This window comes from Delphinus delphis, chromosome 7 (assembly GCF_949987515.2).
Source record: "Delphinus delphis chromosome 7, mDelDel1.2, whole genome shotgun sequence".
In the NCBI taxonomy this organism is placed as follows: domain Eukaryota; kingdom Metazoa; phylum Chordata; class Mammalia; order Artiodactyla; family Delphinidae; genus Delphinus; species Delphinus delphis.
Genome location: NC_082689.1, coordinates 34,362,666 through 34,427,434, shown reverse-complemented (window position 1 = coordinate 34,427,434; position 64,769 = coordinate 34,362,666). Strand labels below are relative to the sequence as shown.

At 42.4% G+C, this 64,769-nt stretch overlaps 1 protein-coding gene across 3 annotated transcripts; it reads left to right on the top strand.

Annotated features, from left to right (window-relative positions):
* The first annotated feature begins 4,300 nt into the window (after nucleotides 1–4,300).
* CFLAR (CASP8 and FADD like apoptosis regulator) lies at nucleotides 4,301–60,284 on the top strand. 3 transcript variants are annotated; one of them, XM_060016321.1, is made up of 11 exons: nucleotides 4,301–4,624; nucleotides 20,071–20,482; nucleotides 22,596–22,701; nucleotides 24,269–24,404; nucleotides 25,263–25,348; nucleotides 28,329–28,386; nucleotides 31,291–31,340; nucleotides 32,022–32,103; nucleotides 47,725–48,235; nucleotides 50,472–50,552; nucleotides 56,627–60,284. In XM_060016321.1, the coding sequence occupies exons 2-11, from the start codon at nucleotides 20,121–20,123 to the stop codon at nucleotides 56,631–56,633; spliced, it is 1,479 nt and encodes a 492-aa protein (XP_059872304.1). In that variant the 5' UTR covers nucleotides 4,301–4,624; nucleotides 20,071–20,120; the 3' UTR covers nucleotides 56,634–60,284. The 3 variants fall into 3 exon arrangements, with proteins under 3 accessions (XP_059872304.1, XP_059872303.1, XP_059872305.1); XM_060016320.1 differs by having other exon boundaries at nucleotides 57,057–60,283; XM_060016322.1 differs by lacking the exons at nucleotides 47,725–48,235; nucleotides 56,627–60,284 and having other exon boundaries at nucleotides 4,310–4,624; nucleotides 50,472–54,800.
* The last annotated feature ends 4,485 nt before the right edge of the window (nucleotides 60,285–64,769 follow it).

Sequence of the window (64,769 nt, the reverse complement as noted above, 5' to 3'; positions counted from 1 at the left end):
GACTTTGAACTTCTAGCCTCCAGAATGGTGAGAAATAAATTTCTGTTGTTTAAGTCACCTAGTCTGTGGTATTTTGTTATGGCAACCCTAGCAAACTAACACACTCCTCTTCTGTTTTTTGAGAGTTTGTGAAGAATATTCTTCCGTAAAAGTTTGGTAGAATTTACAAACGAAGCTGTCTGGGCCTGGGCTTTTCTTTGTGGATAGATTTTTAAATTTTTTCACTTTGTATAGGTGTACTCAAATTGTCTATTTCTTCTTGAGTCAGTTTTGATAGTTTGTGTCTTTCTAGGTATTTGTCCATCTAGGTTATCTAATTTGTTGTAGTATAATTATTCATAGTGTTCCTTTAAAGTCCTTTTTATTTCTGTAGGGTCAGTAGTAATGTACCCGCTTTCTTTTTCTTCTTTTTTTAAATATATAATTTATTTTTTAAATTATATTTATTTATTTATTTATACAGCAGGTTCTTATTAGTTACCTATTTTATACATATTAGTGTATATATGTCAGTCCCAATCTCCCAATTCGTTCATTCTCTCTCTTTCATTTCTGATTCTCGTAATTTGAGTCTTCTTTTTCTCTTGGTCAATGTAGCAAAAGGTTTGCAATTTTGTTCACCTTTTCAAGAAATCAGCTTTTGGTTTAATTGATTTTCTCTATTGTTTTTCTATTCTATATTTTATTAATTTCCACTTTAATCCTTTAAAAAATTTTATTTATTTATTTTTGGCTGCACTGGGTCTTCTGTTGCTGTGAGTGGGTTTTCTCTAGTTGCAGTGAGTGGGGACTACTCTTCGTGCAGTGTGCTGGCTTCTCATCCTGGTGGCTTCTCTTGCTGCAGAGCACAGGCTCCAGGCGCGGGGGCTTCAGTAGTTGTAGCACGTGGGCTCAGTATTTGTGGCTCGTGGGCTCTAGAGCGAAGGCTCAAGTTGTGGCGCACAGGCTTAGTTGCTCCGCGGCATGTGGGATCTTCCCGGACCAGGGCTCGAACTCATGTCCCCTGCATTGGCAGGCGGATTCTTAACCACTGCGCCACCAGGGAAGCCCCTTCCACCTTAATCTTTATTATTTTCTTCCTTCTGGCTGCTTTAGGTTTAGTTTGCTCTCCTTTTACCAGTACACATATATTAATTTCTATATGTTATAGGCACAAGAATCCATTATATTATTTTATACAATTGCTTTTAAAATCAGTTGAGTAGGAAAAATGTTCATTTATACTGTCTCATAATTATATAACTGCCTTTTCTTTTTTTTAATTAATTTTTATTGGAGTATGGTTGCTTTACAATGTTTTGTTAGCCTCCACTGAACAACAAAATGAATCAGCCATACACATACAGATATCCCCTCCCTTTTGGACTTCCCTCCCGTTTAGGTTACCATAGTGCATTAGGTAGAGTTCCCTGTGCTGTACAGTATGTTCCCATCAGTTGTCGATTTTATATATAGTACCAATAATGTATATGTGTCAATCCCAGTCTATAACTGCCTTTTCTGATGTTCTTTTCTTTTTTTTCGTATGAATTTGAATTACTGTCTGGGGTTATTTGCTTTCAACCTGAGGAACATCCTTTAGTATTTCTTGTGAGGCAGGTCTGCTAGCACAAATTCACTCAGTTTTTGTTTATTTGGGAAAATTTCACCTTATTTCACCAACTTACTTTGATAAGATTGTTTCTTGGATGGAGCACTTTGAATATGTTATCTCATTGCCTTCTGGTTTCTCTTGCTTTTCCTGAGAAGTCAGTTATTAATCTTACTGGCATTTATTTGTAAGTAATGAGTCATTTTTCTTTTGCTGCTTTCAAGATTTCTTCCTGTCTTTGACTTTCAGCATTTTTTCTCTATTGTGTCTGTAGATCTCTTGCATTTATTTATCCTATTTGGAATTTGTTGAGCTTCCTGGATATGTAAGTTATAGTTTTTCAATAAATTTGGAAAGTTTTCAGCCATTATTTCTTTGGATTTTTTCTGCTCCTTCTTCACTCTCCTCTCCTTCTAGCACTCCTATTATGCACATGTTCGTGTGCTTAGTGATGTCTCACATTTCTCTGAGGCTCTTTACATTCTTCTCTGTTCTTTGGCTTGCATAATCCCTATCCATCTACCTTCAAGTCAGCTTATTCTTTCTTCTGCCAGTTCAAGTCTCCTGTTAAGCCCCTAATGAACTTATTTCAGTTATTGTACTTTTCAACTCCAGAGTTTCTATTTAGATCATTTTTATGGTTTCTGAGTCACATCCCTGTTCTAGGGGGCTGAATATCTATTGATATGTTCTATTTGGTATGACATGGTCATCATACTCTAACCATGTTTTTCTTTAGTTCTGTGAACATGTTTATAATAGCTATAATACTTTGAATTTTTTTTTTCTGATAAATCTAACATCCTGTTGCTTGTAAAGCAGTTTCTGTTGCCTGCTATTTTTCCAATGTATGGGTCATACTTTCCTGTTTGCTTGCATGCCTCATAATTTTTTGTTGGAAACTGGACATTTTAGATAATGTATTGTAGCAACTCTGGGTACTTGTTTCCTCCCCACTCCCCACCCCCTCCACCCTCTCCACCCACCCCAAGCTCCTTATTGTTATTTGCTTGTACATATATTGTTCTACAAATAAATCTAATCAAAATCTGGCCCCTTTGAAGCAAAAGTTTATGAGGTCAGTGTCTAATATTTGTCTTACCCCAGGAGGGCTTCCCTCAGCTGTCTTTATCTTTGATTCTTTCCTGCAAACTAGCCAGTTTACAATTTAGCTCATATCTTGAATCTCCTCCCAATTGCCTATCACCACAACCTCCAGGTTTTTGAGAGCACCCTTTGGCTTGTTATTTCTCCATGCTCTGTTGCAAATGAAGTCAGTTTCTATGGGAAGAGATTAAGAGCTATCTGTTTTATGGACCGATCCATAAAACACGGCGGGGGGGGGGGGCGGGCACAATCACTGAGTCTGGGCTTTGGAGCAGGAGGTGGAACAATGGCAAGCTTCTCTCAGACTCACATCCCTGTTCTAGAGGCTGAATTCTAGGTGAGGATGCGTAGAAGCCCGAGGTTTTCTTGGCTTTCTTCTTCTGGCTTGAACCACTACTACAGCAGCTGAGGTAAGGGTGATTAGGACCCCAGTATTCTCAGCGCTCCAGCCCAAGGTAGAGCCTCTGGTGCATGAGTGGGGCTGGATGGAAGAAAGAATCCTCCATCTCTCAACCACATTTATACAGGACTTAGGCTCAGTATCAGGTAGCCAGGGCCAGGCAGGGTGAGAATTGTTGACATCTGCCCCTCCCACTGGGAGCCTGGGAAGAGGAGGCCCAGTGCTCCCGGTTTAAAGACAGAGTGGGGACTCCGCCTTGCAGTTGGGAGGGCAAAGAGAGGAAGAGGGCTTGGTTGAAATACCACAGACTCTCGCCTTTCTTACCAATTTTTCCTAGATTTTCTTGAATAGATATTTATTTGCTCTTTTAGGAATATTTCCAAGGCTGTAAATGGTTGTTTTTGCTTGTCTTAAAACGATTTTCATCAGTTTCATTAGGGAGTGGGTCAGCAGAGCTCCTCATGCTGTCATGCGGTGGTGAATTTTTCTTGGTATTATTTTTGCAACTTTCCTGTAAGTTTAAATATATTTAAGAAAAGTTTAGAAACTTTAAAAAAATCACAAGAAAGTCGTTATAAGGAATGAAGCATAAAGCGCTTTTACATATGCTCTTTATTATTTTCCAAGGCATCCGTAACAAACACTAGAAGTGCAGTAAAGAGCAGGACCCCATGGGGGCCTTCCTGTGGGACAGGCCTCCCCCGCCATGTCCTCTGCTGTAGCTCCTCTCTGAAAGGACCTAGATAATAGTATTTGACGCACATTTCCTGAGTTGTTTTGCAGATGCAACCCCCCCCCCACTTCAACAAACGGAAGATGTTAACTGACGACCATGAGCACAGAGCCCCAGGCCTCCTGAAGCCTAAAGACTGATCATGTTCACCTCTGTGACACCACCCCACTACCTCACCATCAGCCAATCAGAGAATTGTGCAAGAGCTGATCACGTATCCCGCGACACCTCCACCCCTACTTGGCTTTTAAAAGTGTTTTGCCGAACCAGGCTTTTTAGGGCACGGGCCACCTCCTCTTCTTGCACGGCCTCACCAAAAACCTTTCTCTGCTCCAAACTCCAAGGTTTCCGTTTGTTTGGCCTCACTGTGCTCTTGGGCACATAGAACTTGGCGTCCACAGTTTGTTCTGTCCATAGTGACAAGTAGATTTGCGTATTAGGCAAACACCCAGAGTTCACAGCAAGCCTAGTCAGAGCGGGTGTAAACAGGAAACAGCAGGCAGGCGGGTTGTTGAACAGCACGGCAGTGTTTCAATTCAAAGGGCTGGTGAGTGGGGAGGGGTCTCTGGGTCTAACACAGTGAATGTCAGACCGTCAACCTTTTAGAGGGTTAAAGCTTTTGTACGATACGAGAGAAGACCAAGGTGAGCAAGGCGAGCGCATGCGGGACTGGCCAGCAAAGCCACATCCGCTTTCAGGCTTTCGGTTTCTTTGCCTCCATCTTGCCTGCGATTTTCAGGAGTGAAGTCTTGACGGGTCGCGGCCAAAGGAGAGCCTAGCCGCGGGCAGGACGGTACGTGCCCGCGCGGGACCCCGCAGCTCCCCACCCTCCCCAGCTCCCCGCCGGACGCCAGGCCCCGTATCCTCTCGCGTTCCCGGATTGGCGCTTCCTTGCACTCGGCCTGGGCAGGGGGTGCCTGGCAGGGGCCAGGGGAGGGGTGGGACTTCTGGCAGGTGACTCAGTCCCGCCGATCTCTTATCTCCGATTTGCCCCGCGGGCACCAGGCGGGCCGGAGCGCCCCCGCCCCGATTCTCTGGAGGGGCGCTTGAGTCTTCCGGGATTCCGGTGCGGTCGGAACGGCGGATCGCCCAGACCCAGTGACTCTCGCCCCAAACTGAAGCACTAGAAAACGGGCCGTGGGCTTTATGGCAAGTCCCCGGTGTCCTGACTAAGGACACCGGGGACCTGCCTAAGAACATCCTGAGGGTTGCCCAGTTCCGGGGGTGACCTGCTCAAAAGATCTGGCAGCCTTCCTTTGGCAAAGTTGAGAACTAGGACATTTTGTGCAGTAGTGTGTCTTGGCGGAAGCAACAGGAGAGGCAAGAATTTTTTTACTCTCTCTCCTTCCCGCTGCCACCCTTTTCCCCTTCAAAGCGTCTGGGGAATGTCTGGTCAGGGCATATTCTTTTAAAATATTAACAGTGGAATGCAATAGAACAAAGACCATTGAAATTAAGAACAAATTTTTGGTTCAGGTAACTGGAAGTAAATTCAAGGACTCTAAAGCTCTCGAATATTTTCATTTGTTGACATTTGAAATTTATTTACGAAACGAGAGGTTGTGCCAGTAGGGAACCTGTTGGACACCGACAGACCATGATAATCTAAAACTAAGACCAGACCGGTCTCTGGCAGGCTTGGCCTGCTTCAGATAAGAGATTTCAGATAAGAGAAACTGAATTTTTGGTAATTTCCCTCCGGTGGTTCCCCTAAATGATCGTTAAAAAGTTTCATGGGGAGAGGCTAAAAACTTGGGCCAACTCCAAAATTTAAAAAAAAAAAAAAGAGAGAGAGAGAGATTCGGGTTTGGAAGGGACTTTTTTTTTTTTTTTTTTTTTTTTTGCGGTACGCGGGCCTCTCACTCTTGTGGCCTCTCCCGTTGCGGAGCACAGGCTCCGGACGCGCAGGCTCAGCGGCCATGGCTCACGGGCCCAGCCGCTCCGTGGCATGTGGGATCTTTGCGGACCGGGGCACGAACCCGTGTCCATCGGCAGGCGGACTCTCAACCACTGCGCCACCAGGGAAGCCCTGGAGGGGACTTTTAAATGTGTCTGCCCTACAGAAGTTGCATTTTTAATATTAATACTTATTTTACTTACAGCTTCTGGGTTGGACGTCCTGATTAAAATGGCTTTTCCTAACGACTTCTTGTTTTACATTTGTTTGTAACTGACATTTACACTTCATTTAACAGTATTACTACCTGGCACCCGCTCTCGAAGGTGAATCCACCTGCAGGGCCGCAGGGGCTGGGTGCCCCTTGCTCCCTGCCCGCTGGGAATCTTGCGCGACTGGAGTGTCGGGAGGGTAGTCGGCGGCAGTTTTTTTTGAGCGGTGGCCGAGGGCCGATTGGCAGCTGAAATGGAAGTAGGTTTGATCCCGGGGGGCAGGCGGGTCCCAACCCGGTTCTTAGTGGGGTGGCGGAGCGCAGCGGCCACGCCCGCTGGTTCCTGACCTGACGCAAGTAATTCCCCGCAATGCCAGGTGGGCTCTTTGCCCACAGAAGGGAGAGTTTACTTTCTGGAGGGACACCCGTGTGTTCCTGTGGAGTTTTTAAGGTGTAGGGGCGGAGGGTTCTGGAGCAGGAAGTTTTGTTTGGGCTGTGCGTTCCTGGCGGGCTGCTGGGAGGAAGCGCACAGAGGCTTTATGCCTGGCTTGGAAGCCGCCTCTTGGCGCCTGCGATGCTCTCCTCCAGTTCCTGGTGCTGTCTGGAGTACAAGAAAGTCCCCCACATACAAACCGGAGCACGTTGGTTAAGTCCAGCATTAGCTTAGGTACCCAACTAACACAATTGGGTATATAATACTGTACTGTAATAGGTTTATAATACGTTTAACATAAATAATACATAAGTACGATCGTGTCCGGCAAGGGTGGGCGAGGTTCCCGGCGGAAGCCATTGGGAAGAGCAGGCGGCTGCCCGGGGGTGAATGGACAGAGAACCCTTTCTCCCGACCTGCGCCCCCTGCTGGCGTCGCCCTCAGCTCTGGGGGCGTCGGGGCACTGTCCTCTGATCCCGGCAAAAAAGGCTTGAGTCTCCCGTTTTCAGCCCTTCCTTGAGCCTCCTTGGGACTCATCCACAGCACTCCAAGTCACCAGGAGTGTCTTTTGCTTTTTACAATCTCAGGAATGAATTCTTTTTGGTTATTTCTTCCTTACAGGACGCCAAAGGCTAATTAAACTCGTGTTTATGGACTGAAATGCCTCCTTTCCTTTAATTCAGTATAATTCAGTATAAATATATATTGCACTCTTCAAGGCCAGGCAGAGTTCTGGGTGGTGGGAACATAGAGATGGATCTGAACTTGTTTTTTTTTCCCCACAGAGAAAAAAATCACGGAGTGGTTGGGGAGACCCAGCAAAATTACCTGCAAAGTTAACTTGGATTCAAGGCAGCCTAGAAAAGGGTCTAGAATCAACAGTCTAGAATGAGAGGAGGCCGGTTGGGGCAGGTTGGGAAAGTGGTAATGGGTTACAGAGTAAATCAGTTATGTAAGAAACACTATGATTGAAATGACCTATTTCTCCTTTATATTCGGCTACTGCCACCTCCTCAAGAAAGACTTCACAACCCTCCATAGAGGGAGTAAGGATTCCCTTCCTCTATACTTTCCTATACTCAAGGGCTATCTTTGCACTTACCATAGGATTGCATTTAACACTCTGTATTGTAATATTTTTTCTCTTAAAAAATTTTCAGTCAAATTGTATTATAATTATCTGGGTTAAAATACATGCAAAGTAAATAGAGAAAGCCTGCAGGGGTCCATTCCCTAAGATAACCAAAAGTTGCAGTTTATTGTCTTTTCCAGACATTTATGCACTTAAATACAGTCTAAGTATTTTTTTTAAATATGTAGTTTGCTCTCTTTTATTTTTCTTATTTTGTATGATGCTATCAGTAATCATGGGGATGTCAGAGAACTGTCCTACTTGAGGAAAAACTACTTTAAATTTTAGGCACTTTTGAGTCCATACTACACACAGAGGACTGGCCTGGAGGTTTGGCAAAATGAAAACTCTCACCCATAAATCTTAGAGTTTTAGAACTTGTGATAAGTGCAAAGGATACATTTTTAGCCACATGTACTGGGAAGATGTACCTTTTGCTAAAAGGCCAGGGGATGTCTGGTGAGCTTGGCTGGAGACATTGTATTCTGTCTGTTCATGATGAGGTCCTGTCTGCTCCCAGGAAGCCCTGCATGGTGCGTCACCCAGCTCTTAAGCAACAGCATTGTTAACCCCCTAGAATTGCAAAAACTTCCTTTCACGAGCTTTGTCTCCTGGATCTAACAATCAGGTTCCAAGTATGGTTCTTACTCCATCACCAGCTCCATATTCATTGTAGATTATGAAAGGATGAGTAGGCATTACACAAGTACAGGCCTGCTGGAGCTCTGTAATGATGACCAGTCTGTTCAAGGCCTAGCAGGGTGAGCTTGGTGATCGTGATCAGCACCCACCACAGCCTAGTGCAGATGAGTGGGAGCTTACCATATATGATAGTACTCAAGAAGAAAGTAAAATCAGTGATATGAAGCAGGAGGAGATGACCTGTTTTAGGAATCAAGACAACTTTAGGAAGAGATGCCTTGAAAGATGGTATAGAATTTCAATAGGCAGAGACTGAAAAGAGGGAAAGGGCTTTCCAACTGGAGGCAAGTGCTTGAGCAAAGATGTTGGGACAGAAAAACACTGTCCAGGGAACACTGAGATAAGTGTCTTGAATTAGATTGGGCAGAGGAGGGGAGGTACTCTGAGGTGCTTGGGCTCTGTATGAGAAGTTTGCCTTAGTGAAAATAACTTTGATTCAGGAGGAGTGGGCCACTGCATGAAATGGATTTCTCTAGTGACTCTGCTCGTGTTTCTGTATCCATCTAGATGATTCATGATCTCCTTTCAATCTTGATCTTTTCTCCTTCTGGGGTTCTTTCATTCCTTCATTTTCTGCAGCCCGTATGCAGCTGTTACGAAACAGGGACGTTATTTGAGGTAATGTTATGCTGAAATTTGTGGAAGTTTCCCTGAGAGTCATGGGGCTGAGCCTCATCAAAGAACTTTATGCCATTTTATAATTGGGATCATCTATAGTTTGTGGGCAATTTGCTATAATTGAAATGCAGTGCTTGGGAAGCCAAATAATTTTTTAATGCATACTTTTAGCTGTTGATATATTATGTATCAGTAGCTAAAAGTGTGCATTAAAATTATTAAATATTAAAGTTAAAAAACAGAAAAATATTAAATTAAAAACTACACATTAAATCTCAAATTGGAATGTGTTTACGCTTCAGCCTCAGTACCTGGTCTTCTAGACTATGTTTCTGCAGCATTGCAGAAATCAGAACCTACATGATGATCTATTACTAAATACCTCATTTTAAATATTGGGGGAAAAGGGCACAAAGTGGCACTTTGTACACTATCTTAGGGTTAAAATGCCCACAGATGTAGTAAAGGTGGGTTCATTATTTCAGCTGCTCGAATGGCTACACACAGAGCCCACACCCACAGGTTCCGTACACGGATGGAGGAGGAGGAAGGTGGGTCCTGTTATGTTCAGGGATGCACTGAACTCCTGTGAGGTGGTCACATTCTTTTTGCCCAGGATCATGTAACCTCTTCTCCTTTATCTTTTTAGAAACTTCTGGGCGACTCCCTCAGGGCCGTCAACTTCATATCTCAGTGGGGATTTCCGGACACCTGAACGCTCCAGGTTTACATGCTGGTTTCTGCAGCTGGCAAGGCAGGCTTCTCCCCACTGCGGCTCAGTTTTGTAACGTTGCTGGGAAATTACATTTGCTTGCAGGCTGTGACTCAGTGAACATGACCTTGCTTTCAGGCATGCCATGACCAGAGCAGTACAAAGAATGGAATATTAAGTATGTCTATCCTTGGATAGGTTTAAGTATGATGGGAACCAGTCATGCTGGCAGCTATCTACTGGGAACGTTATGTGTTTTCAATACCAGATGGTTGGAGGCAAAGTTGACATTCTGTGAGAAAGGCTGAAAAGCCTGATTTAACCACATTTTACTGTCACCTATCGGAGCTATGCTGGGTGCCACGGAGCTAGGTACACAATATGGTGGTGGAACAAAGAAGCTACTAACCAAGTCTGGATGAGTTCTTCCCAGGAAAGCTTTATGCTTAGGAGACACTTCAGCTGGCCCTAAAAACCGAGTACGGTTTTGCCAGGCAGGTAAGTGGAAGCGAGTAATCCAGGCAAATGTGCAGAGGCGCGGGAAAGAACTCCTTGTTGAGGTTTGTTTGAATCCGAAAGTGCAAGGTGTGTGTTAATGAGAGATGAATGCAGATGCTAGACCAGGAGGGGCCTTGAATACAAAGAAACTCGGAAACTGCAATGGGAGATGAGGAATCACTGAAAGGTCTGAATTTAGGAAAGTGATTTGGTTCAAGCAAGAGCTTCCGGAAGTTCATTCTGCTAAGATCTGTTTGGAGAGGGTGAGGCCATAGGCAGAGGGAATAGAAAGGCCAGGGTGAGAGGTGGATGCTAGGGCACACCCTCATTTAAGAAGCAGGTGCAGGGCTTCCTGGGTGGCGCAGTGGTTAAGAATCTGCCTGCCAATGCAGGGGACATGGGTTTGAGCCCTGGTCCAGGAAGATCCCACATGCTGCGGAGCAACTAAGCTCGTGAGCCACAACTACTGAGCCTGTGCTCTAGAGCCCGCGAGCCACAACTACTGAAGCCTGTGTGCCTAGAGCCTGTGCTCCGCAACAAGAGAAGCCACAGCAATGAGAAGCCCGCACACTGCAACAAAGAGTAGCCCCTGCTCACCACAACTAGAGAAAGCCTGCGTACAGCAACAAAGACCCAACGCAGCCAAAAATAAATAAATAAATAAATTTATTAAAAAAAAAGAAGCAGCTGCAGAAAGGGTGCTGAGGAGTCAGGGAAGGTTAGAGGGGGACCGTGTAGAATATAGTGGTGTGAGATCAGCTAAGGGAGAAGAGTTTCAAGGAACAGGTCAGAATGCTTGGGTAAAAGAAGACTTCCATGTGACCTTGGATGTGGCCACTGGGAGGTCACCAAGGCCTCTAGAAGAACACTGTCAGGTGAGGACACAAGGGTGAGGAGAGTTAGGCACTCACCTCAGGCACAACATTTAAGGGGGTGGGAAAATCAAGATAAATAATATTTTAATGCAAAATTTTGAAAAAATTGACATGAATGCAAAAGACCCATGATGAACAAAATATCAAAATTTTAAATAAAGACAGTATCCGCATTACTGATTCTTCCTTTGCCTCATGTTCCAATATGGCACTGAGTGTCATTGTGTAAAGGATGTGGGGCAGGGAGGATGCAGGTGAAGCCATATTGAGGAGGGAACTGAGAAGTTGAAGGAGTTGAAGTACACATTACAGTCTGCCTTTCTGAAATCCTAGCTTCACATGAAAGAAAGAGTGAAAGGCTGGTTGGTCTAGGGGATCTCAGGCTGAAGGGGTTTTTTGTTTTCTTTATTTTTAAGATGGAAGAGACTGAACATGTTTACAAGCTGAGGGGAGGAGTCCCTGAAGGTGGAGAGAGGTTGATGAAAGGGTAAGCGCAGGGGCTTATGGAGACAGGAGGGCACAGGGGAAGTGGATGGCCCTGGAGGATGAGGAACAGCAGGGGAAGGTAGCGGGCTGCCGAAGCTCACTCTTCCCCCCCCCCCCCCCCCGCCCCGGTATGCCGGCCTCTCACTGTTGCGGCCTCTTCCGCCGCGGAGCACAGGCTCCGGACGCGCAGGCTCAGCGGCCCTGGCTCACGGGCCCAGCCACTCCGCGGCATGTGGGATCTTCCCGGACCGGGGCACGAGCCCCGTGTCCCCTGCATCGGCAGGCGGACTCTCAACCACTGCGCCACCAGGGAAGCCCTCGGAGCTCACTCTTGATTAGTGGCAAGCTCATCGATGAAAAGTGGCCCCAGTGCGTGGTGTTAGGATGGAAGAAAGCTGTGAGAGGGTGTTGAAAGGAGCTGACCGCAGTCCTGGAATAGCATGCCGAGCAGCAGTAAGGGGCCCGCTGAGGCTGAAGACTACAAGCGTGTGGGGTGATCTTTCCCCTGCGTTCAGCACGACTTCTCCTCTAGATGTATGAGTGGTGGAGGCTCACCATCTGAGGATGGGATGTGGAGGTGATCATCCCAGTTTGCCCGGGACTGAGGAGTTTCCTGGAACATGGGACTTTCAGTGCTCAAACTGGAAAGTTCTGGCACACCAAGGTGTTGCAGAGCTGGCAGTCAGGCGGCAAAAGGGCAAAAAAGAATTGAGGTGCTGGCCAGAAGAGGGTTTGTAGCACATGCTCTAGGTCCCATCTGGGGAGCAAAGGAAGTGAGGCCGTCACCTGGTAGCGACTTACAGAACTCCATTTATTCGTTCATTCAAATACTCATTGAGTGCTTACTAGGAGTCAGGCACTGGGGTCTGTGCAGAAGATCTAACCACAAAGAGGATAAAAATATTCTCATGGAATATCCTTCTCTGGTGGCTAAGGTCAGTTGGTGCCCAGGACCCACTCCCACTTCCGTCTAGAGGGTAGCAAACTACAAACTGCCTTTCCCAGACTCCTTTACAACCAGGATGTGAATTAAGGTGCATCTGGGCAAGATTTGTAAACAAGTGGGGTAGAGGCCAATAGCTGGCTGCTTTTGTTCAATTCTCTGCTGGCAAGCATGGTGGTGGTGACGTGGGGATTTGGGCAGCAGCATTATGAAGTCCAGTCACCCGCTTTGGAGGAGTGGAGGCAGATGGGGTGGCAGTTGGCCCTCTGATCTCGGGGTCACTGTCCGAGGTGTTCTTGAGCTCTGTGCTACCAATGATGGCCTCCTGCTTCCTCGCTGCCTTGGCTGAGACAAGATCTTTCTGGGAGCCCTGGGAGTCTTTCTCAGAAGCTCACTCAAGGGCCCATTTCTCCAGCCCTTACAGCAGTTTTGTAAGCGCCTATTTCAATGTATTTCTACTCAAAATAACTGAAGTGGTTTCTGCTTCTAGCACCTGACACCCTTTCCATTAGCCAGTGGAAATGAACCCTGGTGACTTACATCTGCTTTGTTTGGTGTTTTCAGTGATCACTGGCAACTGCTAGAGAAATGAAACTGGAGCTGCTCTGGCTGTGAAGGCGGGGGACAGTTTGTACCATTGTGGAAATTCTGTGGGGGTGGAAAAGGAGAGACAGTCATTAGATTACAATTTGCCAGTGAGGGGGTACAAGAACAGGGGAATTCCTTAAACATTCTAAACACATACAGCTGCCGGTTTCCCCCACTTAGGGAAGACAGTGGGAGTGAAAGGACACTAACAGAAATAGCAGTCAATCTGGAGGACTGGGTGTTTGAAAGCAGGAAAGAGAAAGAACTGGGCTTGGACAGCTTCTTTGTCCCTGAGTGAGGTGAAGCCCTTGACTTCAGAGGAGGTGTGTGGTGCTGAACTAGGAAGTTCAGGTAGAATGGGGCTGGTAAGTGGTGGGCACTATCCTTTCACCAAACTCTAAAGAACTTATTCTACCTGCCATCCCCCTCCCCACTCCTTCTACCCTATCTTTTGAACCATGTTAAGTAAAATCTGACTTGTTCTTTTTGATGATAACTTTGGGATGCCTTTAGGCTTTCTTGTTCTAAGGATTGTCTATATATACATCAAAAAAGCTCTAAAAGCATTTTGAATGCTGTGAGATAGTTTCTATATGGCATACTCCGGTTGTTTTTTTTTTATGTAGTACTTGTTAACTGGACTGTAAATGCTGAGTGCAGAAGAGAGAGAGAGAAATGCCTTTTTCAGTTCAAAAACTTACAGGGTTTCCTTTTGGCTAATTATCGTTTTCTAATTTTATTGTACTGTGGTCAGAAAATATGGTCAGAGGTATATTTATTTTACTATCTATATACCTGTTGCCGAGTTTATGAAGTAAAGTGTTACAAATTCAGTCATTTCCCCTTTGTATTTTTATCTAGTCACATTCTGTTAATCCCTTTTAATGTTTTCAGTATACACACACACACACACACACATATCCCTAAACAATATATGGTGTTATTATTAACATTTAGGACCTTAATGTAAATTAATTATATGGTATGCATGCTTTAGCAACTTTTTACCTTAGCAAAAATATTTGTTTTGTTGTTTGGTTTTTTGTTTGTTTGTGAGATTCATTCATGGTTTTTCATTTTCAGGGCTGTATAGTGTTTCGTCAAAGGACTGTGACATTTTATTCAGTCTCTTCTTGGTAGACTTTTAAGTGGTTTCCATTATTTTGCTATACCATCTATTGCTGCTTGGAACATTATGTACATGTCTTGGTATATCTGTGTAAGAGTTTTAAGAGGACATTCACTTAGGAATCAAATTTTCATGTCATGGAGTAATGAGTGCTTTCATCTTTACCAGGTATTGCCAAATTATTCTTCAAAGTGGCTATGTCAGTTTATAATTCCTCCAGCAATGTAAAAGGTTTCATATTTCACTGTATTTTCTCTGACATTTGGTAACAGATAATAGCATTTGGCCAATGTGAAATAATATCTCACTGTAGTTTAAATTTGCATTTCTCTGAATACTGTTTTGGTTTGAATATCTTTTCATATGGTTTATGGCTGTTTGGAGCTTTCTTTTTTTCTGGGAACTGCCTATTGCCTATTCTTCCCTTGAGTTGCTTGTCTTCCGCTTATTGATTTGCAGAAATGCTTTCTACATTGTGGATATTAGTTCTTTGTTAATTAAATATGATGCGTTTGTCTTGAGTCTGCTCTTTATCTTTTTTTCATTTTTAAAAGGATGTATGCTTTTTATGTCTTACAAATTCATTTTTGTAATTGTAGGTTATAATAATATTCTTGGAGAATCTCTTCTAGAAATTTTATGTCCAGCACTTTAGTACATGTGGAACTGACTTGTAAATGGTGTGAGGAAAGGATCCCAGTTTATCCTCTCTATATGTATGGATACCCAGTTGTCTCAGCACTATTTCTGGACATTAATGTCCTTTCCCTGTTGATTTACAGGACCACCCTAGACATCTGTGTGTGGATTAATTCCTGAGCTCTCATCTGTGTATTAGTTGTTTTATTATCTATTCCTTGTCATATTACTATACATTTGTATTAAATCTTGATATCTGCTAAGGCAACTTCCTCCAACTGGTTGTCCTTAAAGCTTATACTGGTTATTCTTGGCCTTTCTCCTTCATATCAGTTCAAAATTAGCTTGCCACAGTCCATGGCAAAAGTTTTTGGATTTGGATTTTTGATTGGGCTTAAATTTATAAATTCATTTGAGAATTGATATCTTGATGATACTGAGTCTTCTGTCCATGATTATTGTACATTTCTTCAATTATCTGTCTTAACTGAAGTCTTCAATAAAGTTTTATAATTTCTTCTTTAATGTCTCATGTATCTTTTGTTAGATTTATTCTGCATACCTTACAGGTTTTGTTGCTGTTGTAAATAGTATCATTTTTTCTTTGAAATATACATTTTCTTCCTATTTTTTGCTAATGTACAGAGATATAATTGACTTTTATTTATTAATCATATATCTCAAAACCTTAACCTCTTATGAATTCTAACATTTTGTCTGTTGGTATACTTGGGTTTCCTATCCAAGTAGAAAATCTTATTGCATGTGAAGAATGATAGTTGCTTCTTTGGTTCCGATGCTTATACTCTAACTAACCTTTTTTTCTTATTTTAGTGCTAAGCTCTGTCCTCTAGTACAATGTTGAATAGAAGGGATGATCATACATATACTTGTCTTGAGCCTCATTTTTAAAGGAATGCTTCTAACATGTCACCATTAAGTATAATATTTGCAGTGGACTTTTCTCTTTTTCTCATAATTACTATTGGACTGTGTAGAGATTGCTGCCTCATAAGTCCCTTGCTTTTAATCCATAGAGCATCGTTTTTAGAGAACTCATGTCTTTATTATATCGAATCTCCCTATTCATGAGCAAGGTAAAGCTCTCCATTTATCTAGATCTTTATTAATGTCTTTCCAATAATATTTTATAGTTTTTTTCCTGTTAATGTCTTGCATATCTTTGTTAGAATAATTCCTACATGTTTTAATGCTGTTGTATATGGCAAATCTTAAAGAACCAGCACTGTGGTTTTGAGTTGTTTTTTCTTTTTGCCCTCCTACAAGTTTACTTACTTTCTTAAATGCTCAACTATATATTTGAGCAAATGTTTTTTATGTTTTATTTAGCATTTCAGTGTGTATTATAGGCATTTTTCTTTTTCAGATTGTCTCATGCAGCGTTTCTCAATTTTGGCACTATTGCCATTTAGGGTTGGATAATTCTTTGTTGAGGGGAATATGCATTGTGTAATGTTCAGCAGCATCCCTAGCTTCTATTCTCTAGATGCCAGTAGCACCACCTGGTTATGATGACCAAAAATATCTCAGATTTAACCCAAAATTGTCAAATGTCCCCTGAGGGGCAAAATTGCCCCTGATTAAGAACCATTGATTTGGCCTGTCACATTTCAGAAATTGCCCTTATCTTCTTGAAATTTTTTTTTAATTTATTTTTTTTGGCGGCATTGGGTCTTTGTTGCTGCACGTGGGCTTTCTCTAGCTGCGGCAAGCAGGGGCTACTCTTCGTTGTGGTGCACGGGCTTCTCATTGCGGTGATTTCTCTTGTTGGGAGCATGGGCTCTAGGTGTGTGGGCTTCAGTAGTTGTGGCACACGGGCTCAGTAGTTGTGGCTCACAGGCTCTAGAGCGCAGGCTCAGTTGTTGTGGCCCATGGGCTCAGTTGCTCCGCGGCATGTGGGATCTTCCCGGACCAGGAATTGAACCCGTGTCCCCTGTATTGGCAGGCGTATTCTTAACCACTGTGCCACCAGGGAAGTCCCTTGAAACTTTTAAGATGCTTATTTTAAACTCTTTCAGGTGTAGGTTCCTAGGATGTGAGTTTTGTTTTGTCTACTGTCGTGGTGATTTTTATGTTTATGCATGGTGATTTTTAATCATGAGCTCACCTCCAGCAGAATAGATGTTTCATATCCCCTGGGTTGGGAAGTTGACCTTATAGGGTGGTTTGGAGTTTGCCTCTCAAGACCTTATGGGCTTGACTTCTAGTAAAAATATTGCAAGGCTTTTATAAAGGATATAACTTATATTACTGGAGCCATAACAGATAATAAAATAAAGCTATAAACAAAATTATGAATAAAATGTATGTAACGAAGACATACACTTACATGATGGTTATATGTAAATTATATATTTTAAATCTTTTTGTATTGTTTTTGCAATATTTATTTTTTGCTATTTATGGTGTCTGAATTGTTAAAAGCACCTCAAAAAAATTTGTATTCAAAAAAAAAAAAGACCCTATGGGCTTCCTTAGTCTGAGAGTAATTTTTATGTTAATTTCTTGGTTTGGGCTTAAAAGAAACCCCAACAAAGTAGTGATTTTTTGGACTGTAGCCCTACTTCTTCCTTTCATGCTCCCCTCTCTCAAGTGCCTATCACCTCTAGTCCCAATTAACTGTCCCAACACCACCCCAACATATAAGCACTGGTATTTTGCTGCATCTGGTTGGCCTGGGTCAGCACAGGATCTGTAGTTTTCCTTTTGATATTTTCTTTGACTATGCCAGATGCTACCACCGAGTAATTTGGATTTTACTGCCAAACTATACCTTTGTTAGTACAGAGGGAAGACAGCATGCCTGTTCTCTTGCTGATTGTGCGTGACTGGCAGAAGGCAGCCTTGGATGTAATGGCTGGAGGAAATGAACTGAGCAGATGATATATTTGGCTCTCACTGTTGTGGCCTCTCCCAGCCACTCCGCGGCATGGATTTATTTTAAAGTCAAATATTTAAAATTTTTAAAAACCAAAATTTAAAATAAATGTAATTTTGTTAATTTCAGACATTAAAGTACTCACTAATATTTTCATTGATGGGGAACTCTGGGACTCTAGGGAAATTATGCTTCCTCTAAGAATCTCTGAATTTTTCTTTTTCTTCTTTTTTTTTTTTTGCGGTACGCGGGCCTCTCACTGTTGTGGTCTCTCCCGTTGCGGAGCACAGGCTCCGGACGCGCAGGCTCAGCGGCCATGGCTCACGGGCCCAGCCGCTCCACGGCATGTGGGATTCTCCCGGATCGGGGCAGGTACCCATGTCCCCTGCCTCGGCAGGCGGACTCTCAACCACTGCGCCACCAGGGAAGCCCAATTTTTCTTATTTTTGACAGCAAGAGCTGTTTAACATCCCCTATATCCCTTTCTGCTTTGACTGCCAGGAAGCTCGGGACAAATTCAAGGTCTACTAAAATCTGTTTAGGTCTTTCTGGCCTGCATATTTGCATTGTATTTTTTATCCCTCCATCTCATTTTGACTTTCTACCTAATATTTTTCCCCCTTGTTCTCATATAAATTTTTTTCTACTTACATGTTTTTATTGTAAGATGCTTCATCTTTTGTGAACTGAGATTGTATATAAATATATAAAATAGATATATATTATATATAATATATAATATATATTATATTATATATAATATAATATATTATATATAATATAATATATATTATATATTATATATAATATAATATATATTATATATTATATAATATATATATTATATTATATATATTATATATATTATATAATATATATAATATATAATATATATTATATATAAAAATATATTATATATAATATATATTATATAATATATTATATTATATATATAATATATAATATTATATAATATATTATATAATATATATAATTATTAATATATATAATATATATAATATATAATATATATAATATAATATATATTATATATATTATTCATATAATATATTATATATTATATATAATTTATATAATATATATAATATATTATATTATATATAATATATATATTATATAATATTATATAATATATATAATTATTAATATATATAATATATAATATATATAATATATATTATATATTATATATATAATATAATATATATTATATATAATATAATATATTATATATATAATATATATTATATATTATATATATTATATATATTATATAATATATAATATATATAATATATATAATATAATATATATATTATATAATATATATAATACATATATAATATATAAATACATAAATATGCTTGTACACAAAAATGTAGCAACAGTTAGCAACTTACAGTTAGGTTGTTTTCCAGTTATCTTTTGCTAAGATTAGCTTTTAACCTGAAATGCTGTCTGATAGAAACAGATAGGGTACTCTCCTAGAACATAAGAGCTTATTTAACATAAAATATAGCTATGAAACTTTAGAGTAGACAGTGACCCCCATTTGCAACTTAAATTTTGAAAGAAAATAGGTTGAGTTCCAATGCAAGAAGTTAAGAATAGACCCATGGCATGAACTCCCCACCGTTCCCACCCAATTCCCAGAGCTTTCTGCAGATCTGCTCAACCTCCTTCCTTCCACTGATACCATCAGGAACTCTAGTGATAATTGCTGTCCAGCAGTGTGTTGTGAGTGCAGACTTCTGACTCTTCCAAGGGGCTCAAGGTCCAAAGAGGTGATCAAAACTTGACAAGGCCTAAGTTCAGCTATGGTGGCAGGTCCTATGAGCATTCATGATGATGCTGTGTAAAGGGCCTGGGTTTTGGGAGGATGGCAGCAGGTGTGAATGAAGGGTTTCAAAGTAGAACAACTGGAAAAAAGGGATGGGGTAGGGACAGAAACCTGTTTTCTCCCATCATTTTTGACACCTTGCAGAGGGTCCCCTCTGCTAAGATTTGTATTTGTTCAAGCCTACTGGGAGGTCACTGAAAAGGAGTTAACCCCTGTGACCTCAGTTTCTGTCATCCAGAAAGCAGCTTAGTCATTGGGCTTTTCCTCTGCCCCCACCAAGGTCAGTCATTTGCCACTTCATCATTAATTCCCTAGCAGTGATTTCCCCCTTACCACACTTCACATTCTGATAAGTTCTGATAAAGCACATGGGTTTTTTGGGAAATAATTTGTCTCTGGTCTCATTTCCTTTAAAATGTAGGTTATCTTCTTTGTCAGTCTTGAATTTGGGGTCAGTCTCTTTGTCTACTGAGAGGATCGCTTTCTGTAGACTTAACAATATGAATTTAATCTGCTAGTTTAGAGAGACCATCAAGAAAGGAAGAGCCTATACCTAGAGTTTTAGACAAAAGTTACTTTGATAGAAGGATTTAAAAAAATTCCCTTTTAACCACAGAACTCCTCCATTGGAAAGGATTCTGAAAGAAATGAAGAAAACCATCAGAAATGCAATCGGTAGCTTCATGGCCTTCTGTTGACTGGACTAGATTTTTCTTACCGCTGTTCCTTGGAATGACACTGTACAGGATGTCTGCTGAGGTTATCCATCAGGTGGAAGAAGCACTTGATGAAGATGAGAAGGAGCTGCTGCTTTTTCTGTGCCGAGACGTTGCTGCAGATGTGGTTCCACTTAATGTCAGGGACCTTCTGGATGTTTTAAGAGAGAGAGGAAAGCTGTCTTTTGTGAGCTTGGCTGAGCTGCTCTACAGAGTAAGGCGGTTTGACTTGCTCAAGAGGGTCTTGAAGATGGACAGACCGACAGCGGAGGCCCTCCTGCGCAGGCACCCACATCTTATTTCGGACTATAGGTAATTCATCAGGCCCTCCTGAGGCTGGACTGGTGGGAGGGAGGGAGGAGGTCTAGACTTCAGAATCACAGAAATGAGGACAGTAAGAAAAGCAGCCTCATTACTTTCTCTACCCACTGATCGTCTTGCCACATCGATGTTACTTCAGTCCTCTGAACTCTGAATTCTTAGGACATGTCTGCTTAAAGTAATTGGGTAGAAGCTCAGAATGAAAGTGGAAGGGTTGGATGGTATGTGTTTGCCTGATGGGTAGAATGAGAGAGAGAGGAGTGACTAAGAGCTAGTACTCTTGCAGGCCTCTCTGAGTGTGAGATCTGCTGTGTTCTTTGCTAGCCTGTGATGTCAGAGCCTGGTAATTTCCGGTTACTGAGAAAGGAAATAACAAGCCTGACAGCAATCTTCCTGACCTTTGTAGAGCTCTGTGATCCTTCCTGAACCCCCTCCGGTCTTTCCCCTGCTGAGGAAACTAGTGGGGTGGGTTTGCTTTCTGTGAGGTCCCTGCTCCCGGAGGCTCTGGGGAGCCCAGATTGAACGTTTCTTCAATTAACCATCTCTAGACCCCCTTCAGTTCAGGAGAGGAACGGCCACTGGAGTCCCCTCTAGTTCAGACAGCCTTTGAGTTGTTCCTCCTGTTCACATAATATTCTCTTGGAGGTTCAGAGGAGCACAGAAACCAGCCGAAAGGCTGCGTTTCTGGGGAAAGGAAGATAATTTGTAACCTTAAATCAGTGATTCCTTTTTCTCCAGACCACCAGCCTTTAGTTATATTGATAATATATATTTGGAGGGGACGTACATGATTAAAAACTATATTAAAGAGAGTTGCAAGCAGTGTGGCCTTTGGAACATATATGAGATTTGAGGTCTAAAGTCCTGTTTGAAGCCTCAGAACTGTCAGTTACAAGCCACGTAGGCTGAGCCAGCCACTGACATCAGTTTTTCTACTTCGTTTTTCTACTTGTGAAGCTAAAAATAATAATATCTGATTTCACAAGTGTGTTTGTGAGGATCGATTGCGATCATTTAGTATGTGAAGTACTTTTTAAAAATTATTATTATTTTAAATTATGTGAAGTACTTTTTAAAACTGGGCAGCACTCTACAAATATAAGGGTTTAGTATTGTTGTTGCTGTTATTCTTGATCATCTTCCACCTCTCCAACCATCATGATGTCATAATCTTCTTAAAACTTTTCGGCAGGCACTGACTGGGTTTTTGTGAATAAGTCAGGGGACTCTCTCCATCTCTTGTTTCCTTGCTGTGGTGAATGGAGGTGGTTCCTTTGGGCCTCTGAGTAGAGAGGCCCGGGAGTGCTAGATTCATTGATTCTTCTGTTGAGTGGGCTTTATTGTGGGTTGACTTATGCCAGGCATTTGGTAAGCCCTAAAGCAAAAGGAATGAAGACTCTTCCATCCTCAAGAATATTAGAGTCTAATTGGGAAAACAGGCTTCTAAGTAACGACGGCAATGTCAAGGTAATGATGACAATCGTGAGGTGTCCCTGGGAGCCCTGATAAAGCATGATGGTAACTCCAACTGGAACAGAGGTGGCTAAGTCAGAAGGGGCTTTCTGGACAGAGATATTTACAGTCACAATCCCCGGGATCTAGATGCCTTTTAACCTTCGAGTTCGGGCGTGGACCAATAGCCCAGGTGTTACTTGGCTTCACAATCTTGTGACTCAAAGTACTGTCCCTGGCTTAACAGCATCCGTATCACTGGGGGTTTGTTAAACAGAGAAGACAAGATCACTTTGAATTCTATTTACATCTTGTGTCTTAGTCATTTAGGTTCTTCATTTATTTCATTATTACTTCTGGGGGAGCTAGGGGATTCTTTGGGGAAGTTTTTATTCTCTTTTTCTTTTCATAGCAGTTGTAAAAAGAGGTACCATCTCCTATTGAAAACTGGGGAAAGGATAAATTTGGTTTTTGACTTCCCTTAAGATCTCCTCCTGGGGTGATCTAAGCTTTCTGTTTTCTTGGGGGCGCATTCAGATGGGGGCAAGAATTAATCTTTTAACCAATTATTGGCGTAGAGGAGGCCTAGGCTCTTGGTGTTCTCAGTAGGACTGATCTCTGAATTTACTGAAGAAACTTATCTGGTTTACAGGGTGCTGTTGATGGAAATTGGTGAGGGTTTGGATAAATCGGATGTGTCCTCATTAATATTCCTCATGAGAGATTATATGGGCCGAGGCAAGATAGCCAAGGATAAGGTGAGTTTTCTTTCTTTTTCTTCATTCATGTTCCCAAGAGCCTATCGGAAGTTGGAGGGGTGCTCTCTATGGTGTGAAGAGAGGGAAACAGGTACTTAAGCAGGGAGGACCAAGTCGGGGGTGAAGGTGGGAAGGGAGAAGAGTATGGGTTTTATTTTTCATAGTAACATTGATAGGAAGAAAATTGGTTCATATATTGAGAGGCAATAGAGTGATATCGGCTGGTGTGGCCCTGGGTGTTTCTTTCATCTTTGTATTTTATCCTTTATTTGTGTAAAATTCATAGGCCTGGCTTATACATCAGCTTCTCTCCCTGGTTGACAGATCATCTGGGAGAGTTAGGGAGTCCCTTCTGCTCATGCTGAGTAGAAACAGGAGGAAATGCCGGTGCACTCCCATCTTGCTCTCTGACTGTCATCTATTTCTCCTCAGCGAGCTCAGGGTCAGTGTGGAGTCATTAGGCTGCAGGGTAGCTGGGCAGGGGTAGGTCCTTGAGACTGATGTATCCAGGGAATGGCAAAAGTACAGATTTGGGGTTGAAATGAGGTAGGGGTGAAGATCTTAGGGATGCTGTGATTGCTGGAAAAGTATATAAATTCCAGCTGGCCTTATATGGTACCTCTGACCTATGGACAGGCCAGGGAAAGCTCGGGTCTCTAGTATGTGACAGTATGTCCACCAAGGACCTGCTTCTGAGGACTCTGGTAAATCATTGCTTAAGAATTTCCTCATGTTCCTTAATGATTGTTGTTTCATTTCTGAAATTTGGAAATATAGGGTGACTGTATGCCCCCACCATCAAATGCAAAATCGGAAGGAAAATGAAAAAATACAACTCCTTTTATGGTGTCCCCTAATCAATTTATTTTCCAATCATTTATGTAGATTTAATTAGCATTATTAATTTAAAAATAAAGATAGCACATTAGTAACCAAATGTTAAACAGAAAGGACATAACACCAAAAGCAGTGCCTATTTCTGAAATACAGTTCTTTCACAATCCCTATGGTCCAGGGTGAATGAGTAGCAAAATACCCTAACCGTGTAATTTCACCACCTCATGTCTGCTGTGTCAGAATGAGTTGGAATTTCCAGCATTGATTAAAATATTTTAGGGACTTCAAAACTGTATCATTAGAATTTTTCTAGTAAAAACGTTTCCCCAGCTACCTCCTCACTTCCTTTTTTCAGTAAAGCCCTCAGAGTTTTTCAGTATAACACCAGCCTGGCTTTTGGGAAGAGACTGAACTTGGGAGGATTTTATTTTCAGGCCTGCTCTCTCAATCCTTCACGACACAAATGGCCCATGTATCTATCCCCAACCTAGGTACAGGTTGGCCCCCCAAAGACTTACCTCTTTTCTGAGTAAATTCCAGGAGTGTAATTTGCTCATGGCTTTGGAGGGACTATAAAACAGAGAGGTCTGGTTTAGGATCACTGAAGGTCACTGAAAGGGCTCCTCTGGTCACATTTTCTTGCTCTAATAAATTACACAACCTGAGGTTTGCATATGAGGCCTAATAGTCAGCCCTACTGACATTTGTTTCTTGTTGGTGGTTCTCTTAGAGTTTCTTGGATCTTGTGATTGAATTGGAGAAGCTAAACCTGGTTGCTCCAGATCACTTGGATTTATTAGAAAAATGCCTAAGGAACATCCACAGAATAGACCTGAAGACAAAAATCCAGAAATACAAGCAGTCTGGTAAGCAGCATTTTGGCCTCTCTGTGGCCTAAGGAAGTATCTGTGCACAGTGGGTTTCATTGGTAGAGACCCATGTGTTGGACGAGTGGATGGAACAGAACCCGAAGGTCCACAGCTCCCACCAGCCTGTGGCTAGAGATCAGAACCGTTTATATCCTCCATACCCCCCCATCTGCTAACTTCATCACCCAGCACCCCTGACCACACAGTCTTGGCCCTCTGCAAAATGCCGCCAAGCAGTTCTTAACATTTTGGTCTTCAGGAAAGAGTCTGCACCCGCACTTTCTGTACTGGCTGGTGGCGCTGTGGGCACTCAGGGCTTTTGAGTCTATGCTGAGCCCTGCTGCCTTGCTCCAGAGTTTGGCCTGACTTGGGATGATATCCTATCGCTGGGGTCCTATAACTGCCCTGCATATGTCTCCAGTTGCACAAAACCTCCTCATGCAAAAGGGCATCTTTTCTGCTGAGAACCTCTCCTCCCATAAGGGGACCAGCTCACCCTGGCCTTCTCTCTCATGGCACCCCTACCCGTTGTCTATTAGACTCACACTCAGCGTGGGCTCTGCTAGCAGTCTGCTACCACCACAGGGCATGACTGATACTCAGTGATCTACACACAGCCGTGCCCCAACCCCCCCAATGGCTAATTCAAGATCAAGAACAGGAGTAGAATTTTTAGTCTGTTCTTAATGACGTTGATAGAAGAGTCATCTGATCTGATATTTTGAATTCAGTAAGGGGGCTGGAAAGGTTAGGGTATTTTGAAAGATCATGATTGACCATGAACTGAGCCACTGTTGAAGATTCATTTGATGATAATTTGTAAATCTTAACTCAGAGCCTGTCTTCTGCTTGCAGCTCAAGGAGTGGAAACAAATTATGTAAATGCTCTCCAGGCATCTCTGCCAAACTTGAGTGTTAAGGATCCTTCATATAACCTAAGGGTGAGTCTGGAGCAAATGTGTGGAATCCCAGCATGAAACAATTTAAGAACTTTGATAAAAATGTACATATTCTCCCAGCATGTACTTTGTTTAATATCTGAAAAAAATTGTGACAGAAATGTGCATTTGTTTTAAAATATGTATAAATTCTTATAATTTCAAAGCTAACATGTGTTCATTGAAATAATTTGGAAAATACAGAGAAATATATATAAAGGGAAGAAAATAAATCACCTCCATGTTAACAGTTATTCCCTTCTAGTCTTTTTGTTTTCCTGTGTGTGTATCTACATATACAAACATTTTTTTCATTGTTCACTTGTCCCTTTGAAAATCTAACTTCTTAAGTAAAAATAGGTAGGACATGCTCATGGACAAAGAATTCAAAATGCGCTAAAAGAATTTTTAAAGTGTATTTCCTCTTACCCCAGTTCCTTTCCCCAGAGACAGCTATTGTTAACCAGTTTCTTCTATCCAAAGATAGTCTATACACATATCATATTTAATTTGTATTTTTTTCTTCTGTACAAATGCTAATACACTATGTCCACTTCCTGATCTGAGAATTCTTAGAAATTGTTTCGTATGAATCATACGGGACTGCCTTTATTTAATCATTGTTTTTAATGATGGAACATAGTTTCACTTTCTAGATGTATCAATATGTTTAGCCTTTTCTTGTATATGTGGACTTTTAGATTATCCCCAATCTTTTGTTATGAAACAATACTTCAAAATAAATAACCTTGTATTTACCTCTCTGTGCATTTGCTTTTCATTGAGCTTATTTCAATGATTTCAACAAACGTGTTTTTGTTATTGGGTGATGTTACTGAGTGATCGATTTGTGACCATAAATAATATGTAGTCACTTCTGGTTGTTGTGTTAGTCAATGGTGCAAGGTTATCATCAGAATTGTGCTTTGGTTAATCTTTTATCTTGAGAAGTTAACCTTAGTGTAATCTCATCCTCATCCTAATTCCATATAAGGATATGTGGAATTTGTAGTTAGGACTTAGACCACAGTTTATAATCTGTGATTAAATCATCAGCACTTTCATAAAAGTGTGTGATGAACATATTGACTATACCTGTAATAAAAATAGTTTTGTGGAGAATATAATCTGTAAGAGATACCACTAAGCAATAGAATTTCAGAGCTCAGATGGATGGTAAGCATTATACTGTCCAACACCCTCATTAAATAAATAAGGACATTCAGGCCTAAGGAACATTAAGTGACTGCCCACTGCTACCTACCGCCAGATCTGGGCCAGTCCATACTCCTTTCTCTACACCATGGTGTATTTAATAAACTACATGGTATCAAGTCATAGCTTAGATATATCTGTCATGTTTTTCAAGAATTAAATATGCTTTTTTTTGTCCTTCTGAATCTCTGTGATACCAAATCATGAGAGAAAACTGATTTAGGATTCAGATCCAGATTTTCTGGGCTTTCTTTGCTATTGTCTATCTAACATAAATTATACTGTCATTCTTAGTTGAAAGCCTGCCATATTTTTGTTATTGTCTTTCTATTTTGTTAATGCAAGTAATTGTATTCACTGTCCATGTAGCCTATTAGGAACCCACATGCTCTGTGTGTAAATTTTTCTTTAAATTTGCTATATTAATCTGTGACCCTGATCATTCATTCATTTAGTTAGCAGGCACTGTGGCATATGGATTCGGTGAATTCCTCACAAGATTTGGGAACTGAATACCTGGATGTTAACTCATACAAGGCTGCAAAAGTGCTTTAAAAATTACAGTGGCATTAAATAACAAATGATACCAACATACTATAGAATAAAGAAGTTGTGGGAATTCCTTGGCGGTCCAGTGGTTAGGACTCCGTGCTTCCACTGCAGAGGGCACGGATTTGATCCCTGGTTGGGGAACTAAGATCCCTCAAGCCGCGCTGTGCAGCCAAAAAAAAGAAAGTTGTGACTCTGTAATATAACGCTTTTTCTATTTATCTGCAATAAATCTAGCTTTGATTTCATGTTATATCTCTTTAATAGTATGTAAAAGTGAACGCACACCTATGTGGGGTTCCAAATTCTATCTAATATCATTATCCTCTGGCTAAGTCATTGGTTATTAGTGATAAAAGCAACTTATATGTTTTTCTTTCATTTAGATGCACAGACTTAGCTACAGACACAGCTTAATAAATAGTGTACTTCTCTCTTTTGGCTAGGATAGCTTCAGAGGAGAACTGTCACTTGAAAGCTGAGCGTATCAGATGGTTGACAGTGTATGCTATGTGTACCTTACACAGGACCTGTCATCTGAGAAGAGAAAGGGTCTGTTCAATCTTTCATTCTCTGATTCATCCCATTCTGGCCCTCAGAAAGGGTAGCTAATTTTCAAGAACCACTCCCACATGTGGCTTTTGTGTAGCTAGGCATTATAGAAAAAGAATAACTGGACATTTATTCAGCACTTCCGTGTGCTTAAAAGGCACTGTGCTGAGTGCTTTGTGTACATTTCATCTTCAAAAAAATTATCAGGTAAGTACTATTATTATCCTCATTTTGAAGATAAAGAAACAGACATATAGTTAAAGAACTTGCTCAAAGTTACATAGCTAGTAAGTGGCAGAATCCCACTCCCACTCTTAACCATACTGTACCTTGTCTCTGTGTTAAAGACCAGGTTGAATGTCACCTGCATGTTCCAACAGCTTGTTCTAACTTGGAGCTATTGTAGCAACTCTCCTATACCATGTTCTAAATGCTAGTTGAGCATATTTACACATTCATTGTATTTTCACTTTGAATTGCTACTTTGGCCATAGAATATGGATTTATGGAGTTAATGGCTCTTGCTAGCCTTCTTTAGATAATTTAACAGTGAATGTGATATTTTTATTTTTTCCTGGGTAAGAATCCTATCGAGATATTTAAAGAGGTGTAATATAATGTCTCTGAAAAATGACAGGGAGTGTGACCTTGTTTTTTATATTTGAAGTTCCAGAATGGGAGGAGTAAAGAACACAGACTCATGACGGGACAACGTGACATTCAGAGTAAGACCAGCTTTTCTTTATAGTCATTCTTTATAATTGATTGATAATTCAAGTACAGAATGTTGCATTTTTAGAGTTGCCTTTCTTTTATCTACATATTTTAAGTTCTCAAAATAAAATGTATTCATTGGCATTTCTAGTTATCCATCAAATTAGCTTATTTGAATTTAAACACCTCTTACTTCATCAGCTTCATCATCTTGACCATATTTTTTAAGAGATATAACATTTATACCTGAAATAGAACTATAACCAGGCCATGTTAAACATTAATCTAGCCACGGTAATGAGCCATGTTAAACCAAATATCTAGCAGCAGGAAGAAGAAAGGTTACTAGGATCTTGTTTTATAGCCCATTTAATAAATCTAGATACTGTACAGATGACATTCCCCACCCCTACAAAGAAAGGAAGAAAAAAAAAACACCTAGTCATTTCAACCATAAGATTTAAGGGATTTAAGATCTCTCTCATCGCTCTCAAAACATCAGTACTTGATCCCATCATTTTCAAGAAGTGTATTTTTTGCTTGTCTTGAGTCCTCCTTGAAGTGAGGGCTGAGGGTCAGTCTCTTACTGTAGTACTTAAGACCTCCCGGAGGTGGGGCTGCATAGACAGGTAAGGAGGACTCAGTCTTCCCTGAGGAGCTTGGAATTTGTGTGCAGGGGCGATCCTGAAGGTAGAGAGCAGGGCAGTGGCCTGATGGAAACCTCCTCTATATGGCAACACCTCATGACTCAGCCGACATGCTGTCTGTGTGCACCTGCAAGCATTCTGCCCAGCTCAGCCAGATGGAGCAGCTCATGCCCAGCCTTTCCTATGGAAAGGTCAGCTCTCCAGCAAAAGCTGTTGAGGAGCAAATTAATTTCTGAGGTGACAGTATGTTTCTTAAAACACTGGTGAGGTGGTGAGAATTAGCTGTTTAAAATGGGAGACCTGGTAGATTTGGATAGGAATTTAAAATAATCAGTGTTTTTTCCATTGGGTTCCCTGATGACAGGTTTACCCTTGATGGTAATTAAACAGGTGAGGTAAGTGAGGCTCCCAACAGCCCTGCAGGTCCTTAGGAGAGCTAGTGCTTTGGCCCGGATGTGGTTCATTTGCTAGTAAAAGAGAAAAGCATCCTGATAACTTGACCTTAATCTAATAGAAGTTTAAAATAATCAAACCAAGTATTCATATTATTTTGGACTTCCAAATAGATTTCAATTGGATGTTGATGATAATAACTACAGTTTATTGCTTAATAAACTTTCAGTAAGGGCTAAGTGCCCTGCACTGAGATGGACATATTACATATATTATTTTGTGTGTTTTTTAAATTCTGTTAAGCCATGATTGCTAAAATACAAAAAGATAAAGTGAAATTTCCTCTTAATTCTGCGTATCAGACATAGCCACTGTTAATATTTGATCTGTGTACCTCTAGTAAGTATATGTAGGCGTACGCACACAAACACATGTAAAATTTTTAAGTACGTTGGCTCCATATTATACACATTATTCAGTAATCTGTTTTTCACTTAATACATCCTGCATATCTTTTCTTATCAAATACATAAAGATTTCTCATATCCTTTTTAACATTGCATAGTATTCCACTGTATGTATCATAGTTTATTTAACCAATTTCATGTTGGTAGACTTCTAGTTTCTTTCTAGCTTAGGGCCATTACAAACAGTCCTTCAGTACATCTCCTTGACATTTTTGCACACGTGCTCTATTATTTCCTTAGGATAAACTTCTAGAAGCAGAATGTTGGTTTAAAGGGTATTGCTAATTGTCCTTTAAAAAGACTGTTTCAGGGCTTCCCTGGTGGCACAGTGGTTGAGAGTCCGCCTGCTGATGCAGGGGACATGGGTTCGTGACCCGGTCCGGGAAGATCCCACATGCTGTGGAGCGGCTAGACCCATGAGCCATGGCCGCGGAGCCTGCGCGTGCGGAGCCTGTGCTCTGCAATGGGAGAGGCCACAGCAGTGAGAGTCCTGCGTACCGCAAAAAGAAAGAAAAAAAAAAAAAAAACTGTTTTCAACTTATACAGCATTACCATTTGAAAGTATTCATTTCCCCCAAACCTTACCAAATATTGGCATTTTCTTTTCCTGTCTTTAGACGTTATTTCTCATTTTTGCAGCAGTCATAAATTAGATGCTCATCTCAGAGATTAAAAAACAAAACAAGGCAAAACAAAACCCAACACACCCTGAGACTTCAGAAACTTGCCCAAGATCACAGGACTTGTTAGTGATGGTGCTAGGGTTTCAGCCAGCCCTTTATGGCTTCAAAACTGGTGGTTTCTCCACCTCCCTGGGACTAGTAAAGTCATTTTTTATCTACAGAGTTTGCTCTAGGTTCATATATATTTGCTAAGCCCACTGTCCCCTATCTTACCATTGACATTTTATTTTGTGATCTCCCAATATCACTGGACTAAGAAAACATGGCCATCTGTTCTATAAGTGGCAAACCCACAAAAGCTTTCCCTTCTCTGTGTCTCTAAGGTTGTTCCCTTGAGGCACTGTGCACAATTTCAGCACATGCAGTAAAGCTATTGATATTGTTGGGTGGTTAGTTTATTAAATTCTCCCTATCAGGTTAAAACCTCACCAGTCACTGGGTCCTTACCTGGAGAAGGGCAAGGGAGAGCCTTCTTTTACTTCTATTTAAGCAGTTTTTCTACATAACCCCTGTTTAGCATGGGGACTTGTGTTTTCTTATCAGTTAGGTTTTTCAGTGTGAGGTTAGAAGCTTGGGGCTGAGTATAGATGGGGAAAGAAAAGACAGTAGGGGGAAGAAAATAGGGAAAGAAAAATGGTGTGACATAAAGAAACGCAGCCCGCAGGAACTAGGATTAGGGCTAGTTCTCCTTCAGCTTTGTAAATGATTTCTCTCTCATCCCCCAGGAGAACCAGTGAAGACATCCATTCAGGAATCAGAAGCATTTTTACCTCAGGTACAGAATTAAATGATCTGATTTGGTATTGTATTGTAAGCACAGTATCTGTGGAGAACACTGATGGCTTTAAAAATATCTGTCCATTAAGAATTCTTTGTAACAATAGGATGCTGAGGGTGTGCTATTCTGAGAACTCTTCTGTTCTAAAGGGGAACCTTGGATGTAGCAAAGAGAAAGATGTTGAAGTGGATTGCATTAGTGAACTTTGCAGGAAAATTCCAAAGTGGCATTTCTCTTCTCAGCTGAGTGATTGCTGAATATATAAGTAAGCAGTGACACTGAACTTTGACTTGTTCTGACTTTTTCTATGCTGATACCTCTTCTCCGTAATAGAAAGGCCTCCTTTTGTATTGGTTTGGAAAGATATCACTTGTACAATCTCAGGTTACTGTGGAAACATATGACCCATCTTTTCTCTGTGTTTTAAATTATCTTTATCCCACAAAGCTAAGACATGCGTAAAGAGACTGCAATTTTTATTAAAATTAAATAGAAACTGAAATAACGTGTTGATATTGAAGGGAAATGTCAGCTGTGATGACTTCAGCCTGTGTCTATTGAGTGAGTCACCTGCCAAAAGGAAATTTAAGGAAATCCAAAAGAAAAGATCATATGGGTGGAACCTTGAGGAAAAGAACAATGTTTAGGGTCTTTAACAATCCCTGCTTTCCTTTCCAGCACATACTGGAAGAGAGATACAAGATGCAGAGCGAGCCCCTGGGAATCTGCCTGATAATTGATTGCATTGGCAATGACACAGGTAGGTGTGAATGCTCCAGATGAACTGGTGCTCCCACAGTGAGATCACAGTGAGATCACGGCACACACAAGCTGTATCCATCGAGCGAGCCACACTAGCTGCTGTAACAAACCGATGCCAGCATGTGGTTTCACACATGAAGGGTAGTTTCTCACTCATGTTGCAGTCTGGTGCGGGTGGTACTGTAGAGCTTTGTTCCATGTGCTCGTGAGTAGCGTCATCATCTGAGGGCTTTGAGTTTTCCTCAGGATCCTCTCTATCTGGCTGGTGGAGGAAGGAAGCGAGTGGAAGATCTCACAAGAGACTTTAGGGACAGGCCTGAAAGTGATAGGCATCATTTCCACCCTCATTCCTTTGGTTAGAACTCATGTGCCCCATCCAACCACAGTAGACAAGTTGTGTGTCAGGAAGAAAATGAAAGGAGGTTGGGGGAACACATAGCGTTGTCTCTGGCACAAAGGCAAACTTTGTGAAAGTTGGTGAGCTTCAGTCTTGTCTTTCCAGGCTGGATGCTGTGGCGGGGAGGAGTCCTGGGATCCAAAGGGGGGTTTAAAATGGAAAGTTTTCTGGGCTTCAGTATTATCAGATACCCCATCATTTCACCTAGATAGACTCTGAAAGCGCTTCTGGGGAACATTAAAAATAGGCTAACTTTGTGTTCACTTAGAGGCAATGTGTTCCTCAGTTCTGTCACCCTGGACTTTGGTTATTGGCCTGAGTGTGTACTACCTGTGTGTCAACTTTGGATCTGAATCGATTCTTTTGCTCAGTTTTTGGATGTCTGATTCGAACTGAATTAGTCACTGATGATGCATCACAAAGAAGGAGAAGAGCCTAGATAAGTACAATAACGTTCAGTTTAATTATTTATCTCTTTCTTTTCAAAAAAATTAATTTATTTTAAATAAATAAATTTATTTATTTTTGGCTGCGTTGGATTTTCGTTGCTGCACGCGGGCTTTCTCTAATTGCAGCGAGCGGGGGCTACTCTTGGTTGCGGTGCGTGGGCTTCTCATGGCGGTGGCTTCTCTTATTGAGGAGCACGGGCTCTAGGAGCACAGGCTTCAGTAGTTGTGGCTCGCGGGCTCTAGAGTGCAGGCTCAGTAGCTGTGGATCGCGGGCCCAATTGCTCTGCGGCATGTGGAATTCATCCGGACCAGGGCTTGAACCCGTGCCCCCCCGGCCCTGGCAGGCGGATTCTCAACCGCTGTGCCACCAGGGAAATCCTTATCTCTTTCTTGAAAGGATTGCTCGTTCTATTTCCACAGTTGTCCAGCTTCTCAATATTCTCTTAGAATGAGTCAGAACTGTCTTCTAGGCTCACTTAGAATGTTACCGTGGGGGGGCTTCCCTGGTGGCACAGTGGCTGAGAGTCCGCCTGCCAATGCAGGGAACACGGGTTCGTGCGCCGGTCCGCCAAGATCCCACATGCCGCGGAGCGGCTGGGCCCGTGAGCCATGGCTGCTGAGCCTGCGCGTCCGGAGCCTGTGCTCCGCAACGGGAGAGGCCGCAACAGTGAGAGGCCCGCGTAACGCAGAAAAAAAAAGAATGTTACCATGGTGAGTTTTATGAGAGGAGAATCCAACAGAAGATCAAATTAGCAAATATTAGGCTGAATTTCCCAGGATTTCAGGTATGATCTCACTTTCTCATGTCCTATATTTGGTTCGATGTGAGAAATGCCATCTCCTGAGCTATAGATGTGTCCTTTATTTATTTATTTAATTTTATTTTTCTTAAATTGAGGTGTAGTTGATGTACAAGATGTGTTCTTTCTGTTTTAGCCATTAGTATTCACATAAGAATGAGAAAATATTTTCTCAGTGAGTAACTTCCTGCTTTAAAAGAGATTGTGTAATTGTCCTCCTCTTTTGGTTGTAATCAGCTCTGCTTCATGCGTTAGCAGGAAGTTCCCCACTGGACTTGGTGCAGGATGTGTAGCTGTTGTATGAGGAGAATCACAAAGATAAAGCCATGACTTGTTGTGAATTTGTGGCTATAATCCACTGTCTGCTTCCCTTGCTGAGTTAGGGGCCTCTTTTAGGCAGGGACTGAGTGTATATTTGTATTTTTCTGTATTATAGGATTGAGATCAGAGTTGAGCCCTGGAATACGACTGTGTGGGTATGAATCATGGCTTTGCCATGGCCTAGCTTGTTACCTGTGGCAGTTTTTCTAGCCTCTCTGTAGCTCAGTTTTTCATCTGTAGAATGCGTTAATAACAGGACCTACCTCATAGGGAGGTTGGGAGGAATGAATGAGTCCTACCTGTAAAGAACTTTGGGCAGTGCCGGACACACACACTGTAAGCACGTACTAAATGCCAGTTAATGTTATTTGTCCATTTTGTTTGTTTAATTTTAGTTGCAAACCACTGAGCTAGAACTTGCCATGGCTTTGTGCTTGGTACATGGAGCCTGACCCAGACAAGTGAGGGACCAGAGAACTGGAGTCCTGAGGCCTGCTCTGGGCTCATGGGGGAGTGGGGCAGGTCCCCATTGCCTGGGGCTAACTGGAATAGAAGGGGTAACCCCAAGAGGGGGTAACTTCTGGGAACATACGCAGGTGGATAGCTGGGGAGACTACTACTAGTCATGGTATGAGCGGGCATGACAGAGAAAGAGAATCTGAACACAAACGCCAGGGGGAGGGAGGGCAGAGAGTGGCAAGGCCTGATGCGAGAGAAAAATGGAAAGGAGAGTAGAATCAGAATCTCTAGGAGCTGGAGCAGCGGCATCTTTGATGAGGTAAGAACAGGTATTGGCCTGAGGTGCATTTGTACATCTGCTTCCTTGACTCAAGCTCTCCCTGCTTCTGGGAACAATACAAATAACTGGGCTTGAGGCCACATCTAGATGACTGTCTAGATGATTCGTCTAGACAATTCGTCTAGACACCAGTTCGTCTAGATGATCCTGTGGGGTTTCCTTTGTCTCTTCCCTAGTTAACTTTCTCACTTGGTTAACGCTGAACATTTGGGAGGAGTGCAGGAGTCTGGCAATAAACATTATTACTAGAAATGAGGGCTCTCACTTCTTGTAATAAATCTCTTATACATATCACTGTATTATCTTATTGGTTCTTTTCTCTGGAGAACCCTGACTAATACAAGTTTTTGTGTGGACATATATTTTCAATTCTCCTGAGTGGGATTGCTGGTAAATACCACCCCCTTCACCACCTTTTTTTAAAACTGTCTCAAATTCTCTTCCTCTTCACAGCTTCTTGCCCAGGTTCACTTCACGAGCCCACTAATTGTTCTCTCTTCCTAAGGATCTAACTCTCCCAAACCCATTAAAAAAAAAAAAAAAAGAAAGAAAGAAACTAACAGTAATATGGTAAGACTAACTTGAGGGTGGTAGTGATCAGGGTGTAAATTTTTTTTTTTGCTGTGTTGGGTCTTCGTTGCTGCGCGCGGGCTTTCTCTAGTTGTGGTGAGTGCGGGCTACTCTTCGTTGTGGCATGTGGGCTTCTCATTGTGGTGGCTTCTCTTGTTGTGGAGCACGGACTCTAGGGCACGCCGTCTTCAGTAGTTGTGGTGCTCGGGTTCAGTAGTTGTAGCTCTCGGGCTCTAGAGCGCAGGCTCAGTAGTTGTGGCACACGGGTTTAGTTGCTCCACAGCATGTGGGATCTTCCCAGACCAGGGATCAAACCCATGTCCCTTGCATTGACAGGCAGATTCTTAACCATTGTGCCACCAGGGAAGTCCCAGGGTGTAAAATTTATTAAAAATATACTATGTGTCAGGTGCTTTGCTAATTCCTTTACAGGGATTCTCACTTAATTTTCATAAATATTACTGCAAGATAGATACTATTATCCCCATTTTCAAGGTGAGCAAGTAGAGCACAATAAACTCCCTTTCTAACTTCTCTAGTTAAGTAATAGAGCTGGGATTTGAAAGCTTGACTGCAAAGCCTCTGCTTTTAGCTACTTTGCTGTAAGTTCCATGCGGGTGGGGAGCTTTTCCTATGTGTCTCCAGAACCTGGAACCATGCCTGGTACGTGGGAGCTCAGTAAATATTTGTTGGGTGAATGAATGAAGGAGTAAGCTCTACTGGTCTTGGTGTGTTTCTAAAACCATTCCTTTGTACCTGTAGAATTTGGAAGACTCTCTTATACCTATCTTTTCCTGTCCTCAAAAAAAAAAAAATCAGACTTTTATCCAGAATATGTAATTTCCCCAAACCTTTATAGATTTATACTTCCTTTATCCCATAAATGTTTATTGCACCCCTGCTATTGCAGAACACCATGCTTGGGACTTCCCTGGTTGCCCAGTGGTAAAGAATCCGCCTTCCAATGCAGGGGTTGTGGGTTTGATCCCTGGTTGGGGAACTAAGAAAAACAAATACTGTATGCTAACACATATATATGGAATCTAAAAAAAAAAAATACATGGTTCTGAAGAACCTAGGGGCAGGACAGGAATAAAGACGCAGACGTAGAGAATGGACTTGAGGACGTAGGGAGGGGGGACTAAGCTGGGACTAAGTGAGAGAATAGCATTGACATATGTACACTACCAAATGTAAAATAGATAGCTAGTGGGAAGCAGCCGCATAGCACAGGGAGATCAGCTTGGTGCTCTGAGACCACCTAGAGGGGTAGGATAGGGAGGGTAGGAGGGAGACACAAGAGGGAGGGGATATAGGGATATATGTATATGTTTAGCTGATTCACTTTATTATACAGCAGAAACTAACACAAAAATGTAAAGCAATTATACTCCAATAAAGATGTTAAAAAAATCATTTAAATATAAAAAGCAGTGAATGGTATAGTTGATACACCAAATCATGTTACTGCAGTAAAAGATAAGTTTGGTAGAGTACTGAAGCAAAAAGAAATAAGTTCATATTAAAGTTTGGACACATTAATTATTCAAATTAAAAACAAAAACACCCCACCATGCTTGGCCCTTGTGAAGCAGGTATGGAGGCCATGAAGTAGAGTCTGGCCTCAGAGCCACATTGTGAACAAAGATAAGGTTATAAGGTTATTGTTTGGTGGCTCATTCTTGAGAAGAATCCTTGGAGAAGTCAGTAACCTCCTCTTGGAGCAGACATGGAGACTTAAGGTTTTGAGGCTAATTAGTTCAGTGACTTTGTGCTTGGTGTCCTCAGTGTTGCGTCACCTGTGTCAGAGACCTAGCAAAGCTAGACCTATGCGAGGCCCTGCTTTGAGGTGCCCTGACATAGCACTGGACTTTTGCTCTTGTTTGGAGCCGAGAAGCGAAAGCCTCACATCACAGACACTTGGACTCTGGACCTTGACCTAGGGCTCTGGCTGGTTTTTAGGCTGCTGAATGAAAGCTGGTGTTTGCAGATTTTAAGAGGACGTGTTTATCCCTCTCTTCTCCCTGCTCATTCTGAAAAGCTCGAAGATTTTTCTATACTTTTAACCAGGCTAAGGCTTAGATGCTTCTAGCAGATGCTGCATGTTTCCCTGGGAAATCTTGCATAAGTAAACTTCCTCTTCTAACAGAGCAGCAGTAGTCCTGAAAGCCCGGAGTTGATCGTAGAGAGCTTTGCACTGGTGTTGATGGGAGCTTGGCTGCTCGTTGGGATTACCCAGCCTCCTCTCCTCATTTTCCCTTAGTGGAATGGGCAACAACCCAAATCAGTAGCATCTTCCTGCGCTGATAGACGTAAACAAATCTCAGCAAGGGGGATCGGAGCAGCCACTGTGGCCTCTGCTCCTGAGCTTTGAAGACACGTGGTAAGTGACGCATGAGATGGTGGATGGAGGCTTTGTTCCCATGGAGCGGCTACTGCTGCCTGCCAGCTTGAGTGCCAAGGAAGTGGGGTCTCCCCTCTTAACTCCTGTGGGATTAGCAGACTATTAGCGATAGCTTCCCTGTGGGCAAAAGACCAGGAAGTCTGTGGTGGTCTGCTTTTTTTTCTGGGCATTCTTACCCTCTGAGATTAAGCAGCCATTCAGTTGGAAACCTAGCATCACTAATGAAATTTCCCTTTAAATCAGTGCTACATAGCAAACCCTTTTTCACAGACAGCATAAAGCTAGGGTAGAAAGAATCACAGGTCCACGATCCCTTATTGGAGACCCTTGCATTTCAAAATGTTAAAGTTTTAAGAGTTTAGAAAGATGACATGGCCCACATACCGTAATTTATAGAACATTCCAGTGGGGTCTAGGGCAGGACCCCATAATCAAATATGTGACTATTTCTACAGCAAAAGGAATGAATATTTACACTAAGTGGAATAAAGACTATAAATAGCTTCTCATCAGTTCAGGAAAGGTTTTGCCGCAAAATGAGTCAGGGAAAAGAACCTAAGTTTTTCAGAGCTTTTGGGGCCTTGGAATTGTGGATAGGAGTGGTGGGTATGTGGAAAAGCAGAGGACTTTTAGGCCACCTGAGGGACCACAGAAGCCTCTCTTGACATGTTTATTATTGATATTGTTTTCTCCTAAGAAAAGCTAGTCCAGAAGGAATTACTAGTGATCATTTGTGCTTAAAAAAAAAAAAAAGACATTTATAAAGTAGTTTATAATTTTGAGTGTATATGGATTGTCCAGTAACACCCCTGATTGTTGGTGTCCCTGAACAAGTGGAAAGTCAGATTTATACAAGCCCCACTCCCCACAACCCCGCTTCCTCCCTCACTCTTTATTCTGTCTATATTCACCATCATCCTTCCACTTGGGGGCCTTTCCTTTGCCCTGTTTTTTTGGAGCCGCAGCTGAATTGCACCTTTCCCATAATCTTCTCTCCAGGTGTCTTAGACCACACTGATCTTCCCTACTCTGATTTCCTATTTTACCTAAAATCCTACTGTTCTGTGTGACATGTCAGTCATTGTTTTGTGCACATTTATACACTTTGCTTCTCTAGCAAGATTATGGGCTCCTTGAAGAACAGGAACTACATTGTCTACTTCATCTGTATCGCCTCATCACAGTGTTTCTGTAACACAGGAAGAGGAACTTTGTAAAACATGAGTTTTGGGGTCAAGTGAGTTTAAGAAATAATTTGTTGGGCTTCCCTGGTGGCACAGTGGTTGAGAGTCCGCCTGCCGATGCAGGGGACACGGGTTCGTGCCCCGGTCCGGGAGGATCCCACATGCCGCAGAGCGGCTGGGCCCGTGAGCCATGGCCGCTGAGCCTGCGCATCCGGAGCCTGTGCTCCACAGCGGGAGAGGCCACAACAGTGAGAGGCCTGCGTACCGCAAAAAAAAAAAAAAAAAAAGAATTTGTTCCTCTTTAGGAGATTTGCAGTGCATGTTGGCCTTAAAGTTTCCGATCAGTGTTCCTGTAATGAAACCTGGTTAAGTCTTGTCAACCTTGCATTTCTCATTCACATTTGACCTCAAAACTCCCCTTTCCACTAAGAATATCCTGCCCACTTGTGTTCCATTCATGCACCTTATAGTAACTTGAGCTGGGCTTATTAAAGGTACTCAATAAGTGATCATAAATAGACTGATGAAGCGTCCCCTCTTTTTTATTTATTCTATACATTTATTTAATGAATCCTTTTTTTTAGATAGTGTCAAGATAAATGTGAGCTCATTTTCGGTCAAAACACATTCTAAATGAATGAGATCATAACATTTTATTTAGTTCTTTGGATTTCATCTCAGTAGTCCCCAAACGGGTGGGTAATGCTGATCCTAGCCCTTCACTAACAGCCCTGTACTAATTTCAAGGCCAGAAGAAATCCCTCATCATTTCAGGAAGTTAATAAAGGAACAGCTGAATTTTAGAGAGAGAGGGCTGGGTCAGGAGTGGGGTTTCCAGGGTGGGTAGAAGGAGAAGTGGGACTAATGCAGTTGGTTGAAGCTTTATTTTCCAAACCCCACACCCATGTTTTTCTTCCCCAATTTGCAAGTAAGGACGAGGAAGTTACTGTTGATACATGGGACATAGAATCTGGCTGCTCTGAGTCCGTTTTAGTTTAGACTGTAGAGACCTCCCTCTGGTTTCTAAGGAGGTATATTCCATGCAGGAGACGCATCGCAGGCAGGCTCCATGATTTGTGGTGCAGTGGCTGCCTCTATATTCTTTAAAACTAATATATTTGAATAAGCACTCACAGTTTGCAAAGCATCTTGACAGAAATCTCAATGGGTCCTCTCCGCCACCTTCTGGAGGACACGGTATAGGCATTGGTATTGATCCATTTTATATATGAATAAACTACAGATGTACTTTGTTCAAAGTCACACTGTCACAACCCCCTTGATCCTATAAATTAGACTGGGCTATATCTGTGTTCTTGCTGGCCCGAGAAAGAACAACAGCTAGCATCAGTCCTCACCAACTGATAGAGGAAAGATGTGCTGTTATTGGGAAGTGCCAGCTGTGATGACTTCAGGCTGTGTCCATCGAGTGACTGTTGCCACAGGGATATTTAAGGGATGCTCCCTCTTGGTCTGAGGCCCATCCAGATTTGGTGCTCTGATTGGCCTTGGGGACCTGTATAGCTTTTGGATTCCCCTCCAGCTTTTAGCCCTTTTCCTTCTGTTCTATTAGGTAAGGACTTCCTGCCCTAGACCTCAGATTCCCATCTCCTTCTTAGCTCTTCTACTAATATAAGTTAGTTTTTTTTCAGGACCAGTTCGTTTTTTTCAGAACCAGGCAAGGTTCAGACCAGTAAGTGGGTGGAAGAGCCAGGACTGAAACTCAGATCTTGTGATTCCAAGACTGTTCCTCTTTCACCCGTATCACGCAGCTGCCTGCTGACTGCCTTGTGGCAGCCCAGCTGCTGCTCCAGCCAGAACCTGTGGGGAGGCCAGATAAAGAAAAGAGATTAAGGCACAGGACAGCATGTGTTCTGTCCAGACCTCTGCATATCAGGATGGAAAGGGAGACTGTGGCTTTCTTTCAAGGACTTTGATAAGGGACTAAATCTATCAGTGAAAAGAGGCTTTTGAGGGGAGCAAGCCAGTCTGAGATAACAAGTAAACAAAAGAGCTTTGCGTCTGGTGTTTCTCTGTTTGCTTCTGCCCCCTAGAGGAGAGAATGCTCCATGACTGGAGAGTGTGACTCCTGAAAGGGAGAGTTTGGACTAAAGCAGTGGGGATGGCACTGGAGTCCTAATCCAGGTTCTCTCACATGGTACAGCGCTTTGTTTCATCCTGAGCACAGAACTGGGTACTGAAGCCTTGCCTACACCCTCAGAAGCCATGCCTAGTGGGCGGTGCTGCTAAGCCTTTTCTACCACTCTGAGATCCTATGTGGACAAGTGAGGTATTTAATAGGTTTTCAGCAGCTGTCATTTCCTGATAATTCTTACTTATCACAGGGTTTTAAGGAGGTTGGCACCTTCTTTATATCTCTTCATTATGACGTGACATATATATATATATATATATACAAATTCATTTTTTCACCCTTACCTACGGGCCAGGCAGAAGGAGAAAAGTAAGTAGCCTAACTACATTCTTAGGGAATGGTTATTATCATTCCCTTTTGTTGACTTACCTGGTGAAATATTTATCTGATAATGTGTACAAATCACTCCAAAATTTAGTAGCTTAAAACAACAGTATTAATTTATTTATATCTCTCACAGTTTCTGTGGGTCTGGAATTTAGGAATGGCTTAGCCAGGTTGTTCTGGCCCTGAGCCTCTTGGGAGATTGTGGTCAGATGTCAGCTGGGGTCATCTGAAGGCTTGATTGGCTTTGGAGGGGCTTCTCAGGTACTCAGTCACGTGGCTGGTTGGTGCGAGGCCTAAGTTCTTCTCCATGGAGGCCCCTCCACATGGCATTGGGGACCTGTATTGAGTGTTCTCAAGACATGGCAACTGGCTTCCCCCAGAGTGAGTTGTTCCACAGTGACCTGGCTTTGGAAGTCACGTTGTATCTCTTCTGCCACATTCCATTCATTAGAAACGAGTTACCAAGTTGGTCCACATTCAAGGGGAGGGGAATTACACTCTATCTTTTTAAGGGAGGAGTGTCAAAGAATCATGGACTTATTTAAAACCGCCATATCTGGCAGGATGTGGGTCTCCTGAGTGGAATGTTCTACAAGACTCTATGTGATTGTGTCCAGATACTGCTCATAGGCTAGGTGAATTAAATTAAGAGCACACAAGCCAGCTCTTATTTGTCCAGTGGCTGCTTGGATTCCAGATTTTTGTTAACCCAAGGCTGTGTTTCTTTTCCAACTTTTAATCTTTTTCCTGTTTCCTGCTGAGAAGCCAGAAGAGAAATTGTGATTGCTTACTTTTACTTTTATAGTTTACTAGTGGTCGGTAAAGTTGGCAAGACAAGACAGTTGAAACTATTGGTTGAAGCTGTGAGTCTCTGAATTATTTGTCTATCCATACTTCATATTGTTCCCATTTAGTGTCGAGAATTGAGAATTTGTAGTAAACTGTTATATGTACCTTCAGTTATTTATCTCCCCTTGACCCCTTTGTGTGATGCCTAAACTGGTATGAGATAGGACCCCTCTGTTCCTTGGTGGAAGTTATAGGTACTCTGATTACTACCATGTTGTTTGGTTTGGGGTGAATGCAGTCGTAGACTTCTGGAAGGTCATACCCCAGGGGAGGAACAGAAGTGGGTACATAGTCATGAGACAGGGAAGCAAATCCAGAGAAGTGGCTAATAGTTTGGATGACAGCCTGAATTAGGAGATTCTTGTTTAGCCTCTGGGCTTAGGACAGAATGGTTTTTCTGCTCTGAAAATGGACTAAGAACTGGAGGCATCCCTCAGAAAAGGAGTAGAAACTTAATGGGTAGCTCAATAGGATGTGGACTTTTTGAATGAGGAAGAGAAAGATGTCTCTCTTTGCTATTAGAAAGATGAAACAATTCGGTACCTACTTCTCCAATGAAGGCAAACTGAGCAGATGGGAACAAAGTAGATGGGTAGGATTTCTAGGGTTCCAAGGCCATAGAAACTTCTAGAAGATGAACAAAAAGATTTTTAAAAAGAGAACAAGGAATATTTTTATTGAGCACCAGGAGCTTTATTTGTATTATCTCACTTAATCTTCATAGCATCCTCATGGGGTGGGTATCTTCACTTCCACTTAAAGCTAGGGAGACCCACTTCCTTAAAGTAATGCAGCCTGTAGGTGTGGTGAGGTCAGTGTTAGAAGGCAGGCTTGTCTGCTTTTTCCACTGCTTTACACTGCTTCTCGAGGCAAAGTCAACCCAGGATTCCTGGAAACTAGGAGAAGAATCTCTGGGGGCCCTGTAGGGCAGGGGTCCCCAACCCTCCAACCACTGACTGGTACCGGTCCGGGGCCACACAGCAGGAGGTGAGTGACGGGTGAGCAAGCGAAGCTTCATCTGTATTTACAGCCGCTCCCCATCACTCGCATTATTGCCTGAGCTCCGCCTCCTGTCAGATCAGTGACGGCATTAGATTTTCATAGGAGCGTGAGCCCTACTGTGAACTGCGCATGTGAGGGATCTAGGTTGCGCGCTCCTTATGAGAATCTAATGCCTGATGATCTGAGGCGGAGCTGAGGCGGTGATGCTAGCGCTGGGGAGCGGCTGCAAATACTGATTATCATTAGCAGAGGGGTTTGACTGCACAGTGACCATAATAAGTCAATTGCTCGCAGACTCATATCAAAACCCTATCAGTGAGGGGCAAGTGACAGTTAAGCTGCATCTGGTGGCAGGCTTTAAGTCAGAATCCAACACTTACTTTAGTCCATGCGTGGCCCACCCATTATTTTATTTACCGTTTCCGTCCACACCTCTTTCCCGTACTGCGCACTTGTCTCAGTCACAGTTTTGGTAAGCCCTCAAGCTAACCCTAGCCAAAATAGGTAAAAAACAAACAGTGCTGGAGAGCTTCTTTGAAAAGAGGAAGGGCTTCCCTGGTGGCGCAGTGGTTGAGAATCTGCCTGCCAATGCAGGGGACACAGGTTCGAGCCCTGGTCCAGGAAGATCCCACATGCCGTGGAGCAGCTAGGCCCATGAGCCACAACTACTAAGCCTGCGCGTCTGGAGCCTGTGCTCTGCAACAAGAGGGGCTGCGACAATGAGAGGCCCGCGCACCGCGATGAAGAGTGGCCCCCGCTTGCCGCACCTAGATAAAGCCCTAGCACAGAAACGAAGACCCAATGCAGCCAAAAATAAATAAATTAATTAATTTTTTAAAAAAAGAGGGAAAGACCCAATGATGAGACAGCAGAAGACTCTAAGACTGCCAACAAAAAGAAAGCTTCATTTTAAAGGAAATACCAAGAGTCCTACTTAAATTATGGGTTCATTGCAACAGGTGATTCACATTCTCCAAACCTGCTTTGTATAATTTGTGGCGACTGGCTATCCAACGGAGCCATGAAACCTTCAAAACTGCTTCGCTACATGGAGACCAAGCACCCTGCGTCAAAAGACAAGCCTTTGGGGACTTCCCTGGTGGTGCAGTGGTTAAGAACACACCTGCCAATGCAGGGGACACGGGTTCGAGCCCTGGCCTGGGAAGATCCCACATGCCGCGGAGCAACTAAGCCCACAACTACTGAGCCTGCGCTCTAGAGCCTGCGAGCCACAACTACTGAGCCCGCGTGCCTAGAGCCCCTGCTCTGCAACAAGAGAAGCCCGCGCACCGAAATGAAGAGTAGCCGCCTCTCGCTGCAACTAGAGAAAGCCCGTTCGCAGCAACGAAGACCCAACGCAGCCAAAAATAAATAAAGAAATAAGTTTATATATAAAAAGAACCCCACAAGCCTTTGGAGTTTTTCAAAAGAAAAAAACGTGAACACGAAGAACAGAGACAATCATTGAAGGCTACCAGTTCATCAAATGTGTCTGCATTGAGAGCATCATTCTTAGTGGCTAACTGCATTGCTAAAGCTAAGAAGTCCTTTACTATTGGTGAAGAGTTGATCCTGCCTACTGCTAAGGACATGTGTCATGAGCTTTCAGGAGTGGCTGCAGTTCAAAAGGTGGCACGTGTTCTTCTTTCGGCTAGCACCGTAACTAGACGAATTGATGAAATAGCAGAAGATATTGAGGCACGGTTGTTAGAGAGGATTAATGAGTCACCGTGGTACTCAATCCAGGTTGACGAGTCTATCGATGTTGACAACAAGGCAACAATGCTTGTTTTTGTGCAATATATTTTTCAGGAGGATGTGCATGAGGATATATTATGAGCACTTTTGTTGCCAACCAACACCACAGCTGCAGAACTATTCAAGTCTTTGAATGATTACATATCAGGAAAACTGAATTGGGCATTTTGTGTTGGTATATGCACAGATGGAGCGGCTGCCATGACTGGACGGCTTTCTGGTTTCACTACGGGTCAAAGAGGTCGCTTCTGAATGTGTGTCTACGCGCTGTGTCATCCACAGAGCAAAATGCCGGCTAGCCGAAAAATGGTACCTGAACTTAACAATGCTTTGCAGGACATGGTTAAAATTATCAACGACATTAAAGTGCATGCCCTTAACTCACATCGGTTCGTGCCCCTCTGTGAGGAGATGGACCCAGAGCACACACGTCTTCTCTTATACACAGAAGTGACATGGCTTCTAAAGGTAGATCACCGGCCAGAGTTTTTGAGTTATGAGAGCCGCTCCAGGGATTTCTTGTAGAAAAACAGTCACCACTGGCAGCACATTTCAGTGACACAGAATGGATCGCAAAACTTGCTTACTTTTGTGACATATTCAACCTGCTCACCGAACTCAGTCTGTCACTTCAGGGGAGAACGACAGCTGTGTTCAAGTTGGCAGATAAAGTGACTGCATTCAAAGCCAAACTGGAATTATGGGGGTGACGAGTGAACATTGGGATTTTTGACATGTTTCAAACATTAGCAGAGATTTTGAAAGAGACTGAACTGGGGCCTTCTTTCTCCCAGCTGATGCATGATCACCTCTCTCAGCTTTCAAAAGAGTTTGAGCATTACTTCCCAACCACAAAAGACTCCCGAACTGGGAAGGAATGGATCTGCAACCCATTTGTGAATAAGCTGGGTGAATCGACTTTGTCTGCGCTAGAAGAGGATCAATTGCTTGAGATCGCAAATGATGGTGGCCTTAAAAGTATGTTTGAGACAACTTCAGACCTCCATACATTCTGGATTAAAGTCAAGGTGGAATATCCTGAGATTGCCACAAAAGCATGGAAAAGCCTGCTTTCATTTCCAACATCCTATCTTTGTGAAGCAGGGTTTTCTGCAGTGACAGCAACCAAAATGAGATCATGGAGTAGACTGGACATAAACAACACTCTTCCGGGCTTCCCTGGTGGCGCAGTGGTTGAGAGTCCGCCTGCCGATGCAGGGGACACGGGTTCGTGCCCTGATCTGGGAAGATCCCACATGCCGCAGGGCGGCTGGGCCTGTGAGCCATGGCCACTGAGCCTGCGCGTTCGGAGCCTGTGCTCCGCAACGGGAGAGGCCACAACAGTGAGAGGCCCGCGTGCTGCAAAAAAACCAAACCAAAACAAAAAAACACACTTTGGGTGTCACTGTCTCCCGTCACCCCCAGATGGGACCATCTAGTTGCAGGAAAACAAGCTCAGGGCTCCCACTGATTCTGCATTATGGTGAGTTGTAGAATTATTTCATTATATATTACAATGTAATAATAACAGAAATAAAGTACACAATAAATGTAAAGCGCTTGAATCGTCCCGAAACTTCACCCCACCCCACCCCCAGTCTGTGGAAAAAGTGTCTTCCACGAAACCGTTCCCTGGTGCCAAAAAGGTTGGGGACCGCTGCTGTAGGGCGTCTTGGCCAAGGGCCCTCCCTTGCTCAGTCAAAGGCTACACTGGGAAGTAGGTCATGAGAGGAGCTGGGGAGTCTGGGAATGGTCCCAGCTTAAATCCAGGGGCCTCCGGATCAGCTCACAGCAGGTGGAGGTGAGGGAACTCATGACCTGGGTCACCCTTTCTGCGGCCATTGGATCTAGGTTTAGATCTCCATGCTGCAAATGCACCCATTCCTATGAACTTGTGAGTTATTGTAAGAAAGAGCCCTTTGAACAATCCCCAACTTTGTTTTGGGTAAAAGGAAAAAATATTTCCTCTCTTGGTTCGTTTAGACTAGAGGTGGACTCAGTCTCTGCCCGTGGCCAGATGCGGTGGTGGCCTCAGGCAGGGGAAGTGGTATAACAGGGGACAGACCATAACTGGGAACCTGGGACATGAAAGTCACACATTTCATGTTTTAGGCTGATTCTATCCCTCCTGCCCTGTTCTTAGGTCCTTTAAAGCCTCAAACTATGACACAAAAGCAGAAACAGACAAGTGATTAGACCATGTTTAGGATTGCTACCCAGTGTTTCTTGAGCTTTTCTTACTCCTGTGTTTTTTTTTGTTAATTTTTGGCCGTGCTGGGTCTTCTTTGCTGCGCACATGATTTCTGTAGTTGCGGCGAGCAGGGGCCACTCTTTGTTGTGGCGCGCGGGCTTCTCATTGCGGTGGCTTCTCTTGTTGCGGAGCACGGGCTCTAGGCACATGGGCTTCAGTAGTTGTGGCTCGCAGGCCCTAGAGCACGGGCTCAGTAGTTGTGGCGCACGGGCTTAGTTGCTCCGCAGCATGTGGGATCGTCCCGGACCAGGGCGCGAACCCGTGTCCCCTGCATTGGCAGGTGGATTCTTAACCACTGCGCCACCCGGGAAGTCCCTCCTGTGTTGTTTTTCATGTTTGTTTGTTTTTTCCAGACATTCTTGAGGAAACCTTCACTGCCCTGGGCTATGAAGTCAAGCGTTTCTTACATCTCACTGTGGAAAATATAATGCACATTCTTGGCCAAGTTGCGCACATGCCCCAACACCAAGACTACGACAGCTTCGTGTGTATCCTGGTGAGCCGAGGGGGCTCCCAGAGCATGTTTGGCGTGGATCAGACTCACTCAGGGGTCCCTTTAGATCATATCAGAAGGATGTTCATGGCAGATGCATGCCCCTCTCTCTCAGGGAAGCCAAAGGTCTTTTTTATTCAGAACTATGTGACGTCAGAGAGCCAGCTAGAGGACAGCAGCTTCCTGGAGGTGGATAGGCCATCAGTGAAAAGTGCAGAATCCAAGGCCAGGCAGCCCGGGGCCTGCGTGATTCACCGAGAAGCTGACTTCTTCTGGAGCCTGTGCAAAGCGGACGTGTCCCTGCTAGAGCGGTCCTCCCCTTCACCGTCACTGTACCTGAAGTGCCTCTCCCAGAAGCTGGGGAAAGAAAGGTGAGCCACCCAAGCTGTGGTGGATCCTGGCCCCAGTTGTTTATCTTCTGCTACCAGGATGGAAGTGCCACTGTGCCATATTTGATGCCCTTTTCTTCAGGGGGAGGGATTTTTCATTCCTTGTTGGGGTTGCCTTAGGAGTATGATAATAGACTCTGCACAGTTTATGAATGCTTTGTACTTCAGAAGGTCATATAGTAGTCAGCTTGTGGTTTGGATATTTTCCTTCAAAATTAAGAAATGTCTCTTTTTTCTTATTACAAAAACAACACATACTCCTTACTGAACATAGATCATGAGATATAGATGCTGAAAGCAGAACATAACAAGCAGTTATAATCCTACTTAGTAGAACTAATCTGTTAACCAAATCTTGGTGTGTTGCCTCCCAGATCATTTTTGGATACTGATACAATCATATATAAAGATGTTCTTTAAGCCAAAATGAAATCATAATCTACTGTTACTTTATAACCTGCTTTTAGTTTGTGCAACAGTATATTTTTACATGTCAGGAATCACATTTTTATGGCATCATTTTATTTTATTTATTTGCTTAAAAATTTATTTAATTATTTATTTATTTTTGGCTGAGTTGGGTCTTCGTTGCCGCGTGCAGGCTTTTTCTCTAGTTGCAACGAGCGGGGGCTACTCATTGTGCAGGTTTCTCTTGTTGCGGAGTACCGGCTCTAGGCATGCGGGCTTCAGTAGTTGTGGCACGCGGGCTCAGTAGTTGTGGCTCACGGGCTCTAGAGTGCAGGCGCAGTAGTTGTGGTGCACGGGCTTTGTTGCTCCACGGCATGTGGGATCTTCCCGGACCAGGGCTCGAACTCATGTGCCCTGCATTGGCAGGCAGATTCTTAACCACTGAGCCACCAGGGAAGTCCCTATAGTATCATTTTAATGTCTACAGAGCAGTCCCTAATATGGCTATAGCATAATTTACTGGGCCAGTCTTTAGTTGTTGGGCAATGTTTTACTTTCACAAAAAAGAAAGTGTTCAACGTCTTTGTAGCTCAGTATTTGTGCTTATTCTTAATTGTTTTCTTGAAGGGAAAATTCCCAGAAGTGGAATTACTGTGTTGAATGACAAGCATTTTTTTTTTTTTTTTTTTTTTGCGGTACGCGGGCCTCTCACTGTTGTGGCCTCTCCCTTTGCGGAGCACAGGCTCTGGATGCACAGGCCCAGCGGCCATGGTTCACGGGCCTAGCCGCTCTGCAGCACGTGGGATCTTCCCGGACCAGGGCACGAACCCATGTCCCCTGCATCGGCAGGCGGACTCTCAACCGTTGCGCCACCGGGGAAGCCCGACAAGCATTTTTAAAGCCTCTGATGCATCTTGTCAGGTTGTCCTCTAGGACAGTTAGACCAGCTTTTTGTTTTTTGACCACGCCACGCAGCTTGCAGGACTTCAGTTCCCAGACCAAGGATTGAGCCCGGGCCCCTGGGAGTGAGAGCGCCGAGTCCTAACCACCGGACCCCAGGGAATTCCCATAGATCAGCTTTTGTGAGAGAGTCTGCATCCCTGAATTCTCACTGATACCGTGTGCTCGTTTATTTCCCCAAGTCTTGAGGTTGATAGGTGAAAAATGGTACCTAGCTATACAGGTCTGCAAGTCTTTGTAACTTAGACATTTTTGATGTTTATTGGCAAGGATACTTTTCTAAGGGAAACGTTGGTGACCTGGTGTCCTTCTGGGATGAGGGAAGCCTTACTGTACCTCAAATGTAAGATTAGCAGTCCCTTTTCTGTTGCCCCCTAATCACAATTTAGAATTTCTCTGAGTCACCTGTGAAAGGCATCTGTTGTAGCTTGGGGGACCCCAGGAATAAATCTCAGGGCCTGGGACCCCTAGCCTCCTCAGGGATGGCAGAGCAAAAAGGGAGGGCTAGAGCAGGGGCAACTCAGCCTTCCAAGGTACATACGCCACGGGCCAACGGTATTATTGGCCTTTTACATCCATCCTGCATTTGCATGGATGATCCAGATGGGTTATCATCTGGCTGGTGTGTACCCAGACTAAAACTCAGTTGCCCCTGTGGGTGGGGACTGTGGTCATTGGGTCAGAGTGCTGCAAACCTGTTTGGATCACTTGCTAAGCAGCTTGTAGAATATTTAGAAAGGAACAACTTTAAAGCACTTTCATATCTGTTAGCTGCTTTCAACCTAATGCTAATCTGTCTCCTCATTGATATTTGCGTGGAATTAATTTTTGCCTTTCTCATTCCCTCCAGAAAACACTCACTCCTGGAACTCCACACTGAACTCAACAGCAAGGTGTATGATTGGAACAGCAGAGTGTCTGCTAAGGAGAGGTATTGTGTCTGGCTGCAGCACACTCTGAGAAAGAAACTCATCCTCTCTTGCAAATGAAAAGCCAAAGACCCTTCTTAGCTTTGCAGTCTCCATCGCTAGCCAGAAAGACAAACATTTATTTCTCACAGTTCTAGAGACTGGGAAGTCCAAGATCAGGGTGCTTATAGATCAGGTGTCTGGTGAGAACCCGCCTCCAGGTTGGCAGATGACCCTCTTGTTGTATCTTCACATGGCAAAGAGAACAGAGAGAAAGCAGGCTGTCTTGTGTCTCTTCTTATAAGGGCACTGATCTTATTCATAGGGGCTGCCCTGTCATGAACTAATCACCTCCCAAAGGCCCACCATCTAATACTATCATATTGGGGGACAGGATTTCAACCTATAAATCTGGGGGTGGACACAAACATTCAATTTAAAACAGCGGCTTTCTGATCTGAGGTTGCTTCTCTGTCTAGGACTCACATGGCATTCTACAGTAATCAGTATACCTTTCCTCCTTGGATTTGAAAGCATGACCTAAAAGAATACTATTGTTTAAAATATTATTTAAAGGGACTTACCGGGTGGGCCAGTGGTTAAGACTCTGTGCTTCCACTGCAGGGGGAATGAGTTCAATCCCTGATTGGGGAACTAAGATCCCACATGCTGAGGCGCGACCAAAAAAAATCACTTGATGTTAAAAGAAAACTTATTTATATATTTTTAAGTTGGTTTTAAGTGGTATGTATCTGTGTGGGTATGTTTATATGTGTTTTCACATGATCACTCAACAAAGGCTGAAAAGTATGAAAGGAACAGTTTTCAGACACTTCATACACTTATTTCTACTTTAAAGGTAATTTTCTATCCTTGTATTAATGAATGTGGGACTCCTGAGGGTGTCTTTGAATTTCACATTGCTGGGGTCACCAGCAGGAACAATGTATATGCCTGGACTCGTGAACCAGAACCCTGTGTTAAGTATTAGAGAGGGAAACTGTTTGTGAGGGATCTTAATGACCTGGCAGCTTTTGCATCCTTCTCTGTCCCATCCTGACCGGGTGACAGGCATTTTCCATATTCTGTTTCCTATCATGGATGGGAATTGCACCTGTTCTTTTACCTTGGGAATGGAATCACCACCCCTCTTGAAAAATGTCATTTATCTTCTTTGACTCACAAAAAACTGAAAACATAAAACAGAAGCATAGTATTTATTTATGTTACTTTTTAGTTTTATATATTTTTATATATTATTAAGATAACTTATATTTGCATTAAATATAAAAATAAGAGGGACCTTGAAGTCATTATGCTAAGTGAAATAAAAGGCAAATACCAAGCATTATATGCTCTCATTTATATGTGGAATCTACAAAACAAAAACATAAACAAAACAAGCCAAACTCATAGAAAAAGAGATCAGGCAGTGGTTACCCGAGGTGGGGGAAGGGAGTAATTGGAGGAAGGTGGTCAAAAGGCACAAACTTCCAAAAAAAAGAAAAAAAAAAAGACTCTCTAAGCACGGGTAAGCACCTGCAGTGCATTGTCCAATGTGAGGCTGAAATACCAGATTCTTGATGTAGGCCCTGATTTCTCCCACACCTAAGCTATGTTTTACAAAAACGGAACATGATGAATATGAGAGTTTTAGTTAGAGAGGGTTTAGGAGCAGCTACAGTCTGTAATCCCATGAGCTATAACCTGTGAAATTGATAGAGAATATGGTAGAGGTAAACCAGAGATGGAAGAAAGGCTTTAGAAATGGAATGAGAGAGAACAAAAGACAGTCAGCTATGTGATATACAATAATAAGACCTACAAGACGGGTGTGATGGATGGAATGCAAGCAGGTTTAGTGTGTAAGTGTGATTGACGGTGAAGAATTAAAGTTTAGGATATGGCATATTGTGACATTAGGTTTTCAATAAGTAATATAATGACACCTGACAGCTATAATCTCTCGAAAATTCACATCAAATGATGTTCATTCCAATAATTAAAAATAAATTAAAAATTTACAAAAAGAAAAGGGGACAAACTTCCAGTTGTAAGATAAATAAGTACTAGGGGTATAATGTACAACATGATGACTAGAGGTAACACTGCCTTGTGACACATAGGGAATTTGTTAAGAGAGTAAGTCCTAAGGGTTCTCATTACAAGGAGAAAACATTTTTTTCCTTTTTTCTTTTCTTTTTAGTGTATACATATGAGACAGTGAATGTTAGCTGACCCTATTGTGGTAATCATTTCACAATATATGTAATCATCGCCTTGAATACCTTAAACTCATACAGTGATGTATATCAATTATTTCTCAGTAAAATGGGGAAAAAAAAGGATTTGAAAAACGCAATCATATCAAAATGTTTTAGACGCAAGTAACAGAAGACCTAACTTAAAACAAAAAGTTTTTAAAAAATTTGTTTACTCTTATTAAGCAACAGGTTCAGAGGTAGGGGGGTAGTTGCTGGCTTGGTTAATTCATTGGCTCAACAATGTCCTCAAGGGTTTGATGCTTTCCACCTTTCTTCTCAGTAGTCTCAGGGTTTGGGCTTTTATTTTCAAATTTGTCATCTAAAGGTCACAAGAGGGCCACAGGTCCAAGTATCATACCCAAACACACAAGAGAAAACATCTCTTCCTGTGTGGCTTCTTAAGATCAAAGGAAAAATCTCCCAGAAGCTCTCCTCCCCAAGAGTTCCCTTCCCTCGCTTCTCATTGGCTAGAATCACATGATATGTTCTTCCTTAAACCAACCATTGGCAGAGGGAATGGGATTACCATGGTTGGTTTATACCAGCCCAGACTCAGTCCCCTGGGACTGGGGTTCAGTGGCTTCGGCTCCTTTGGGCACATGGTCTCCAAAAGCTGGGGTTCTCTTAGGGAAAAATGGGGCATGGAGCTTCCCTGGGGAGTAGTTAACCATAACGTATGCCAAAAAGAATGAGAACCTCCATTTTATGATTGAAGAAACTGAGGCACCCAGCTTTTAAGTGAGCTGTTCCCAAATCTCAGAGAAAATCATTGGTAGTGCCAGGTCTAGAATGTTAACAACCAGCCTTACGATCTGGTGTCCTCCAGAAATTAGAACAAACTTTGGAAGATGTGTAGCATGCATTCCAGGGAAGGCATCATACTCCTCTCTCAGCTGTTTGTGAGAGTCATTACCCTACCTTTCCAGCCCCACCCTTTCCCCCCCCCCCCCCCGCAGAAAGGCAGCATGGCGACATAGCTTTCCGTATCCCATCTGATGGACACGGTGAAAATACAGAGCCTGTTAAATCACCATCTTTTCTTTCCTCTTCTTTTAAAAAGAGATTATTTATTGGGACTTCCCTGGCGGTCCAGTAGTTAAGACTCCGCGCTTCCACCACAGGGGGTTCAGGTTCAATCTCTGGTCCCTGGTCAGAGAACTAAGATCCCACATGCACCCCCCCAAAAAAAACCCAAAACAAAACAAACACACAAAAACAAAAAATATATATTTATTAAATTATATTGTGCTGTTTACTTTTGTCACTTTTCTGTCTTTAGATTACATTATTTTTATTAATACCATTCATCAGTCAACCCGCAGGTGCCAAGGAAAAAGAGTGCTAAGGGTTTGCTTGTGTGTTTTGCTCACTGGCAAGGGGTATGGGGTGGAGTAAAGAGGGACTTTGATTCCAGGAGCAGGCCAACAAGATGGGAGGAATAAAGCCTTGCCTTCCCTTGCCTACTTCGCAGAACTGTTCTGAGGATGAAATGAGAGAGGCTTTACGGTCATACCCAATGAGAGTTTTTATGACTGCATTGGTGATGCCATGCGAACATAGCTGTTATTATTATAGCACACTGTGGAGGAGTTATTTTGAAAAGGTTGAATCAAACCTTGAAAATTGGTAGGATTTTGGCAGGTTGAGGTGGAGAAGAGAATGCATTGCAGGAGAAGAAACAAAGCAAACGAAGGGTCAGATAAGGGAAATGTAAGGCATGTTTTAAAAACCATGAGTGTAACTTTTATCTGGAGCAGAGAGAATGTGAGCAATGGTGAGTGATAAGCCGGGAGGTGCCTGTGGTTTGGCATGTGAAGAGCTGTAAAGACCCCCATCTCTGTCTTTTAATCAGCTCTCATGTAAGTTATTTTGTGAGTTATTTTTCTCACTTTCATAGTGGAGTCTACAACTACTTCTTTGATATTTTTGTGTATATGAGCAATTTGATTACTAAATGCCTTATTCTTTTTCACTGAGTATAGTTTTTTTTTTTTTTTTTTTTTTTTTTTCCGGTATGCGGGCCTCTCACTGTTGTGGCCTCTCCCGCTGTGGAGCGCAGGCTCCGGACGCACAGGCCCAGCGGCCATGGCTCACGGGCCCAGCCACTCCGCGGCATGTGGGACCCTCCCGGACCGGGGCACGAACCCGTGCCCCCTGCATCGGCAGGCGGACTCTCAACCACTGCGCCACCAGGGAAGCCCCCTGAGTATAGTTTTTAAGTGAAATATTTAAGGCATGCTAAAGGAGAATTATATTAGGCAACAATATAATGAATACATACCCACAACCCAGCTTAAATGAAATGTTCTAAAATCTATATGAAGACTCTGAAGATACTGCTTTAAGTAATAGCCCTAAATATAAAAGAGATAAATGTATTAAAATATTTAAAACTTTATAATAGCCCCCAACTGAAAATTCGTCAAGTGTTTAGTAACAGGAGCATGGTTATGATAAAACGTCCACTGGTGGGAATTTTATGTAACCGCTAAACTTATATATACAAATAATAAAGGCTTACATAAGCTGTTCTTAGCTCATTACATGAATTATCTCATTTAATCCTCAAAACAGCTCTTTGCGGTAGGTATTATTGTCCTCATTATTATTTCTTCCCATTTTATAGATGAGGAAAGTGAGCAAAGGGATGCTAAGTAGCTTGTCCTTGGTCACCCCAGCCTAGGATAGAAACTCAAGCCATAAACAGAGCCTTTATTTTTATAGCTAAGTACGTTTAAAGCAAAACAGGACTTCCCCGGAGGTCCATTGGGGACATGAAGGGGACATGGGTTCGATCCCTGGTTGGGGAAGATCCCACATGCCGTGTGGTGTGGCCAAAAACAAACAAAAAGACCCAAAAAATATGTCTCACAGGAAAACAAAAGGCCGGAAAGAAATATTCCAAAATATGGATGACAGAACTATGGCTGGTATCTTTTCTTTCTGTGTTCCAAATCCTCTTTTCTATCTCTGTATATTTAAGCATACTGGTTTCTAAAGTAACGTCTAGGTAATTCCTCCAACTTTTTTTAAAAAACATCTATTTATTTATTTATTTATTTGGCTGTGCCAGGTCTTAGTTGCGGCATGAGGGATTTTTAGCTGTGGCATGCATGCAGGATCTAGTTCCCTGACCAGGGATCAAATCCAGGTCCCCTGCATTGGGAGCGTGGAATCTTAACCACGGGACCACCAGGGAAGTCCCTCTATCAGCTTTTGACTAGCTGTTTCTTTGGTGCTGAAGAGATTACTCTTTCCTATAGTTCTGCCTTCACTTCTCTGTCTCATCTCTAGCCCTTCTTTTCAGTAGCAGGACCCATGGTCTCAGGGCTGCTTTTCTGGGCCACTGGTTAGGAGGACTGTCTCGTCAACCCCAGTTCCATTCCAGTCCCCAACGCCTTCCATCCTCTTCCATGAATAGGCCATGGTAGGGGTCACTTGACAGCTTTTTCTGTCTGCAGTGTTTGAAATGGGAATCTCTTCTCCCATATTCTAGGAGCAAGTTTTCAGGATTAAGCATGTTACTTATGCCACCAAGAGGTCACAATTTGAGGTCAGCCTTGTCAATTTGTCTGTGTGGCAGACCCTGCTCACTGTCCCAAATATCCATTCTCTTTTTCTCTAGTAATAGAAGTCTTAATTTGAAACTGGGCACACAGCCTCACAGAATACAGTCTAGCTGTCCAAGCCTTAACTTGTAGCAAGATGTGGTCATGTGTCTAGTCCTGGAAAATAATATGTAAGCAGTGGTATTGTTTGGCAATTGCTGAGAATTTTTCTTAAAAGGCAACTGTTTTTTGCCCTTCACCCCTTTGTCCCTTTTTCTGTCTTAGTGACTAGACTGCATATGTGATGGCTGGAGCTCTAGCTGCCATCTTGAATTGTGAGGATAAGAGCCACACTGTAGGGATGACCAAGTGGTGAACAGGAAGGAGCCTTGTTGGGTGAAGACATTAAGAAGCAGAGTCACCATACCAACCCTAGATTACCTACATCTGGACATTTATATGAGAGAAAAAAATGTGGGGTTTATATTTCTTTTGACCTAACCTAGTCTGACTGGTACATTGTTATTTGATTAAAGTGTTTTTTTATGTTTATGCATGTTGTAAGTTTAAAATAAATATTTGCCTAGGCGATCATTTTAATTTTTTAATTATTGTTTAAAAATGTATGTATGTATTGTTAAAAAATGTAATGTTAACACCTGAGCTGACCTAAGTTTTTAGTATGTATGATGCTCTCATTTATTTCCTTTTATAGTTTTGTGGTTTCTGTTGGAGAGATGGAGACGCTTTATTAAGACATAGTAGGATTTGGACACTGTCCTCATAAGAGATGTAATCCACAAGGAAAAGTTCTGACTGAATCATCAGTGTAGACCAGCTTTTGGACCTGGTTTACAGTGAATAAGAGTTTGAAAGATACATACACAAAACTGAATATAAAGAAAAAACAGTAGCACTTCCCTGGTGGTGCAGTGGTTAAGAATCCACCTGCCAAGGCAGGGGACACAGGTTCGAGCCCCAGTCTGGGAAGATCCCACATACCGCAGAGCAACTGAGCCTGTGCACCACAACTACTGAGCCTGCGCTCTACAGCTTGCGAGCCACAACTACTGAAGCCCGGGCACCTAGAGCCCGTGCTTCACACAGGAGAAGCCACCGCAATGAGCAGCCCATGCACTGCAACTAGAGAAAGCCCACGCACAGCAATGAAGACCCAACACAGCCAAAAATAAATAAATATTTAAAAAAAACCAACAACAACAAAAAAAGAAGAAACAGTAACTCTGCACATATGTTTAGGATCGCCACAGATAATGACTCCAAAGGACTCACTGCTTGTAAATCCACAATTTCTTGTTTCCCAGCCAGACCCTTCCTTGCCTACAGTAGCCCCAGAGATGGAAATGTAGGATTCAGTCAAGGTCATTAAACGTAATGACTGATTTTTCAAGAACCTGCCCTCTCTATTCCAAGCAACACTTCCTCTGCTTCTCCTTCTTGTGCCATACCAAAGCTGCAAGACCCATGGGTCCAGGCTTTTCCACTTAGGCTCTATCACACACTTAATAAGCAAACATTCAAGAAATACAAATTCTTTTCAATAAATGCCTCTGCAATATCGGCTGGTATACACTGAGTATCACAGATTAATCCAACTCCCCACAAGGGTCACCTAAAAGGTAGATTACAGGTGAACAAGTAGTCCTATATACATGCTCATAGCCGTAGGCACAGCAGACAAAAAGTGGAAACAACTCAAATGTCCATCAGATGAATGGATAAACCAAATATGGTATATCCGTACAATGGAAAGTTTTTATCTATAAGAAGGAATTAAGTACTGATATAGGCTACAATGCAGATGAACCTCAAAAACGCTATGCTAAGTGAAAGAAGTCAGACACAAAAGGTCACATATTGTATGACAGTATTTATATGAAATGTCCAGAATAGGTAAATCTATAGAGACAAATAGCAGATTGGTGGTTGCCAGGGACTGGGGTGAGAGGGGATTGGGGAGAGACTGCTTAAGGGGGACAAGGTCTCCTTTGAGGTTCCTGAAATGTTTTGGAACTAGATAGACGTAATGGTTGCACAACATTGTAAATGTACTAAAAGCCACTGAATTGTACACTTTAAAATAGTACATTTTATGTGGATTTCACCTCAGTTTTTAAAAAAAGGGAAAAAAAGAGAAGATTAAGATAATTTATTAATTGCTCCACAAACATTTCTCCCCAACCTTTTTTCTTTTTAATAAACATTATGTTTAAGAGTAACTAGGTTTGCAGAAAATTTGTGCAGAAAGTACAGAGTTTCCATATAGTCCCCCATGCCCCACAATTCTCCTCCTATTAACACCTTGCATTATTGCAGTACATTTTTACAGTTGATGAACAATATTGATACATTAGTATTAAATGAAAGTCTACTAGGGTTTACATTAGGGCTCATTCCATGTTGTATAGTTCCTGGTTTTGACAACTGCATAATGTCATGTATGCACCATTACTGTATCATACAGAATAGTTTCACTGCCCTAAAAATCCTTTGTGCTCCTCATATTCATCCTTCTCTCTCCCTAAGCCGCTGGCAACTGCAGATCTTTTTATTTTCTCTATAGTTTTGCCTTTTCCGGAATGCCATACATTCTATAGCCTTTTCAGACTGACTTCTTTCACTTAGTGATATGTGTTTAAAATTCCTCCATGTCGGGTTTCCCTGGTGGCACAGTGGTTAAGAATCCACCTGCCAATGCAGGGGACACGGGTTCGAGCCCTGGTCCAGGAAGATCTCACATGCCGTGGAGCAACTAAGCCCGTGAGCCACAACTACTGAAGCCCACGTGCCTAGAGCCCGTGCTCTGCAGCAAGAGAAGCCACCGCAACGAAGAGTAGCCCCCGCTCACTGCAACTAGAGGAGGTCTGTGCGCAGCAATGAAGACCCAATACAGCCAAAAATAAATAAATAAAATAAGTTAATTTTAAAAAATTCCTCCATGTCTTTTCATATCTTGATAACTCATTCCTTTTTATTGCTGAATAATACTTCATTACATAGATATACCAGAGATTGTTCATTCACCTACTGAAGGCCATCTTGGTGGTTTCCAAGTTTTGGCATTTTGAATAAAGCAGTTATAAACACATTTGTGTGCTGATTTTTTTTTTTTTTTTTTTGCGCTGTACGTGGGCCTCTCACTGTTGTGGCCTCTCCCGTTGTGGAGCACAGGCTCCGGACGCACAGACTCAGTGGCCATGGCTCACGGGCCCAGCCGCTCCGCAGCATGTGGGATCTTCCCAGACCGGGGCACGAACCCGCGTCCCCTGCATCGGCAGGCGGACTCTCAACCACTGCGCCACCAGGGAAGCCCTGTGTGCTGATTTTTGTGTAGACGTAAGTGTTAAACTCATTTGAGTGAATACCTAGGAGAGCAATTTCTATATTGTATGGTAAGCCTATGTGTGTGTAACTTTGGAAAAAACTGAAAGCGTGTATTCCTGAGCGGCTGCACCATTTTGTAGAGTTCCTTTGCTCCACATCCTTGCCAACATTTGGTGGTGTTAGTGGTTTGTATTTCAGCTATTTTAGTAGCTATGTAGCGATATCATATATTTTTTATTCTTTTTTTTTTTTTTTGTGGTACGCGGGCCTCTCACCGTTGTGGCCTCTCCCGTTGCGGAGCACAGGCTCCGGACGCACAGGCTCAGCGGCCACGGCTCACCGGCCCAGCCGCTCCGCGGCATGTGGGATCTTCCCGGACCGGGGCACGAACCCGTGTCCCCTGCATTGGCAGGCGGACTCTCAACCACTGCGCCACCAGGGAAGCCTGGAAAGTCAGTAATTTTGAATAAACACATCTGTATTCTTCGTTTCATTTTATACAGAGCACATATTATTGTAACTTTAAAATGTAAAATAAAAATTACTTATTGTTAAAAATGTTCATTCTCTTTTAATATATATAAACACAATATGTTCATTTTAAACATAAATGGCATAATATTTTAACACTGTTTTCTCTCTTTTCATTTATGTGGTCATGCCTATACCTATATGTCTCTGTATGATAAGTCATTCCCAGGTTTTCACTGTTTGAATGATGATATAAGAAACATCTTTTCTTCTTTATTTGGTAAGGACTTCCTGCCCCAGAAGTCTGATTCTTAGTCCCTCACGTCGGATTCTTAGTCCCTCTGTTGGCATAGGTCAGTCCTCTTCCAAGACTGAGCATTATTTCAAGTCTCTTGTATCTTTAATCTCTTCCTCTCTCTTTGAACCTTCAGTCTGAAAACAAGCTCTGCTTCCCCCTTCAAATAAAGTCCCTCTCTTTCAAGCCACTGTCTTATGTGAATTTTAGGCTAGTCTACACCCTCTCCATTTCACCTTTCCCATTTACTCCATACTTCCCTGCCATCTGGATTTCACCTTAATCATTTTACCAAATCTACAAGATCCATGGGTCACATGAACCATAGTTACCAAACCAGTGGTCCTTGGACCCTGGCGTCATAGTTTTCTTACTTCTCCAGGGTGTTCCACTATGAAGTTCTATCAAGGACTTCCTGGCCAAGTCTTCCTGGTATCTTTCTCCTCCTCATCCTTAAATGTGGATATCCCCAAGGATCACTCTATTGTTTTCTCTTTATATATTTTTCTTTTGACAACCTTGTAGCTTCAATTACTGCTTCTATACCAATAACAAGAGGGATGTTCAAGCCCAGACTCTTCAAGTTCAAATCTCACCCTCAACCTCCTGGTAGACTTTTCCACTTGATTTTCCCTCTGGTACCTCAAACTCAGTATATGGCAAACATAAAAAAAAACCTCCATTCCCAATCTGCTCTTTTACCTGCGTCTCCAGTTTTAGGTAACAGCATCACCCCAACATCAGTTTCATCCTGGTCTCCCCTCTCCTGTGTTTCTACATCTGGCTAAATCTAAATCAGGTTAGTTCTGCAACTACAAGGTCTTTTCCATCTATCCCCATCATTACACTTCCTCTGCGCGCTCATTACTCCTCCACTGAACTATGACGACAGCTTTCTCACTGATATTGCCCCCAGCCTATGATCCTATGATCATGTCATACACAGCAACCCAAAGAATCTTTCTCAACATATCTTTATCATTTTCCTCCTTAGAAGCCTTCAAGATTCTCCAATGCATACACAATAAGATTGTGGCTGGAGGTTGGGATGAGGGACAGGATGGGGGAGTGGGGTGTTGCTGGTGGAAGTCCTGGAGTCCAAAGGCCCAGAGAACCAGGAACTCCAAAGTCTGAGAGCAGAAGAGGATGTCCCAGCTCAAGAAGAGAGAGAGAGAAAATTCACCCTTTCTCCTCCTTTTTTGTTCTATTCAGACCTCAGTGGCTTGGATGTGATGCCCACCCACTTTGGTGAGGACAGATATTCTTTACTTAGTCTACTGATTCAAATGCTAATCTCTTCTAAAAAACATCCTTACAGACGCACCCCAAAATAAGGTTCACTTGATCTCTGGGCATCCTTTAGCTTAATCAAGTTGACACGTGAAACTAACCATCAGAAAGTTGTTTGTGACATATCCTAGATCTTCCTTTTTTTTTCTTATTGAACTATAATTCACATTTCATAAAACTTCATCCTTTTAAAGTGTACAATTCTTTGGTTTTTAATGTATTCACAGTTGTGCAGTCATCACCATGACCTAATTTCAGAACATTTTCATCTACCTACAAAAGAAATTCTAGGACTTCCCTGGTGGTCCATGGGTAAGATTCCACGCTCTCAATGCAGAGAGCCCGGGTTCGAACCCTGGTCGGGGAACAAGATCCTGCATGCGTGCCGTGACTAAGAGATCACATGCCGCAACTTAGAAGCCGGCATGCCGCAACAATGAGCCCACATGCCGCAACTAAAAGATCCCGCGTGCCACAACGAAGATCCCGTGTGCCGCAACTAAGACCCCGTGCAGCCTAAATAAATAAATAATAATAAAAAAAGAAATCCCGTACCTATTAGCCATCATTCCATATTCCTCCCTGCCTCCTAGCCCCTGGATTACCACTTTCTGTTTCTACACATTTTCCTACTCTGGATATTTCATATAAACAGATCATTCAATACACGGCCTTCTGACTTCTTTCATTTAGCATAATGTTTTCAAGGTTCATCTATGTTGTAGAATATGTAAGTACTTCATTTTGTTTTATGCCTGAATAATATTTCATTGTATGGTTATACCATATTTTGTGTATCCATCATTTGATGGACATTTAGATGGCTTCTACTTTTTGTCTATTATGAACGAAGCTGCTATGAGTATTCATGTATAAGTTTCTGTGTGGATATATGTTTTCAATTCTCTTGGGTATAGACGTAAAAGTGGAATTGTTGGGTCATAAAGTCAGAATTGAATTGCTGGTAACTCTATGTTTACCTTTTTGAGGACTGCCAAACTGTTTTTCACAGTGGCTATACCACTTTACATTCCCACCAGCAGGGTATGAGGGTTCCAATTTCTCTACACCCTCTCCAACACTTGTTATTTTTTGTCTTTTTTATTATAAACATCCTAGTGGGGATGAATTAGTATCTCATTTTGGTTATGATTTGTATTTTCCTACTGACTAATGATATTGAGCATCTTTTCATGTGTGTATTGGCCATTTTTACATTGTTTTTGAAGAAACATCTATTCAGTACTTTCCCATTTAAAAATTGTCTTTTGGGACTTCCCTGGCAGTTCAGTGGTTAAGACTTCGCCTTCCAATGCAGCGGGTGCGGGTTTAATCCCTGGTCGGTGAGATAAGATCCCACATGCCTCATAGCCAAAAAAAAAAACCCCAAAACATAAAACAGAAGCAATATTGTAACAAATTCAATAAAGACTTTAAGGACAGTCCACATCAAAAAAAAAATCTTTAAAAATTGTCTTTCTGTTGTTGAATTGTAAGTATGTTTATATATCCTGGATACTAGTCTCTTATCAGATAAAGATCTGCAAAATTTGTCACCTATTCTATGGGTTGTCTTTTCATTTTTTGTATAGTATCCTTTCCAGCACAAAACTTTATATTTTGATAAAGTCCAATTGATCTGTTTTCTTCTTTGTTGCTTATGCTTTTGGCATCATATGTAAGAAACCATTGCCTAATCCAAGGTTATGAAGAGTTACACCTATATTTTCTTATAAGATTTTATGATTTTAACTCTTACATTTCAGTCTTTGATCAAATTTGAGTAATTTTTTGCATATGGTATGAATTATGGGTTCAACCTCATTCTTTTGCTAATGGATATCCTGCACCATTTGTTGAAAAGACTATTTTTCCCCCATTGAATTGTTTGTCATCCTTGTTGAAAATCAGCTGACCGTGAATGTGAGGGTTTATTTCTGGACTCTCAATTCTATTCCACGGAACTGTCTATCCTTATGGCAGTACTACATTGTCTGGATTATTGTACTTTGTAGTAAGTTTTAAAATTGGGGAGTGTGAGTGTTCCAACTTTGGTTTTCTTTCTCAAGATTATTTTGCCTCTCCCAAGTCCCTTACATGTCCATGACTTTTAGGATCAGCTTGTCAATTTCTGTAAAAAGGGCAGTGAGGGGACTTCCCTGGTGGTCCAGTGATTAAGACTCTGTGCTTCCACTGCAGTGGGCGAAGGTTCAATCGGTGGTCAGGGAACTAAGATCCCACATGCCGTGGGGCACAGCCAGAAAAATAAATAACATTTTTTTTAAAAAAAAGGGCAGTGAGGATTTTGACAGTGATTTCACTGAATATGAAGACCAATTTGGGGAATACTGCCATCTAACTGGACTCTTTTTGCACACATTGATATCAGGGACATTTTATGTCACTTGCCTCATTGTAAATTTTTTTTTTTTTTTTTTTTGCGGTACGCGGGCCTCTCACTGTTGTAGCCTCTCCCGTTGCGGAGCACAGGCTCCGGACGCGCAGGCTCAGCGGCCATGGCTCACGGGCCCAGCCGCTCCGCGGCAAGTGGGACCTTCGCGGACCGGGGCACAAACCCGGGTCCCCTGAGTCGGCAGGCGGACTCTCAACCACTGCGCCACCAGGGAAGCCCTGTAAATTTTTATAAACATGGCTGTCTTGTGCTGCCTTTTCGAAAAATTAGTGAATCAAAGGTCAAAGCAGCTTTCTCTCTATTTTTCTTCTTTTAAACGACAAACTCTTCTCTAAATGGAAGACCTTTCAGCCTCTTTTGATTCTTTCTTTTTTCTTTTTGCAGCATTAAAACTCTTTTACCCCTTTAGCCACATCCGCCTAGTTCCCTAACCAATCTAGTGCTAGTCTGTTGGACTCTTTTAGGAAATATCACCATCTTGTGGAACTTTGAGGTTTTGTCACCCCCGAATTCCCTGGCTTCTTGCTTCAAACCCAACGGATAAGAAAGTGGGATGCAAGGCCTTTGGGGTTCACAGAATGGGGAAGGGTGAATTTAAAGATTAGCTTGCTAAT

Coding starts and splice junctions, on each gene's coding strand:
- CFLAR (XM_060016320.1), top strand. CDS start 20,121: ATGCAATCGGTAGCTTCATGGCCTTCTGTTGACTGGACTAGATTTTTC. Junction 28,387..31,290: donor GGGACAACGTGACATTCAGA/GTAAGACCAGCT, acceptor CTCATCCCCCAG/GAGAACCAGTGAAGACATCC. Junction 31,341..32,021: donor CAGAAGCATTTTTACCTCAG/GTACAGAATTAA, acceptor TTTCCTTTCCAG/CACATACTGGAAGAGAGATA.